General features: G+C 39.3%; 5 protein-coding genes across 15 annotated transcripts in view; 3 read left to right on the top strand and 2 right to left on the bottom strand.

Moving 5' to 3' along the window:
• Positions 1-9,821: 9,821 nt before the first annotated feature.
• LOC122094267 lies at positions 9,822-11,581 on the top strand. Of its 3 annotated transcripts, XR_006144704.1 has the most exons (3): positions 9,822-9,887; positions 10,027-10,570; positions 10,902-11,581. XR_006144704.1 is itself a non-coding variant. In XM_042665020.1 (2 exons), the coding sequence occupies exons 1-2, from the start codon at positions 10,357-10,359 to the stop codon at positions 11,190-11,192; spliced, it is 447 nt and encodes a 148-aa protein (XP_042520954.1). In that variant the 5' UTR covers positions 9,902-10,356; the 3' UTR covers positions 11,193-11,581. The 3 variants fall into 3 exon arrangements, 2 of the variants coding, with proteins under 2 accessions (XP_042520954.1, XP_042520955.1); XM_042665020.1 differs by lacking the exon at positions 9,822-9,887 and having other exon boundaries at positions 9,902-10,570; positions 10,960-11,581; XM_042665021.1 differs by lacking the exon at positions 9,822-9,887 and having other exon boundaries at positions 9,907-10,570.
• Positions 11,582-20,254: 8,673 nt separating this feature from the next.
• On the bottom strand, positions 20,255-28,513 carry LOC122094385 (frataxin, mitochondrial). Of its 5 annotated transcripts, none has more exons than XM_042665172.1 (7): positions 28,331-28,513; positions 26,720-26,922; positions 22,033-22,323; positions 21,633-21,705; positions 21,508-21,555; positions 21,317-21,411; positions 20,255-20,690 (listed from the first exon to the last, which is right to left on the bottom strand). In XM_042665172.1, exons 3-7 carry the CDS (start codon positions 22,272-22,274, stop codon positions 20,561-20,563), a joined length of 588 nt encoding a protein of 195 aa, XP_042521106.1. In that variant the 5' UTR covers positions 22,275-22,323; positions 26,720-26,922; positions 28,331-28,513; the 3' UTR covers positions 20,255-20,560. The 5 variants fall into 5 exon arrangements, with proteins under 5 accessions (XP_042521106.1, XP_042521103.1, XP_042521105.1 ...); XM_042665169.1 differs by having other exon boundaries at positions 28,309-28,513; XM_042665171.1 differs by lacking the exon at positions 28,331-28,513 and adding an exon at positions 27,037-27,322.
• A 4,447-nt stretch (positions 28,514-32,960) lies between these two features.
• On the top strand, positions 32,961-42,208 carry LOC122093832. 2 transcript variants are annotated; one of them, XM_042664350.1, is made up of 5 exons: positions 32,961-33,182; positions 34,172-34,608; positions 34,718-36,005; positions 36,157-36,303; positions 41,418-42,208. In XM_042664350.1, the coding sequence occupies exons 2-5, from the start codon at positions 34,558-34,560 to the stop codon at positions 42,041-42,043; spliced, it is 2,112 nt and encodes a 703-aa protein (XP_042520284.1). In that variant the 5' UTR covers positions 32,961-33,182; positions 34,172-34,557; the 3' UTR covers positions 42,044-42,208. The 2 variants fall into 2 exon arrangements, with proteins under 2 accessions (XP_042520284.1, XP_042520285.1); XM_042664351.1 differs by having other exon boundaries at positions 32,963-33,182; positions 34,172-34,431.
• Positions 42,209-44,662: 2,454 nt separating this feature from the next.
• Positions 44,663-58,685, bottom strand: LOC122093614 (universal stress protein PHOS32-like). Of its 4 annotated transcripts, XR_006144501.1 has the most exons (4): positions 57,681-58,684; positions 46,145-46,240; positions 45,234-45,278; positions 44,663-44,898 (listed from the first exon to the last, which is right to left on the bottom strand). XR_006144501.1 is itself a non-coding variant. In XM_042663979.1 (3 exons), exons 1-2 carry the CDS (start codon positions 58,390-58,392, stop codon positions 45,271-45,273), a joined length of 720 nt encoding a protein of 239 aa, XP_042519913.1. In that variant the 5' UTR covers positions 58,393-58,684; the 3' UTR covers positions 44,663-44,898; positions 45,234-45,270. The 4 variants fall into 4 exon arrangements, 3 of the variants coding, with proteins under 3 accessions (XP_042519913.1, XP_042519911.1, XP_042519914.1); XM_042663979.1 differs by lacking the exon at positions 46,145-46,240; XM_042663977.1 differs by lacking the exons at positions 44,663-44,898; positions 45,234-45,278; positions 46,145-46,240 and adding an exon at positions 48,823-49,055 and having other exon boundaries at positions 57,681-58,685.
• A 9,861-nt stretch (positions 58,686-68,546) lies between these two features.
• LOC122093540 (5' exonuclease Apollo-like) overlaps positions 68,547-70,687 on the top strand; it is a 2,929-nt gene continuing 788 nt past the window's right edge. Inside the window, exons 1-2 of the mRNA XM_042663891.1 lie at positions 68,547-68,878; positions 69,010-70,687. The exon at positions 69,010-70,687 is cut by the window's right edge and continues 788 nt beyond it. Coding sequence (XP_042519825.1) covers positions 68,587-68,878; positions 69,010-69,260 — 543 coding nt within the window. The 5' untranslated portion in view covers positions 68,547-68,586 and the 3' untranslated portion in view covers positions 69,261-70,687. The remainder of the gene's footprint in view (positions 68,879-69,009) is intronic.

Genomic DNA, 70,687 nt, shown 5'->3' on the forward strand with positions numbered 1-70,687 from the left:
TTATTCTGATTTAAGTGTATATGTGCTGCGCTGCTGCACGTTGGTCCCATGATTTGTCCCTTGTCGTACACTATGGCCTACCATGGAAGGCTGTTGTGTGTGTGCGAATGCCCGTTAGCACATCTCTCTCTTTCTCTCTCTCTCTCTCTCAAATGAAAGGCAGAGAGCTGTACCAAAAATAAATAAATAAAAGGCAGAGAGAAGGCGCTAAGGTGTGTTCTTTCTCCCATTAATAAAAACGTGATAAGGACAATTGCCAAGTGTAGTTAGTGAAGTTGTGATGTGCCAAGTCCACATTCATGAGAACTTCCGTCAATGGATCCTCTTTAGCACTAGGCGTGTCCAACTACTAGACGTCCGATGTTCATTGGACAATGTTAGACAATCCAAACTCTCGTGAATGGATCAGGTTCAGAATGTTCTCATACATCCCTTGTCCATGGATTTATAATTTATTCAATGAAGAGAGAGAAAATTGGTTCTAAAACCACAAACCAAGGTTGTTCTCATACATTTCCGTACGTGAACCTGATCTGCTGTCCCAGAGTCTCTCCTCCCTCACCATTATAAGGGAAAATTTTTATTTGGAACCCTTGCTATGAACCAAAGAAAATGAATAATTCACTTTTCCCTAGGGTTCACAAAAACCTAGGAAATACCCTCCTAGGTTTTTATGTTTTCTAAAATGCCCTTTAAGATTCTATTTTTTTGCCTACCACAAGGGTTGTAGCTAGGGGTGCAAGTATGGCCCTAACGGCCCGAACCCGCCCTTGGCCAGCCTTGATCCCAAACAAGTACTGACTTAAAAATTTTGACCCTAATGGCTGGCCCGACCCTGAGTCAGGGTCAGGGCTGGTTAGGGTTGATGTCTTTGGCCCACCCAACCCGCCCTAAACCCGGCCCTAATTTATTTTACCCTGAATTTAGGCCTTGATTTTGATCCTCCCGGGTCCTTTTTTTGCCCCTAATGTTTGACTTTGGATTTTTTGTTTTCTTAGGATGTTCTCCTTTTTGTTTAACATGAAAAGAGTTTTGAGATATTCATATTGTTTGCCTTATTAAGATGATCTCTTTGTTTATCAAGACAAATAATTAAAAAATTTTGAATTATTTGCTTTCTTAGGATGATCTCTTCTTTGTTTACCAGAATAGTTGGAGTTATTTATATTATTTGAATATTTGCTTTAGGATGTCCTCTTCATGACAATGACAAGTAATTTGTGACTTTGTGTTTTTTTATCTCCTCTTTATTATAAATATTTTTTTTATTTTTTAGTTATTTCATATTTTGCAGGGTCAAGGTTAGGGTCGGGGTCGAGTTTAATCAGGGTCAGGGTTAGGGTCAATCAGGGTCATCGCGTCTCGACCCTGAAAAATCAAGGCCAATCAGCATGGGTAAGGGCTAGGGTCAGGGTAAGGGTCAGGGTCAGTATCAATCAGGGTCAAGGTTAGGGTTAGGGTTAGGGTCAATCAGGGTCATCCCAGCCTGACCCTAAAAAATTAGGGCCAATCAGTGCAGGTAAGAGTTGGGCCTGGGTTGAAGTTTTGCGGCCCTGAGTCAAGGTCAGGGTCAGGGTGGGTTTAGGCCCAGTTAAGAGAACCCTAGCCCAACCCAGCCCTATTGCACCCCTAGTTGTGGCTAGGCAACAACTAAATTCTATTCTTCCTTAAGTGTAGGCAAGGGTGTCAAAACCTAGCCCGAATCAAAAAAATTGACTGAAACCGATCCAAAAAAATCAAATCGAATCAAACCGATCCTTACTGGATTGGTTTTGGACGAGGTATGATGGGATTTGATGAAAAACGGATCAGGCCAAACCTATCAATATCCATATCGAACTTGAACGGAATGAAACCAATAAAAAAATTTGCTTATGAGGTTATGAATAGGTCAATTAATCATCCCTTTTTCACAATATTAGTAAAAAAAAAAATTTGCCGTAAGGGGAATTGTTATAAATAAATGAATGAGAGGTTATGAATAGGAAAATTTATTTTAAAATTGTAACAATAGTTCTATTGATCTCCTTATTCATTATATAAAATTAGTTGGATAGTTAAATGAATGGTTTGATAGTAAGATTTATTTTTTAATTTCAAAATTAGTTATCTTCTTAGTAAATAGTTATCCATTGGTTTCAATATTAGTTATCTTTCCTTATAATGATTTTATTGCAAGTTTAAAGTATTTTTGTCAAATCTTTCCTCTCTATAGGTTATGATTGATGAAAAATTTCATTGTGGTTCTAGCTCAAAATAAAATCAATCTAAGCCAGTACTAATTCAAAATTGAAAACCCAAAATAAATTGAAATTACATTAAACCAAAATTGAAACTGATCGAAAATCAAAGTTCCTTAATGGATTGATTTAGATCTTTCCTTTTCTTAGCCCGAAATCGATTCAACATGATGCGGTAAAAATTGACCGGATGATCTTCTCTGCAGTTCCTAGTGCTTTAGCCGACCTGCACAGAAGAGAAAACAGGGGAGAGCCGGGCTGACCTGACAGGGGACTCTCCGATGCCTAAGTCAGATATTTTCACAGCAGATGCTCAAGAGAGCTTTTCCAGTAAAAGAAGTGAGTGATCCATCCTTTATGATGGAGGCTTACCTTGGTATTTATAGACTGCTGATGGAGAGAGAAGGAGGGACGTCTGTGGAGAGTCCAGTTTAGGCGTAGAGTTATTGAAGGAAGTGGCTATATGATTCTAGGAATATTTCAGGTTCCAGGGCATGTTCTGGGAATATTCCCCTTTGATCTCGGAGGTGCAAGTCGTGAGAGGGGTGGATGCCTCTGATAACGTGTAGTGGGTAGAGTCTTGCCCCCATGATCAGGGATCACGTCCCTTGAATGTAGGAGTGGATGTGTGCACGTTTTTGAGTGCCTTACTTGACTGGGCCGAGCCGAGGTGATAGGCCGGTCAAGCCGTGGGGACAAGTCGGTCGAGCCGAGGTGACTAATTGGCATGAGGAGAGGCTGAGGTGGCTACTCGGTACGAGGAGAGGCTGAGGTGGTAGCATGGCCTAATGAGATGCTGAGGTGGCAGCATGGCCTAATGGAGGGCTGAGGTGGCTGGTTTGCATGAGGAGAGGCTGAGGTGGCTGCTCGACACAAGGAGAAGCTGAGGTTGCAGGTCAGTCTTCTGTTCAGGTTTGCATACACCCTTCAGCCGTGCTGAGGAAGGGGACATATTTTGCCTTATCACCAGCCCCCCGCTCTAGCAGTTCAGATCGATCTGTTAGAGCATTTAATTCGATCTCGACTTTCGTACAACGTGCGTTGTCTACTTGGTGCGAAATGCGCTGCTTCACTTTCTCAGTCGAGGCTGCTTAACGGTTCAAGGACGTGACTATCACTTGTTCAAAGGCGAAGGAGGAGGCAAAGCGCCTTTATGGGGAGCCGCACAAGATCACAGGCCAACTAGAGGTTGAGAAGAAAATGGCCAGATCTTAGGAGGTCTGTGCCAATGATGTCGAGTTGATAACTGGAGAGCTAGAACAGGAGGTTGCTAAGTAGTTCAACGCCAACAGCAACTTGATGAAGGAGAATGATGTTCTCTAAGATGAGTTGTCCGAGACTCAAGGCACTAGCAAAAAGGAGGAGGATCTCGCAGCTGCCAGCTAGAAAGGCAACGCTGGGCCAAGATGGGGGCCAACGAGGTGGTTGAACCCCTAGGCCCATCAGAAGTGGTTGGTTGACGTTAACATTGCTTCGTTTCAGGTCGGCTCGGACAATGCAATCCGATTCATCCTGAGCAAGATGCCAAGCTACAATCTGATGGACAATAAGTAGTGCGTTCCCGCCCCTGCAACTTTGGTACAGCTCGACGGATTGATCAACATCAGTGAAGAGGTGACCCGACTCGAAGGATAGCCAAGTGAAGAGCTAGGCCCATGGATTAGCCCCCCAAGATTAGCCTTGTATATATATATATATTTTTTTTTATTTAGATGTCTCCTTCGGGAGTGATGTACTTTGAAGGTTTTTTCTCCTTTTTTGATGAATGAAAAATTTGTTTTGATGTCTTCAACTCTCAGCATTCTTGTGCTTCTTTCTTTATTTTCTTGTACTTTGAACCGGATCGAAATGAGTAACAATTGGAAGAATAAGGATCAGTACAACTATCTAAGTGTGGCTCTGTTTCCTAGTTGAGCTCAGAATTGATCTTCCATGTCTAGCTTATGAGCTCTTGAGGTGCCAAGCCTGGGCCTAGCCAGAGGGGTGCCGAGCTTGGGCTCGGTCTTAGAGGGTGCCTTGTGTTAAGGTGTTTTGTAGTGCCGAGTTGGGGCTCGGACTTGCATGCTTTAGTGTGTAAGGTCTTGAGGTGCCAAGCTGGGGCTTGGGTTGCATGCCTTAGTGCGTAAGGGCTTGAGGTGCCAAGCCGGGGCTTGGGCTTGCATGTCTTAGTGCGTAAGGGCTTGAGGTGCCGAGCTGGGGCTCGGGCTTGCACGCCTTAATACGTAAGGTCTTGAGGTACTGAGCCGTGCTCGGGCTTACAGGCTTGAGGTGCTGAGCTAGGGCTCAAGCTTGCACGCCTTAATGCGTAAGGTCTTGAGGTGCGAGCCGTGCTCAAGCTTACATGCCTTAATGCATAAGGGCTTGAGGTTTCGATCCGTGCTCGGGCTTGCATGCCTTAGTGCATAAGGGCTTGAGGTGCCGAGCTGGGGCTCGGGCTTGAGCACGCCTTAATGCGTAAGGTCTCGAGGTGTCGAGCCGTGCTCGGGCTTACATGCCTTAGTGCATAAGGGCTTGAGGTGTCGAGCCGGGGCTCGGGCTTGCACGCCTTAATGTGTAAGGTCTTAAGGTGCCGAGCCGTGCTCGAGCTTGCATGCCTTAGTGCATAAGGGCTGGAGGTGTCGATCTGTGCTCGGTCTTATATGCCTTAGTGCGTAAGGGCTTGAGGTGCCAAACTGGGGCTCGAGCTTGCACGCCTTAATGCGTAAGGTCTTAAGGTGCCAAGCCGTGCTCGGGCTTGCATGTCTTTGTGCGTAAGGGTTTGAGGTGTTGAGCTGGGGCTTGGGCTTGCATGTCTTAATGAGTAAGGTCTTAAGGTGCCAAGCCGGGGCTCAGGCTTGCATGCCTTAATGAGTAAGGTCTTGAGGTGCTGAGCCGGGGCTCGGGTTTGGATGCCTTTATGCATTAGGGCTTGAGGTGCCGAGCCGGGGCTCGGGCTTGCATGCCTTAATGAGTAAGGGCTTGAGGTGCCGAGCCGAGGCTCGAGCTTGAATGCCTTAATGCATAAGGGCTTGAGTTGCCAAACTAGGGTCTGGTCTTGATAGTGCCGAGCTTGAGCTCGATCTTAGATGCTGCCGAGCTTGTACCTCGGTCTTAAATGATGCCGAGCTATAGCTCGGTCTTAGATGCTGCCGAGCTATAGCCTGGTCTTTATGCCTTAGTTGTTAAGGTCTTTGTTTCCTTAGAAGAGCCAGATATTTGGGAGAAGCTTCATAGTATATTGATGTTTCTGGCAAGTCAAGGTCAGAGACTGGACCAGATTAGGGTGCATTACCCCGTTGCACAACGTGCTATATGCCACTCCTTCCGGTAAGTTTTTTACCTCCAGTGTCGCCTTGGTGAATCGGGCAAAGAACTCTCTTATAGTCTCTCTTGCTCCCTGTCTCATGTTCATCACGTTTTACGTAGTTTGCTTCTGCTTCATACTTGCTTGAAAACGTGTGAGGAACGCTCTTGTCAGCTCTTCATAGCTGCGGATGGACCGGGGCTGCATGTTCGACATCCATACCAGCACTGCTCCTTTTAATGAGGCTGCGAAGGCTCGACAGAGAACGGCGTCTGACCTACCATGAATCGCCATGACCGAGCTGTAATACAGCAAATGATCATAGGGATCTGTGGTGCCATCATATCCATTGAAGACGGGTATCATAAAATTTAGGGGCAGCTCGATGTCTATCAATTCGTCGGATAGTGCATTATGGGCCAGAGTTACAGTTATGTCGGCTGGGTGCCTTTGCCTCTACATTCCTTCTGCTTGCTCAGTGAGGTGTGGGATGCGGCTCTCCAGGTCATCCCTTCTCTCCTCGACTCGGTGATTCAGGGATCGGTGTGCCCTTTCACCTCTTCTGGGGTTTCTTCCTCTACCTTGGTGACCACCAGGCCGATCCTGGCCTTGCCATGGTGTGCCACTGGTCGGCTTGATGGCGAGGTTTGACACCTATGGGGTTAATCTTGCCAAGCAGTCCTCTGGGAGTTTTCACGTTCTTCTCTGTATGGATGCACGCTTCTAGTGAGTCTTTGAGGAGACAGCTGGCATCTTCCTACCTGGGGTGGGGATCTATGGGCATCATGTGTCTCTGGACTCCGGTGATGCACGGAACGATGAGCTCTTCTGTTCTGGGCAGGAACGGGACCTTGCCTACACTCCTCGGTAGGAGAGAGGGGTGGTACCGAATAAATAGTGCATGACGTTCTGGCCAACCCCCTCCTTACAGTTGATTAAGGGGTGACACTATTGTCAGGAGATTCGTCGTTGAGTTGTCTGCCCGGAACAGGCCTAGGCGACTGATCTGAACTAGTCTGTGGCACTAGAAGTGCCAAGTTGAACTGACGTATGAAGTCCCGCATCAGTGTGTTTGTTGCTAACACTTGTAGCTGCAAGCTCTGTATCTGCTCTTCCATGTTTGGGTGAGTTACCCGAGATGATGGGACATGACGAGATAGTTGAGGGTTTTGCTCGCGCTGATCCCCCTCTCCCTGGGCAACTTGCGCATCAGGCCTGGTTTGTTGGGGTCCTCGTGGAGGGGTCTCTACTGGGACATTCTCCTGCTCTGCCATTGGTGGTGAATAGAGACATCCAAGTGGTAACTCGTGGGTGGATCTTACTCATGTTGTCGTAGAAGAAACGACCTTCTCACTCCTTAATTGCATTGGTCCAATGTGACTTTTTGTAACTGTTTCCCACGGACGGCGCCAATCTGATGCGGTAAAAATTGATCGGATGATCTTCCCTGTAGTTCCTGGTGCTTTAGCTGACCTACACAGAAGAGAAGATAAGGGAGAGCCAGACTGACCCGATAGGGGACTCTCCGATGCCTAAGTCAGATCTTTCCACAGCAGATGATTAAGAGAGCTTTTCCAATAAAAGAAGTGAGTGATCCATCTCTCATTATAGAGGCTTACCTTGGTATTTATAGGTTGCTGATGGAAAGAGAAGGAGGGGCGTTTGTGGAGAGTCTAGTTTAGGCGTAGCCCTTGAGGGAAGTGGCTCTGTGATTCTGGGAATATTTTGGGTTCCAGGGCATGTTCTGGGAATATTCCCCTTTGATCTCGGAGTGCAAGTCGTGAGTGGGGTGGATGCCTCTGATGACGTGTAGTGGATAGAGTCCTGCCCCCATAATTAGGGATCACATCCCTTAAATGTAGGAGTGGATGTGTGCACATTTATGGGTGCCTTACTTGACTGGGCTGAGCCGAGGTGACTGGTTGGCATAAGGAGAGGTCGAGGTTGTTGCTCGGCACGAGGAGAGGCCAATGTGGTAGCACAGCCTGATGAGATGCCGAGGTGGCAGCACGGTCTGATGGAGGGCCGAGGTGGTAGTACGGCCTGATGGAGGCCCGAGGTGGTAGCACGGCTGATGAGATGCCAAGATAGCAGCACGGCCTGATGGAGGGCCAAGGTGGCTGGTCTGCACGAGGAAAGCCCGAGGTGGCTGCTCGACACGAGGAGAGGCCGAGGTGGCCGATTAGTCTTCTGTTCAGGTTTGCATACATGCTTCAGTCATGCTAAGGAAGGGGACATATTTTGGCTCATCACAACCCAATCAATAAACTTAGCGAAACCGACCATTTGACACTCCAACTGTAGGTAACGATCAACAAGAAAGAAAAAAAAAACACTTATAACATCAATAAAGTTTCCATGGCTCCAGTGTACCTTGTGGCAGGTATAGCCGCTAGGATTGAATTTGGTTACTTTCTCTGAGGAGAAAGAAATCTCACCCCCTAGATCAGGTTCACGTACGAGAATGTTCTCGTATCCGTGGATTTGAAATCTATTAACTGAAGAGAGAGTGAAAATAAATTCTAAATCCACGAACTAAGAGCATACAAAAACATTCTCGTACGTGAACCTAATCCGTTCTCCAGAAAAAATACATGAGATTGAGATTCCATGTCATCAATACAGAGATTGTGAAGGTAACATTCAATGCATGCCACCTCGGAAACATCATGTTGGCATGCCACGTCAGCAATCTTGAGAAAGCCAATAGAGATTACGGATTACATAAAATAAAATAAAAAAATTCAGTTCTGGCATCGTTGGCGCTACGATACTTCCACCTGTTTGATCCTAGAAGGAGAAGACTATGAAAATACTACGAGGAAAAGACTACTGAAATACGGGAGAATTACTATCACTCTGCTACACTTAGCCTATATTTACTTCAATCACTTAGCCTATATTTACTTCAATTCTTCTACTTGAAACATATTTTTTTATACTTCCCTATAAATAAAGTTTTACTCTCTCCTTCTCTCTTACTAATTTAAAATACCTAAAATACCATTTTTCACTATCAATTGGTTCATCAATCTTTTCCTTTTTCTTCATCACCTCCACTTCTTCTTGTTCGAACAGACATAAAGCAACCCAACACTGCCCTCTTTCTTCCTTCTCCAAGGAAAAAATTTCACGACTGCCTGAGTGGCATCAAAGTAACTGTAACCCTATGGTAATAGCCAAGGGAATAAAATCACAGGGGTAGGTTTGAAAATACCACCCAAGGTGAATTTTTCACATGTACCTCTAAGATTAGGGATGTAAATAGATAGTCGAATTCGAATTCAAATTTGAATTTGAATTCACATGCATATTCGTTTAGAGGTATCCTTATCCAATCAAAGGGTATCCGGATTAAAATCCAAATTATCTGGAACATTAATTATCTAATTCGATTAAATAATTAATTAATAATTTTGAGGGTTTTTGAAGTTTAAACAGGTTCTAGAGAATGAGGAAGAGTTAAAACTTACATAATTCAGAGAATAAATCGATAGTTAAAAATCCGAATTCGATTTGCATCTGCATTCATTTAGCAGTATCTATATCTAGATCCGAACACATTTGATCCAAATTCGATCTACGTCCAATCCGTTTAAACCCCTATCTGAGATTTCATTCCCTTGATGTGAGGAATTTCATGTAGGGAACATTTTTTATTTTGGGACAGAAACAAAATTTATTAAAAGAAAAACGACCTTACAAGGCGTTGGCAAGAGACCAAATGGTGATTTACAAAGAAAGATGATGGGTGAGACCACCAAACATGAGAAAGCCTGTGCTTGAGAACTCCACAGGCAAGGAAATCCGCAAAGGAGTTGTTACCTCGGCTGAGTGAAGGGAAGTAAAATACGCAGTGCCATTTACCAAAATATGAAACGTTGCGCCATATATACTAAAATAATAAAATATGGAGCAACTCGCATAATAGTGAGGCAGGGCCCACCAGTACCTCAGGTATTCACATGGCCAGAGGATGGTGTAGGATCCACTTGAAAGAATCCTTGCTTACTTAGGTGATTCTATCCACTAAAGAATGGAAAAAAATCCTCTGTTTTTCCCATCCCTGTTTTTCCTTGTTTTGCTACCTGCAGAACACGACACGTGGACAACTGAGGATCCAACGGTCAAGGTTGGGTGACCATCAGGAAAAATATTCGCGCCGAAAACAAGTGCAGAAAGCTAGTCACCTGCCTAACTGACACGTGGCAGTGTAACTGAGCCGGCTAGAAGACGTTTCGTGGACGCAAAAGCCGAGGCCATATAAGGTTAAGACTTTTAGAGTCCTGCTTGGGGAGGGCAGAGGGTGTAAAGTGAGTAAATTGACAAGAATATCCTCTATCCTTCTCTCAGTCAAGAAACAGGTATTTCCATGATTTAAATCAAAAGAACGGTGATTTGTATACATTGGCTCAAGTAGCACCGTTTAATTTCTTTTTCCATGTCTCTGGATTCTCTAGGTATCATTTTTCGGTTATTTCATTAATCCTGACGGAGTTGCAGGAAAACTAAGGAAAGAAGACCTTTGAGATTCTTGAAAAAATTAGAGTTTAGAGATGAAAAAATGTGAGCTCTGTAAATATCCGGCACGAATGTATTGCGAATCCGATGAAGCGAACTTGTGTTGGGACTGTGATGTGAAGGTTCACTGTGCCAACTTCCTTGTCGCTAGGCATCCTAGGAGTCTGCTTTGCCATGTCTGTCAATCGACGACGCCATGGAAAGCTTCGGGAGCAAAGCTTGAACCGACGGTCTCGATTTGCAAGAGATGTGCATATAACAGTAATAGCAGGGTTGAGAGAGACGAAGTAGACGAAGAAGGTCAAGGAGCAAATGGCGGTAACGATGAGATTGAAAAAGAACCAGAAGAATATGATGATGATGATGATGATGGCGATGATATTGATGATGTTGAAGATGGCGGCGACGGCGACGGCGACGAAGAAGATGGGGAGAATCAAGTCGTCCCCTGGTCTTCCACTCCGACTCCACCTGTCACGAATTCTTCAATTAGTGAATGAGTCTTCAAATAACGGCCGCGATAGAGGTATTGCAGAATCAATGAATCAATGACGTTGTTTTCATTAAAAATGATGTGTGAGAATGCAGATCTTGGTTGTCAAGTGTGTACATATTTGCTTCCATTTCCTTATTGGCGCTCTATATTTTAGAATCTTAGTTGAATTCGAACAGAAAATAAACATAAAATGTATTTTTTGAAACTCTGATTGATTCAAGTTTTTACTGCTATTATCTCGATTTTACAAGTTCACGGCAAAATCATATTTGAACTGTTTCCGCTAAATTTTTTTCAAAGGATTATCCGACATAAATTTCTGTTTCTTCGTTTCAACTGCGGATATTCTTCTCCATTGCAGTATGATTACGGCTACGTGGCTTCCCACTCAAACAATGATAGGGCGTTGGTGGAAACAGGAACTGGGTGCTCAAACGACGACGAAGCAACCTCTCGTGGCTCTTTCAGGCGTTTGAAGGACTTAAAAAGAGAACTCCGACGACAACGGCGGCACTTGTCTACTCGCTCGAGAGATTCCAGCAAGTCGACGGGACTCTCCGGCGAAGAAGCAACCGCCATGATAGTCCAAATCTGCAAATTAACCAAAAAAGATTATGGTGCCGTTCATATCGTTTCTACCGATCATCTTTAACCGTAAGATCTGAATCGATTTTGTATTTTCTTCCCTAATTGAAATATCCCATTAACCAGAAAATTATTTAATTAATCTTTTTTGTTCGTTCTGGATTTTGAAAGCCAAGCGTGAATGTTTATCCACAGCACACATCTAACATGCGCCGGATCGATGCGTCCCATTCCTTATCTCAGCCCATAACTTACAAAAAGCTGGTTACTTGTATGGAGTCATGAATTCTCTGTTATTGCTTTACCGCCACATGCCCCTTCCACAGTTGAAAGTTCCATTCCGTTCTCCCCAAGACCCCAACCGGTTTGTGTGATATTGATTGCATGCCCTAATTTGTAATGGTGGACACTGGTCTTCAGTTTAGAAACATTGAATTGTGAACAAATTTTGAAACATAGGAGACTAACATGTGCCGAGGTGAAATGTCATTTTCTTTTAATCATTCTTCAATCAAACACAGGCATATGCGGGACACGCAAACTCGAATTAGGACACGAATATCAAGTGCCAAAAGACACCACCTATTTCTTAATTATATGAGTACACGAGCTGCGTGACCCCATGTCTTTGGATGCTTTTAAGTCTTAGTTATTGATGGGTTCTGTCTGTTTGCTTTTCAATTCACATCTTCTACTTGGAACATGGTTTGATTTTAGGTGTCGGTATTAGATTGTCCATATCTTGTATCTGTTGAATGATAAGGATCATTGGTAAAAATGTCAAAAAATCTATCATTTTAAGAAAATCATGGGTATTTCAGTCAGATGATACGATACTGATTGTTGCTGATGATATCATATCGGTTTTTGGGATAGTTGATACTTAATTCGATACCATAGACTAGATATCTTTTTTTAATGCAAACCACTTGGATTTATCAACTTAAACAATGTTAGAAGTTAGAACAAGATTAGTATCAACAATGTGCATCAACCTATATATAATCATTATCAATATTAGAGTTCAAGGAAGAATAACCCTATTGGAACATGAGATTGTGATATGGATTCAACACATCACTTGCTTCCACCCATACTAATTTTTTTTAATAATTGCAATTTGTTTCCATAAGCTCTCTTAGTAAGCAAGGTTAGTTTAAGAGATTATATGTGGTGAAGGTTGAATGGAATGGTTTTTGTGGCTATGGTGTAGGCTTCTAAGATCGTCCTCGGTGGAAATTTGTGGTCGTTGTGATTTATATTGGTTTCTTTGCTTTCAAACTTGTGGTGAAAGCCACTTTTATATTCCTCTGTATGGGAAGGGAAGGAGAAGTGACAGGCGTAGACTTTTAAGGTTCAAGGTTTTGTCTTTTGTAAAAGATTAATGTGGGCTGGCAGGTCTGGATAGAAATGGAATCTCATACATATCAACGCTGGGGTTTTTTTGGCCTTTGAGTGGCTTTGTTTTATTTTTTTTGGTAAAACTTTGTGTGGCTTTCTGGTTGAAAGAAAAATGAATGGGAGGCAAATTCTGTGGTACCAACATTTCTCATTGTTAAAGGTGTCATTTCGGTATCAATATCATATATCCATATCAAAATTGTACCCCTTTTTAATACGTGGAATCTGAATTATATAAATCAGACAATCAAGGAATGGAAATAAACCATGGTGCCCTGCATAGGTAATGTTGTTCGGGTTAGGGAGTCGGCCACGTTTATTCCCTAAGAATAGAAATAAGTCATACCAAATATTACCGTGCCAAAATCATGTTAGAAGAGATTTGGTATCAATATCAAAATCATACTGAAGGAGATTTAGTATGATTTTGGAATGAGAAATGGTTTATTCCTCAGTTTGGTATGGTATTGATTTTATTGTTCAATAATTATCAAACCATATCAAAATACCAAAAAAAAAAAAAAAAACTCTGTCAAATGCCAAATCATACTTAACTATAGATACATGAAATGTGGGCATTTTTTTCGATACAAGCATGGTTTTAAGTATTGGTATTATATCGGCCTTCGCCCATATTGTATTGATATTAGTTGAGACCAATATCGATGCCTGACCCATTCGGATCGATTACCCATACTGTTTCAGGGGTAAAAGAGTAAAAAATGTACTTAAAAAAAAATTAAAAAAAAAAAAAGAAGGGCAAAAGGGACTGATACTATCGGTAAGTATTGATATTGGGTCCGATACCAATACCTAATTCCTTGGATACAAGTGTTAATAATTCACTAAGTTTTTGTAACTGCTTCTCCCTTTTCCCTCGTTTCATCCACCAAGAAATCTAAATGAATGGTAAGCTTTGCAGTGTGTGCTCTGTTCTTTGAGGGGACAAGAAACTCAACTAACATGAGAGTAGTTTAAGGGTTTAAAAGCAGAATCTGGATAGGTTAGTGTCAATGCCGGAATCAGTCCTATCAAATTAATATGGTTGGAATCAGGATCGGCCCTGGAACCGGTCCAATGCAACTGAGACTCAAATTTTATGAAGAAGATGAATTGGAATTGGCTCCGGCGACCAGCGATTCAAGGTGTCCAGAATTAGGGTTGGTATCAATTGATGCCGATCTGCATTAGCTGATTGCCTATTCCCGGTTCATAGAACCATAGGTCTAGTCCGGATCTAGCCCTTTCAAGGTTTGATGAGTACTCAATACTTCCTCCACTAATCAAATCGGATGAAATGTACTCATCAGCAAAGGAGCGACTATTGCCAACAAAAGAAAAAGAAAAAAAGAAAGCCAGAGGATAAAGCTACCAAATCCGAGCAAGCTTGAAAAAGCTGTAAACAGCTAAACCCAATTGGATTCAGGTGGAACCCACCAACTCTGGTTTGCATGCTAATATATTTGCATGATTTACTTGGTCTCATTCACAGAGATAATGTTATCTCATTTAATGTTGACCATATGATGACAGATGCAAACACTTAAGTGGCTACTCACATGTGTAAAATTTGTCATCAATGAGGATGGAGTTTCAAAACAATTTAGAGTGATTTTGCTGAACTTGAATACTTTCTTTCTATTATAGAACCAAAACTTGGCTTCCAAGTGAAATAATGATTTTTTCTGGAAGTACATAATTTTTTGATTAACCTTGTTTTCTGTTTTAAAACCACTAATGACCTGTTCTAAGTATGAGACATATAGCTTTTTGGTTCTATAACCTTAATTCCTATATTGATGTACAATCCTTCCTTTCTTATTAATGAATTATTTTTTTCATTTTCTCCAAAAAATTAATAATAAAAATAAAAAATGGATTCAATTGAACTCGATCTAATTTGGATATGTGAAGGTCAAGAGATTTGTATGAAATGTGATGTTTTTCACCATAGATTATGTTTGGTTGTAAAGGGAATTAAAGGGAAGGTAAGTAAAATTTTCATACTTAAAAAAGAAATATATGTAATCATTACTCATGTGACTTTAATATTAACTTCAAATCATTCCATATTTATTTATAAAATTTCACTTTACTCTGCATCCAAAACCCTTTGCTATAATATGTAAAATATATCATTACTAAATATGATTAAAAAATTAAGTAGTTTATACAATCATATAAGTTAATAATTATAAACATTTATTTTTAAAGTATGAAAATTTCACTTCTCTTCTCTTTAAATTTCCATTGCAATCATACAAGCTATAAGGAAATTAGTGTGATCGGAAATCTAAGGAAGATTCGCAATTTTTTATTTTCCGGCAAAGAGTTGACCTAGAGAGAGATATTCATCTTCGAAATAATTTTCCAATATAACGCCAAATTGATCCACCAAACAAACACATCTCAATGCGAGATTTGGGCTGGGATAGGCTGCCAAACTTAAGAAGTGTATCCAGGTCAAGATTTATCCATCTGATGGTTAAATTGCACCAGAATAAGATTACACTTGAAGATCAGGAACAGCTTTAGACCAGATTCAGATCAACATAGTATTCCTGCTCCCAAGTAGTAGATTACCAAACTTAAAATCTCTCATGATGGAATGCAAAACTCATCCACCTCTCAATTACCATCGTAGTGAACTAACTAAAGCTTTGCACATAAGAGGGTGACTACATAAAACAGAGACCAAGTCGGATTTCTACTCACTTATTGGCTAAGAGTGACTAGATGGGGCAGAGACCAAGTCAGATTTCTACTCACTTTCTTGGCTAACTTGTTAGAAATTACAAGCCCTACTTGAGATTTTAAAGAACTTGGATCTGTATGTTTCACAATTGAAATATCTGACCTGAACTAACAAAGGCAGCACTGTGATATCTCAAATCATGAGCTCCACTGAAGCTTTCATCAATGCAAATGAAACTACCAAAGCTTTCATCAATTCACCTGAATTAAAGATGAATAGTATTCACAATCTATGCAAAATAGATTAGAAAACATGAAGGAAATGAGGCAAATCACTTTTGGATTTTTCGGATGGCTAAAGGTTCTCTAGACACACATCTAGAGAGTTCAACCACGTGTAGGAATGATGAAGCCAAACACTAAAGAGAGAACCCTTGGGACAAGAGCATTCTAATGGCCAATCTCAACAGTATGGTCCAGAATCCAGTACAATTTCACCCCTTGTATTTCTCTGTAAATCGGTGGAAAGCTCATGAGCAAATTATAAAGTTTAGATAGATACAGGACCATGTTCCTTGGCCACACCTATCAAATCACAAAGCCAAACTCCATTTGGCCAATCAAGTGCTAAAAGTTTCCCTCTGTATCATCAGCCATCCCAATCTTGACCAAAATCGATAGGTCAATTGTGTCAAATGATGTGCTTTTAGGTGAAACCAACTGCACAGATCAAGCCACAGCACCAACTAAGCTCGATATGGCAAATAAAAGTTCCCAAGGGCAACTGTTAGGAGGAAACCTCTCTAGGTGTGCTCATTGAGAGAAACCATGGATTCATATTATAAACTAAAGAAAATTATCGAATCAATTCAGAGCAAGGTGAAACTTCAGCCAAGCAGTCAACTAGATAAAATGAGGTGGGCAGTTGGAGAAGAATGAAATCTCCAGGGTTTAGAAGGGTGTGGTTTTGAGTGGAGTGTGATTCTAGTCCGCAGAAAATAGAACCTGGAATTGTTCACTTCAAGTGATGTATAAACAGACAATGGCATTCGATAGGACAATATCTGTGATGTATAATGTGCACGAAACTAGAAAAAATTGCATGTGCAGGAGAGAACAAAGGTGACAAAAACAGAGAATAAGCATACCAAAGTACAATAGAAATATGCATTTGAATGCAAATCAGAAGTTTAAGGGTAGAACAAGTAGCATAAACTGACCCGAGTGTGTAGAATAGAATAAGGCTGGAAACAACTCAAAAATCTAAAAGAATGAGAACAGAAGAAAAGCAGAAGCGAATATCAATATTAGGAATCTATGTTGTAACTGAGGAAATCCATCCTCAAAACCACCGTGAATCCAACATGGTCAAGAGAAATCATACTCCAATTGCTGGGAAAATCAATTTCATTGCTAAAAAGGGCCACATTACATCTCATTTACAAGGGTATAGAATTATCAAATCCTTCTCACCCTTAAGACTAAACAAATCCTACAAGAACCCAACCACAAGATACAAATTAAAAACTAAGAAGAAATAGAAACTGTAAGAAAATAGATCAACTTCTGAGTCCTAACAGAAATAGGAGCAATCATATCAAAAGTTAACAGACTACAAAGGAAGCCAAGTCGAAATAGGATGCACGCAAAACCAAATAAGGGAAACTGACAAAAAAGGACATAAGAGAAGCAACGTGAAACTGAGATGAGGATGCTAAGATGGATGTGCGGCAAAACTAGGAAAGATAAAATAAGGAATGAGCATATTAGAGCGGATTTGGGAGTTGCCCCAATCAACGACAAGCTCTGTGAAATCGTTTAAGGCGGTATGGCCATGTTCAAAGTAGGCCTGAGGATGCCCCAGTAAGGAGGAGTGATTAGATTCAGATTGAAGGAGCTAAAAGAACTAGGGACACGCTAAAATGACCATAGGCGAAGTGGTGAGGAATGACATCCTATATGGCTATGACTATCTTGACTTGTTGGGCTGTGCCTCTTTCCCCTTACTCTCTTCTCATCTTTTTAACCTCATCTTTCTTTTCTCATTTCTCTACCCTTTTTTCTCTTCATTCACCTTCTTTGTTTGGACTTTTTTCCTATTTTGTTTTGTATGGATCCATGTAGCTGGCCCCATTAAGTTGGGATAAGGCTGAGTTTGTCATTGTTGTTGTTGACAAATGAGAACATAAGAGGGGCTACAAATTAGACCATTTAGCCCTTCTCATAGGTTCCCAAAGTGATGCAGAACAACCAGGCCAAGTCCAAAAACAGGCCTGTGGTTCCTCCTTGAACCAGTTCTTGGTCTAACCAAACCTTGACATTTGGGAGTTAACAGGTTCTTTCAAAACCAGATTGTGGGGGTCTCTTAAGAGTCCTAGTCTTTGTTATTTCTTAATTTAATGTTAGGCATTAGGCTGGGTTAGGGCATATAAGTCCAGACCTGTTTTCTTTACTTTCAGATTTTTATTTGGAGTAGGACACTCCAGATGGCCTGTGGCTAGGAGGAGATAGTATCAGTTCCAGTTTGTCTTCTACATCCTTTTAGAGTCCGATACTTCAATTCTCAGGTCTAAATAATGAAGTAAGGATCCAGCAGGCCCTTCGTGGAGTTGTGAAGGGGTAAGGAAGGTGGGATTCCAGTCAAGTTCCAAGCGGGAAGCTTGGATCATATCTCTTTCTTATTCCTTTTTTTTTTATTTTTCGTCGAATTCAGGTCAGTACAGAAACTTTCTACTTTTCTGCACGTACTTTCTAATTCTGTTCCGAGGTCATATTATTCTGGTGGCTGTTGTTTTTAGTTCTTAAACATCAGATCCGAATTTTGAATCTGATTTCAATTCTGTTTTCAGAACCACCAATAGGATCTGACTCCCATCCATTCATGGTTTTAAAATCTCATATTGCTTTTGGTGTAACATTGTCCTATTCCATATCTGATTTCTCAGTTTCTTCCTATAGTTGAATTGAATTCTGGTTTATAATTTCAGACTGATGTTCTGTTGCTACTGATGAGTTCTGTTACTATTCTGGTCATCTTTTGATTGCATTAATTGGATGCTTTAAATTCTGATCTGGGATTACTGTTATGGAACTCTAATTATAGAATCCTGCCTTCAGTACGATATCTACATAATTCCAGATCAGACCATCAGATCTGAGTCAGGTTTTGAGGAATTGTTCTCCTCCTTCAGACTGACCTTCAACCAGACTTTTTAGCCAGATCAGAATCTCTTGAAATCATTTTTTTTTTCTTTTTTCTTTTTTTTTTCTTAGCTGCAATTCTGGTTTTCTTCTGGATTTCTGAACTTAAGGCTAGAAACCCATCACAAAGCCCATGGCCTGCACAGCTCAAAGGACCTATTATTTTCTTCTTCTTTCTAGATTACATAAGCATTATAATGGAGTCTGAACCCTGATCAATCAGATGTAGGATCACAGGTTAACACAAACAACCAGAATTTAAAGATTAAAGATAGTTCACAATCTAGCCAACAGATGTGGATGAAATTCAGGTCGAGTAGGGCATTCTAGCAATATCGAATAATACCAAAATTTGAGGATGATCCAACAGTCAGATTATTAACCATGGGATGATTTCAGAATTAGCAAGAGCGAGCCCCAAAAATCTGGGAACTATGATACCAGCAGATCAACAGCTCTGGTGGAGGTCAAACTCTGGTCGAACCACCTATCTAAGAAGAGGGAGAATATCTCCTCCAAATAGCAGCCAACTCTAAGGGCTAGATTCCCTTAGGTGGTAGGGTCAATCGGCAGAAAAAAACACCAAAAAAAACAGGGGTGCTGCCATCAACAAAACACAGCCAAACATTGTTTAAAAAATAATTCCAGAATGTAACCACTGGTCAGGATTATATTCAGCAGATAAACAAACGTTGAATCCCACAGAAAACTCAAGAAATTGAAGATAAATGTCTGTACTTACTTGGTGTTAAAGGGAAGAAGAAAAAGAAGAGAAGGGAAGGGAAGGAGATCAGATTTCTCACCTAAACAACCTCAGAATCCCACTGAGGCTTCCTGCATCTCCCACAGTAGATCATGTTTGTCACAGAACCATTGAAGCAAAGCTCAAATTTTTATTTATCAAAACTCTTTTTTTTTTTTTTTTTTTTTGGTGGGGGGGGTTGTTTCATTATAGAATAAATTAGTACCATCAGAAAAACACGAAGCATTAAAAAAAAAAAACCCTCCATGATGAGAGTGTCTTATGTGGTCTAATTACCAATTACAGATAGAGATAAGGTAGAGTTCCATTCTAAAAGGACTCTAACACAACTAATTAACTAAAAAGAGACAAAAACAAAATAAAACAATTAATGGTCCCCAAGATTCTGGTTTGAGTGACCAGAAAACACACAAGACAAATGGTCAATTGAACCATAAGGCTCTAAAAGGGAATATCGTAGGCTACTTAGGTGGCCTGGTTCCCTTCTTCTTTTGATGATAGGTTTACTGAAACCTATCCAAAGGGTGTACCCAATACACAAGTCTCCCGTCATTGCGGGATCTAGGGAGGGTCATAATATGCAGACTTACCCCCGGCTCGCAGAGAGGTTGTTTCCTTACTCAAACCTGTGACCACTAAGTCACAATGGAGCAATCTTACCCTCGATTTGCTGAAACCTATCTGCATCACATTATTTCTTATGATTCAATCTTCCTTACCCCCACCCCCCCTCCCAAAAAAAAAAAGTTCCATCTACTAGACACATTTTTCTTGTTCAAAATATTAATTCCTACTTTATCGAGGTAAAGTTCCGTCTTCAAAAAATTATATGTAGTTCATGAGGGTGCAGATGGAACTTTACCTCGATAAAGTAGGAATTAATATTTTGAACAAGAAAAATGTGTCTAGTAGAAACAAGCTTCTCTATGGATGGATAGACTGAGTACAATATAGAAAGCTCAGCACCCTCATGAACTACATATAATTTTTTTCCCTCTATTCTGTGAATAGCATTTAAAAATAGAGTCATGGAATAATAGTCTCAGTTCCGCATCTACAAAGTTTTCATATGTCATATTTCTCTTTCTGAAAAGGGAAAGACTGCTTTCATTTATGTGAAAATTAACTGTTCAAGCTCCAGCCAAAAAACTGAACAGGACATTGATACACAATATTCATGAAGTTGACCGAAGGAAATCAAGTAACCAAGCATAAATCCAACATCCAAAGTCAGTGCCACTAAAGTAGCGGCGTTTACAAGAATTTTTTTCAAAAAAAGAGCAACCAAGTGCACGAGGCTCCACCGCTACTGCAAGGTCTGGGAGGGCATGTACACAGCCGTACCCCTGCTTCACAGGAGTTGCATTTACAAGAAGTTACGATAGAGAAATAGGTTTACCACAAAGTTGTTCCAATTCAATTTCCAAAAGTTGTATTAAATTTGCTTTCGTTCGCCTATAAATCCAAGATTGACCACTCCTGTCCCAATCAAACCTAGATGGACCACTGCAAGAAAATCAAAAAATGACAAACTTCAAACACTGTGTGGGAAGAAATAAAAATAAAATCTAACTAGACAAATTGAATCCGTAGAAAGCAATGGTAGTTTGCATCAATCTACAAATCGTACAGTGGTTCCAATGCTGCTCCTCGCAGAGCATGAATGTATGGTGATGGTAACAGATAGCCTTGAGTTTGAACAAAACCCACAGGTATAGTTACTACTAACTAACTCAAATGGACCCTCCAATTGAATAAAAGCCCCCATACTAATTTCCAAAATAATGAATATAAAAAGGACCAGGCCATTGAAAGGTCTGTGAATTATAACAATTATACAATTCAATGTTAAAAACAAGGTTATTTCAAAACAAAATATAATGCATCAAAATAATGTGATCTTAAACAATTGACCATTAAATCCCAAGGATAAGTTGTACAATCATGCTCTGAGAGTCTACAACTTGGAACCAAGATATTCAAAGAGGAAAGACCATACAAAGTAAAATGAAACCATTTTAGGCGGGAAAAATTATGCAATAGCAGCCAAATACTAGAATGAAAATCAGAAAGTTGTTATAACACACAAAGCTTAGTCTTATCCATCTAAATGTGATGTAAAGAGCAAGTACCTCACTGGAGAAGACAACCAAATCTGCCTATTTGGTGTTTGCTTGTTTAACACATAGGTACCCGAATTCCCAAGCTTCAGTGTCAAAACCTGATTCTGTAAGATAAAATACCCAGAGTTATTAGTGAAAATAAATGTGGTATCCTTTTGGAAAATCTAGTGAAGTTCCCCACACTAGTCCATTATGCTTACCGCATAATCAATGTCAAAACCATCAATTTGGATGGAATCACCATATTCCTGTTGGAAACAAAAACGTATAAGTAAACATTTTAACAACTTACTATTTCTGTTATGAATTCAATAACAAGAATCACCTCCAATTTCTCTTGCAAATCATTTATTGTAGCATCAGCCACGCAGTGAAACTCATCCTCCTCAAGTATAGAACTGTACTTGACATTATACAATTGTCAAATCAGTGTTCCCATAAGTTTTCCAGGATACAGGCCATATAAGAAATTGAATGCAAGTAAACTTAATCTGAAGAAAAGCATCTGCATTTCAACAAAGTTATATAGAATGTACATGGACATAGGAAGATACAATCTTCACACACATCCAGATCTATTTTTATACAAAGAGAAATGAAAATTGCTGCTATGAAGTCAATAGTTTCAGTAATTTGGGGGAGGGGTTTGTTGTGGGGCAAGGTAATTAATAAGCCAGATTATCATATTGGCAAACTTATTAAATTGAAAAGGAGACATAACACACCGATAATCAATGGCAGCAGGTCCTTGAGCATCATCGATAATCGAAGACCGAGAGCAGAAAACCCTATGAGCAGATGCTACTGTTGCCGACAAGTCAGGAGCTCTTGAAGCTTCATGGATAAACGGAGAAGGGAGAATATATAGAGGAGAGAAACATTGATGTCTATGGAGAGAGGAAGATGAATAGGATTCCAACACTAAAAATCTTCGAAATGACAAACATTTCCTCATTGACGATAACATAGTTCACCTTATAATATGAAGTCGGATCGATTTTTTATTCCTTCTTCTTCTGTTGGGGTAGGGTGTTAAAATCAGATCATCAAACCCATAGTAAGTTTGGGAACATCGACAGGAATGGATACATACGGAAATTAAACGGGTTACATGATAATAATACGTTTCAAAAATCTGGCGCAATTAAACGTGTACTAAAATGATACAGCACATGTTGAATACATGTTTAATATGGTTGCTCTGTAATATGGTATTCAGAATGAACTAAAACTGATTATGTGTAAGTAAATTCTAATCTCCCATGCTTTCAGGAACACTTAACCCAATCTAGCCTTCCAATTCGAAATCGTTTCTCATTCTTCTAGATTTACATTCAAAAGTATGCTATCATGCCCTTTCAATGCTATATCCTTATTCTTGACAAATAATGTTGTTCATACACTGAGCATCAAAATCATAAAAATTCCCCCTCTAATGTCCTTTCACTAGGGTACCCAACAGTGTTGGTCCTCTCAGTGGTTGCCACATCTTAATTAACTAATAATGTTATGAAATGTGGTTAGTTGGACAAGGTTGTGATTGTTGTTTTTGTTTGGTATGAAATTTGGTTACCAAATTGGAATTCTAAATACTAGTTGAGATCTACCAAGGTAAATTGGAGCCAGTTCAAGAACTCATCCAAAATAATCATACGAATTTTTTTTTTCTTTGAATTAGACCCTCTTATACTTCTGGACACGGTTACAGCAAAAAATAGGCAGCTGCCGAAACCTGAAAATTTCTTCAATTCTTATTGCAACTACAATGGAAGTAAGGAAATTAAAACTAAATCTGTTATTAATATATACAAAGAGCTATAATGGAAGTAAGCAAATTAAAGTAAATTTGTTAGCAATATATTTCTATAAAGAGGATCAAAGTAGACTAATTATTGCCACAGTATCCTGTAATTGTTCTATCAGACTATCACTCAAACACGAGTTAGTTTTACACTATAATATAATGCAGAAGGCAAGAATTTGGGTGAGGACTCATTCGAATGACGGGAGAAAACATTGCAAGTCCACCTTTTCTCTATGATACCCTTTTTATTTGTCTCATATTTTCTTTTCCTTGGATTTTCTCCCCTTTGGGGCCCCTTTTCTCTTTGGTAATGAATTTTTTATTCACCCAAAAAAATTAGCGAATCCTCCATTGCATGTTTAAAGGAAAGGATGTATACATTTAGTAAGAAACATTCAAAAGTATAAAGTCAGTATCAAGGGGGAAATCAAATAGGCAAGGAACACTATTCTCAAGAAGGAATCCGTTGCTTATCAAGTTACTGCGCAGCCTCAAGAAGGAACGCTCTCTCTCTCTCCATTTAAACCCCCCACCTCCCACAAAATAAAAATATCTCTTTCTTGGGAGAGGAGAGGAAAAATGAAGATATTTTATATAAATGAAATTGAAAGTAGCAGAGAGTGAGTGCTATCAGGTTGAAGAAAATGCCTGAGATAACTTCCTAAACAAAGGCCCAGGCTCTGACGGGTGCTTTAATTGGTGGATATCACAGTGTGCGTTTCTCCAATCCAGAATGTCGGATGCTGTCAGAGCATGTCCAATTGTGCAATTCTATTTCCAGTTACTATTCCAATTAAAAAATTAAGTTGGCCAGTCAACCAGGTTAGTGCTGGAATTTTATTTCAATTTTGAGTTCTCAAGTTAGTCTCTGAAATTGGTTAGAAGTTGTAATATAACGAAATTGATTGGATCAGTTTGTAGCTATTTTAATTGCTAATCAGTTTAAGTTTTATCCGCATACTCGCTTTATAATTTCAACTACACTGAGGTACAGAGCAACAAATAACTGCAGGATTCTCACTTTTGCAGTAAAATTTAAATTCTGTTCCAAGCAATGTGCCAGCTATTTATTGTTTCATGGATCATAATTAGGTACCTAAGATTATATTTCAATGAACTTGAAAAACAAAAAATTTCTGTATGAATAATATTGATGAGGAACTTCAACTGATTTGACCAATGTAGTTTCTACTTTCTTCTATCTGATGGTAGGATAAAGTTAGGGCTACTTTTGATACTTTATTCCAGTGATCATAACTTCTGATTTTTTACATTGTAAATTTGCTTAACAACCATTTTCAACAGTTGGTGTTGATTGTAGAGAAGTTTTTCCAACCAGGAGTACCTATATATATGTGTGGAGGGTCTTGTTCATTTAGCACATCAAAGAATCTAACCTTTTTAGGATGTGCTCTTACTGTACATGTATTTGCTATGGGGCATTGATTTTTGTGGCAGATGTAATAGTAGATCACAGAAGTTCGCATTTTTCTTTTGTCAAGTATCATTGATCTTATGGTTTTGAGGTCAAGGTTGAGTGTTTTAGACTGGCTAAACCCATCAATAATTTAATTTTTATCGCATTATAAGTTTTCCCTGAGCTCTGCATCCTTTGGTGCAGACATCGATCACTGATTTTGAAGTAGAAGGAGCTTGATGAAAATTCAGACACTAGCTATCACCCTCTATGGCATGTTGTCTCCCACTTTTATCTTTCTCTTTCTAAAAAAAGTTATTATCAACAGGGGGAAAAGAGGGGGGGGTGTGAGAGTAGCAACATACACCAACCAAGAATATCTACCCATGCACAATGGTTCATGAAACAATTGAACCATTTAAGGAATGGGTCAATCATATACTTGTATGTAACAGAAAGATTGATCTTGGCACTTGTATCAACTTTGGGTGTGGGCCTTTTAGACAGGGTTCATGAATTTTAGACTTAGGCACAGAGAAATTAGAAATAAAAGAAAGTCAAGAAAAAACAAGAGTTTTAACTAAATTTCTTAACAAAGGATTGAATCGTAATTCGACTCGCCTCCTTCCCTCTCCCCACCGGTATCTCGTTCCCGCTGCAACCAACCATCGCCGTCTTCTCTTTTCTTCCTCTCTTCTTATCTCTTGCTTGTTGTACAACCATAGACGAGAGCATCGTGTTCCCAAAGTATCATGTGTTGTCTTGGTGAGCAGGTAAAACCCCCTTCTCTCAAGTACCTTGCTGTATTTTTTTCTCTAATCTGAAACCTAAACTCCCTCTGTAATGCCTTAATCGCAGAGTAGAGCTCTTCATGCTGAATCTTTCTCTTTCCCAGTTAAGTCACTTCTCTCAATTTCTTTGGCGGTGAGTTCTGCAATGGATTAACCCTTTTTTTTATTTTTTTTTTTTTTTTTCAAAACAAAGAAAAGCATTTCCATGGTTGATTGTGTTTTGGCAAGTTCATCATCTAAGATACTGCAAGTATCTTAGAAAATCAGTGGAATGCAATACTCAAAGTGTACATTTGCTTTCTGACATGATCATGGGTTTTGATTTTCCATCGCATTTGTGTTTGAACTTGAGGGGTTAGGAATGGGGGATAGGGTCGTGACTCAAGAGTCTCAATGACTCATATAGCATTCAAGTCTCTCTCTCTCTCTGCGTTGAATCCGAGGATTAACTCTCAGTATTTCAATGTTTCTCTCTACAATCTCTATCTATATTTAGACCTTACTAGAGTAGAAACAGTGCTCTACCCCAAGAGCTATGGCGCTACGGCAGGTTTTGGGGGGAGCAAGACTATCAACAAAATCATAATTATCATCATAAATACACATTTTAAACTTTCTCATTTCCAAAATCAGGAAACTGATATGTAAATTGTAACACCATACCATTGCCAAAAATATAATAGGTGGAAACAAATAGAATGTTTTATCCTCAAGTATATCAATGCATGTATATATCCATATTTGAATTGCAGAAATATGTGAATTTATGAATGGATACAAGTCTACATGCATGTAATTGATTCTTTGTGGGATCTGATATAGGCTAGTATAAGAAGTCCAACAACCTGGTGATCTCCAATGCTCCATTCGCCATCTTGATTGTCACTCACTGATTCTATCTCACCAATCTTCATACCATAAATATGCAACTGTAGGACAATAGCTAATTCCTATTATTGCCCTACATGCCCAATTATGTTAATGGCAAAAGGATTATCTCTAACATAATATTGTATTTGGATTTAATTATGAAACCCTACCTAAGTCCAACTTACGGGAATAGAGTCAATGAGTAATTTCTATATAAAGGACTCTAGGTCCTCCCCTACCCTGTATTGATTCTAAAGGAGAGCTAGTGGGAGAAATCTATAGTAGGTTCTTCTCATACTGTGGTGAACAGTATGTAACCCATCGTTATTTTAGCATCAAGATCAACACGAAAGTGATGAATTCAATAGCAATGTCTATAAAAATCAGTAGCCGATCTTGAAAAATGACGTAAAAAGTTCACATAAAAACTTATGAAAATGTCATTACATCCATGCAATTTGGAAAAATATAGGCAGTTTTATTATATCACTATTAAACCAACTACACAGGCCAAGTAGCAAGTTTTAAACCTTTATTAACAAGAAAATTGAGATTGATGCTTCAGAAGCTGATACTAATCTCCACCTTTGTTCAAGTCAAACTTGCTAACAAGCATATTAACACATCTCACTGACAAAAAATAAATACATCACTTGAGCACATGGAAGCACCAGAGATGAAGAGGTTTGTTGAAGGAACTGGAGCTGGATTTCTAGAAGCAACACTACTGGCACTGGCAGCAACAGGAACTCAACTTGGTCATTCAACACAAGCAGGGAGGACATATTCAACAAATTTAAGTTAAAGTAAATGAAAAAGATGCATTGATTCTACTAAGAGCACATACCCTGGTTACTTGTTTCATGATTTTCATCCAACAAGCACTTTGTGTGAATTAAGGGTGGTGGCGGGGGGAGAGAAAAAACTTCTTTTTGTGGCCTTTTCCCCAGCCCAAAAAGAAGGTAATACATAGAACACATGACATGTTTTTTCCCTAATATGAAGGGGGGCTTAATAACTTCCAAACATAATGGATGTATAACAGAAAAAATGGATCCAGATCACCAACCAAATCCATGCTACTGGAAGAAGTATGATGGAAGGAGATCCAAAAACAGTCCTTGAGAAGTTCCCTTCAATGCAGCACAGAAAAGGAGTATAACCACACAAGGACAGTAATATGTTTAAGGGGAAAAGAAAATAAATCTTCTAAAGGTTGTTGGAGGCATTATTAACTGAAATTCTTCAACAGGTGGGGGTTGAGAGGGGGGACGATTGTGAATTTGTGGTAGTATCCCATCAGCCATGCTTGGTCATTTCCATAATCAGATAAGGATGTAAACATTATGATGGTTTTTAGATAATAAAGATTCATTAAGAAAGTAATATGACATTAGAATACTGCAATGTGATGAATTAAAACATAGAATTGAAAGTTTTCTAGAATGATCACCAAGACCAAGGCATAGGGAGGAATATTAATGTACAATCTTCATACAGGAAACTGAGATTCACAAAGCTTGCCTCTGAAATTCTCCATATCAGGCGCAATTCATCCTACATGAGTGCCCTCCTACTTGCACAATTTAGTGCTACGTATCCGGCATTCCTTGGAATAAAGAACCTTTATGGCTGCAAGTATAATCCTAATACTATGGGCATCCAAGCAGTCCCCCAAATTCAATGGTGCCCCTATAGCAAAACATTCGGATGCCACAGAAGCGAGATTCACAGGGTTTTATCAGTACCTAAGCATTCATTTCTATACAGTAATTTGGTTCGGGACATGATATAACTATGAAGTCCAAGTTGTACTATGTCTACCCCATTTCACCTTTTTTTGCATCCCTTATCACTACTGCTATTTCCTGTTAACTTATTCTGCTGAACAACACTCAAAAACCCTGTCTCCTTACTCTGTTTCATACCAACCCAGAACCCATTTCAGCCCATCGGAATGATAAGAGAAAACATTGAAAGCAAGCCATTTTTCAGATTATGGGAATGATTCTCAACCTGTCCCTAATCCCCAACTTGATTGCTTTGTTTAACAGTGATGGAAGAAAAGTTTACGGAGGAGAGAGAGAGTTATGCATCCATTCGCTCAGAAAATACTTACGGAGAAGAGTAGAGTCACTGACCGACCGGAGGAGGAGAAGAGGGGATGTCGTCTCTCGCCGCTATAATTGCCCCCCGCCGCTGCAATCTCCACGGCTGGCTTTTCAAAAAGCGATAGGAGGAGAAACGGTATCGACGCACGCCCTTGGTCGCCTGCTGCGAGAAACGGAAATGGAGAAGAATGGGGCAAAGTCGGTTGGTTAGGCATGCTTTGTATCATTTTTCGCTTTTTATTTTTGTTCACAGAATAGTTTTAGTTGCATTCAACATTAGAGATTGTTTTTATTTTTAAAAAATTAATACAAAAATTAAAAAGATCAAGAGTCATTTATGTGTTTTAGTTAAAATTGGTTTTCAATTATTTTTATACTAAATTTTAATAATACACTGTTTAAAATCCCAATATGAAAGGATAAAGTAATCAATTGTTTTGTAATTAGAAATCCAAGCCCCTTGGAGGTTGCCCCCTCTTCTTCAATCCAAAGTGAAGAAAGATAGTTATAAGAAATATGGGTAAAGAAACATCTCTTCACCCATTTCTTTAAAATACTATTTTGTACATAGGGATACTGAACTATTTCTCACAAAAAACTATTTCTTTCAAGTAGTCACCAAACCATTTTTATGTTTTGATAAAAAAATTGGTTTTCATTAATGATTTTTGTTAAATAGGTAAAAATCAAAAAGAAAAATTATACATATAATAATTTGACCTTAAAAAAAAATTGTGTATAAATATGTATCTATGACATTATATCAAAAAAAACTTCTTTTTGTGTGTGTTATAAACATTTGTTTCAAGTTTCGACCAAAGTTTAGATAAGTGTTTATTATGCATATAATATGCGACTTTACGAACTATAGCCAATGACTTTTAGAATCTTGCAAAAATTTCTACACCTATAGTAGTTTAAGCATGGAGGTCAACAAAGAATTACAAACGATAGAAAGGAAAACCACATTCAAGGATAAATCCAATCATGTCCTTGAGTAAGGGCTAATTAGGGTTATAGTTGAGATCTCAGGTTGAGTTTGATCGATCTTATTTAAGTTATATTATAAAAGGGAAGTGTTTCCTATGGGGAGTGTGGTTCCTACACATGAGCAATGACCAATGGAAGTACACAAGGAAGCATCAATAGAGGCGACATTTTCCATTTCATAGGGGGCAAGTTGGTCATTCGCCTCATGTGTCTAGGTTTAGGGGCCACACTCCCGCATATGTGTGGTGCAAGCTACATTAGGAGATAGTGTTCTTTTTCCCTTATTATGATATTATTTTATCTAAAATTAAAGGTTTCCTCGTCGACATAACCCAATCCATGCATCTCCTTTCCCCTCCCCTTGGTCGGGGCCGATCAAGGCTAGCCTTGCCCAACCCTAACTCAAGGCCATTGTTGGATTTATCATGCTCTGAGGCAGGGCCCAATGAGGCCGTGCCAACTAAGGTTACTTAGGGTTGGGCGGGGGGTGTAAAAAACCCAGCCTATCCTGACAATAATTTGAGGAATTGGATCGAATTGGTTGGAATTGGTAAGATCGATATAGACAAGGGGAAAATGGTTAAAAAAGTGGCTTTCAACGTGTGTATTTCTATCCGATCTAGGGTAATCTTGATCAATATCATATCAGTATTAACCTTCACTGAACCCATTCCCTATACCATGTTAGATACTAGAGTGAATTACACTCCCCTCCCCTGAATGTTTCATCTATTACACTCAGACACTCTGCGAAGTTTATAATTACAAATGTACCTTGTGGTATTAACACTATTAGTATCAAGTGTTAAATGTCCTTTTTACCCCCATCCCCTTTGTCTAAAACTCAAGTTTTTCAACTTCTCCGTCTTCGTTCCCAACTACGGTTGGCAAGTCTTCCCTTTTTCTCAAGTGATTGCATGTTGCATCACCTCCACGTACACAATAAATAAGTAAAAATTTGATTAAAACATTAGTTTCATCTTTGTGCTTCATCTTCCCTTTCCCTAATAAGCTATGAGATTGAGAAAGAAACAGGAGAAAAACGAAAAAGCGGCAAACGGGTATTTTCTCTTCTTAATCGGGGCTCAGGTTCACCTCTTCTCAAGCAACTTAAGGGTCTCCACCAGTGGCTGCAAACAACCATTGCCTGTGAGAGAAGAGATAAGACCCTCTCACCACCCTCCGAGTTTGCCCCACCAATGCAGGTGGAGAGATCTATCCCCGCCTATAAATTGGCAAATGCCAACACTTTTTCATCATCAGCACCCTTAACAATCAGTTGTAAAAGAGAGAGAGAGAGAGATTTGCAGAACTTGAGTTGGATTGATAACGGAGAGAGAGTATTAGAGAGGCACACCAATTTGCATAACCCTAAGATCCCTAAATCCCGATCAGAACCATATAACGCAAGTTTTGAAGTATCGTTTAATATGTTCAGAACCCTAAAATCCCAATCATAACCATATAGTGCAGATCATGTTAAACCCTTTGTCCGATTTCAAATTTCAAAACCATATAGCACAAGTTCAAAAACCCTAACTCTCTCATGGTTTCTCAAGGAAGAAGACAATAATAAGGGTTGAGGGCAAATAGGTCATCTCCATTGGACCAAGGGTATTTTGAGTTTTAATGCAATTTTGCAACACATGATTCCTCACTTAACTGTTTCTCTCACTCACGGTCAAAGTACAGTTGATAGAATCTACAATTTAAGAGGGAAAAATTTATAATTACAAACTTCGTAGGGGAGGGTTGTGTAATAGATGAAACATTAAGGGGAGGGGAGTGTAATGCACTCTAGATACTAAGAGCAACTGCTCCACCTATCAAGACAAAAACCAATAACCCCAATAAAATAAAGAATAAGAAGAAAAGAATGACCTGAAGACCTCCTAATGGACATGAACTTAGCTCATCACAACTTCACCAATTGCCTAGCACAGTTGTCCTTTGACCACTTGAAAATTGAAACCTTTGGTTAAGCCTTGAGCCATGAGCCTTGGAGCCCGTGCTCTGAGGCATATGGCTTGGGCTTAGACATGCTAATGCCTGCAAAACCCAGCCGATGCATAATCATCCAGAAATAAGCCCATTGGATCTGCCGCTTCTAGTTTCGAGAATCCCAAACACCGCCCAAACATGCCCATGTCCCGAGATACCCTGCAAACTCCTCCCGATTTCTTATTTTTTGCTTTTTTTTTTCCAAGAGTAAATTACATCCTCCTCCCATGTATTTTACTCTTATTATATCCCCCTCCCCTGTGTTTATAGAAATTACATAATCCTCCTATGTGAGATGATGTTGTTAATGTGGTGTTAGTTTTAAATTATAAAAGACGATTTTAACCTTTCGTAATTCAACCACAAATCAAATACCTATTTTACCCCTAGAGTTTCTTAAAACCATTTTCTCCCACCATACACTTGATCCCACACCTTGAACCGCATGCAGTAACCCCATTGGAAATTTTTGAACGTAAGTTGCCGGCATCGAAACTATTGCAATGGGGACTTTTCCCGACAGAACTGGATAGGGCACGTAATAGACAGGTACCGGTTGGATTTCCATACGAAGAAAGTGACTTGCCAAGAGAACATGTTGGTTGCGGTTCATAAAAGCTGGTTAAAAGGGACATAAAAAAAGTTGCCTCTCTTAGAATACACTTCTCCACTGCAAAGAATAAAGAATCAAACTAGAAGCCATGTAAACAAAACCCAACTGAAATGTAAGAGAGTTTAGCCCCTCCAGCTTACAACTACAAAGAAAAAAGTGTAATCTGCCCCCAAAAAAATTCCTTCTTCTGGTTACCAAAACTTGTAAATAAAGAGAAATTTGTACCAGACGACTATATTTGGTAGCACCAGTGGGTCTTGTAGCGTAGGCCCCATCAAGCAGGCATTGCCAATGGAAAATGCAGTCCAGTAAAATTGAGGGGTTTCATGTTGCAAACGGACTCGTTCCCGTGATTATTGTTGCGTTTGTTGTGTTGTTCCTTATAGACAGCCCTGCGTTGGCGTTGCGTTTGTTGTGCTGTTCCTTATAGACAGCCTTGAGCTGGAGCTTGCTCATGAGGAAACCCTTGATATGATTGTCCAAATAGAGGGCAAAGGGCGGACTGGTTCACTGTTTGCCGATCGTGTTTCGCAGGAGAAGATAGAGATGCAAGGGGGTAGATTGAAGTGAGAAGGATGTGTAAAAGATTAATGTATATCAGGGTTTTGTTTTGAAAGGGTGAAATAATCTTTTAACAAAATTGAAGGATAAACTAGGTATTATAGAAATATTAGTTGCACTTAATGGTATGACTTAACGGCGTGAATGTTTTGGTAAAAACTAACATACGATAGAGGAGGATTATGTAATTTCCAAAAACACAGGGGAGGGAATGTAATAATAGAAAAATACAGGGGAGGGAATGTAAATTACTCTTTTTCCAATTTTTTTTTCGGAAAAATGGTGTACGCAATTACTAGTCTTACCTTTTAAGCGAAAGAAAATAAAACAATAAAAAGGCGTGGAGAGAAGATCTGGACCGTCGATTTCTTGAAAATCCGAGAGTCATAGACGATTAAGAAGACTAAATATTCCGTAGGGTTCGGCTAGGACTGGTTAGCGTTGAATTTACCTCGTCCGCTGTTTTTATTGAAATGCTTTTGACTAATCACCGCAAATTCACCATTCTCGTCTGTGACCTTCCAATATAAAAGGCCACAATCACAATTAGTGATTTCTTCTTCCCTCCTCCTTCCCCAATCTAACAGAGTTGGTTTCATGAGATCCAAGGTTTCTTAGGTTTTCATCGCTTTTCTTTCCTTTCTTCGTGGGAGAAAGATCGCTGTTTCTCTTAACGAGTCTTTAGTCTTTTACCATATACATTCTGGATTTGGAGAGGTTAGTACCAGATCCATCCGTTTCATCTTCTCTTTTTTCTTAGATTTCTTCCGCACCTGTTTCTGCAATCTTTTATCAATATTTTTTTTTTTGAGAAAATTATGATCCGTAATGAGGTTATGCTACTGCTACGTTCGTAGTTATTGAGTTGCATGAGGATATTTCTCTTATATGTGGCTTCTATCATAAGTCTTATCTGAAATTCTGTGCGATTTCCATGAAATTGATCTGTTGAAAACTTGGAATACGTTGAAATTCTGTATGAGCATTGCTAGTTACCTTCGTAACATTCAATCTCTTCTTGGCCTTCTGAAGAACCTTCTAATTACCATCTCTTTTGCAATTAAAATAATCTACATTTACTCCATGGCAATATCATTGTTTTGGATTTCATTGTTGATCCTAATAACTGGCTTTTGTAAACAAAAGATTAGCCCATGTACTCCACTTTTGTGTTGACCTTCTCCTACTGGAATCTATTTAATCGACAGCAATCTCATTTCCATGGATAATGTGAGCTCATCGCAATGTTTCAGATAGGATTGACGCATGGACTTAATAAAGATAAAGGCACAGAGCAATGCAACCACTGGGTTCCCGAAATTTCTGGATGCTCCATAACCAGCATCATCAGTGTTGGGGGGTTTCTTTGATCCAAGGACCCCTTTTTTTTTATTTTAAATGCTGCTGAAGTGCTATTTCCATTTTCGATCTTCTCTTTTTGCATTTTTGAGTTTGAAAATTGTTTGATGCTGCTCCCATTAGCCTTGAAAGAGGACAATAAAAATTTCATTGAGCAATGATCAATGTACACATTCTCATAGAATAACCGTGTTCTTTTTGTTATCCCAAACCATAAAATCTCAATATATCATAACCATTCATTCATCTTATGTATGTGGAAATGTCCAGCTAGCATCAGTTTTTTGTTCCCTTTTGATGATATTGAATTTACTGGTGTTCACTCTCATAGGTTTCTTTTGTGACAGGCGTGCATCTCTTCTACATGTTTGGGAGTGGATTTTCCTAGTTGACAGTGCGTTCTTTACACTCTGGCCGCTGCAGCAAAATCGTATTCTTCTCGCACCTCTAAGTGGGTGTGGGGTAGTTATGAAAGGGTGATTATATTATGTGTGCTAAGGAGATCAAAATCATCACACATTTGGAGAATGTGCCGTGTTTCAGAGGGTCTGTCGCTCGACTATGGCTAAGATTCAGAAAGTTTGACGGAGCTCCTAAATTCTGATAGGTAGTAATTGTACCCAGAAAATCTGTGTAATTTTGGACTTGGTTAAGATGTGCCCAGTAGTTATTCATAAATAAGTACACAATAGTGAAAATAGTGTGTGTATGAAGTTATGGTCTATGTTTCACAATGGTTAGGTTCTCATGCTTCCATGCTTACATCATTCGCCATAAATCAAAGGTTTGTACGTGAATCAACTAGGACTTTTTGATGTTAAAAGTTTAATTTTTGGGAGAGAATTAAGATATTGTTTCTAACTATAAGCATCCTCTATTTTTCTCTCATTTAGAAAACTGCTCAACTGTCTGCTGGAGCGATAGATAGACCATCTCAGGATCAAGCTCTGAAGGTTCCCAGTATACCTTCTAATTTGAATCCCGTTCTCTTGAAACCTTACGAGGATACCCCTTCCAACACCAGTGCCAAGCAGCTTAAGAATTCCTCTTTTGTCGAGTGTTGCTCAAAATCCAAGGAAATGAATAGTAGTTTCAGTACTGAGGGTGATATTAAAGTTCATCAGATGGTGCACCTTAAAAAGAGTCTGTCTCTGGAAAGTGGATTGGACAGAGAACGAAAAGACTTTTCCAGGGTTGGTGCTGAGGATGAGATATATCTGGTATCTACAGGCGATGATTCCCATGAAATGAACTCTAGTTCAATATTTGATATTCTTGACCATGGTGTGCAAATGAAAGAATCATTTGACGAGAAGAGCCCAGGAATCAACTTGCTTAATCAATGTCATGAAGATCTTATCACTGAATCTTTTCGAGTGAATTGTGTTTCAGTACATAGTGACAGCATTTTCTCAATTGGAGATCCAAAGCAGCTTGAAAGAGGAAATGAAGATTTTGTTATCCAGTTATCTGGTGAGCATGGCACGGACTCTGGACTCAGTACATCACCTACTCCACCCATTATTGCAAAAGCACATTCATTGCCTGACCTGGGAGTTTGTACACCTCACTCGGGAGAAGGTTCCTCTTCCCCAGTATATATGGGACCCAACTGCAGATATTCTGGTACTTTTTATGCTCAAAATGCCAAGAGGGAAGAGTTTGTAAATCATGAAGTTAGATCTTCTGCACTGGCACAGAAAAGGGATAACAGCTTATCTGAGAATGAAAAAGATAAATGTGAGAATATTTTTGGTTATGGATACAATTCTTTTGGCTTCATAGGTCCAGAAAAAAACTGGATAGCTGAGGGAAGGGATGGAGTAGCCATGGCGAAAAAGCTTCAGGGAGAACCCTCTGTCCAAAAGTGGAGTGAGTTGCCTAGTAAGGATTTCAAGATCAAGCGTATTGAGGAGTGGGTTAGCATGATTAATCTTCTGGATAACAGTCCTTTAGAGGAAACAAGTGAACCTGCCCATTCTACGAATGAGATAAAGAAATCCTCTGCAGCTTTGGATCCTAAAAACGCTACTCCAGGTTTAGAGGCGGCAAAGAGCTACATCTCATCTTTGACTGCCACGTCCACATCAGCTCAGCTGACAAATCTTGGGTTGGTTGTGGTCCCATTTCTTAGTGCTTTTGTTAGCCTAAGGGTGCTTAATTTATCAGGAAATGCTATAGGTATGCATAACTTTGCCATAAAGCTATCCTGTTTTTTCTCATTGAGTGAGTAAATATTAGGTATAAAGCTTTATTTAGTGGGTGATGTCTCATAATCTAAAACAAATGACAATTCCTTCCTGTTACATAATCTTTATACTACATTTTCCAGCGAGGATAACTGCCGGTGCTCTTCCACGTGGCCTCCATGTGTTAAATCTGTCAAAAAACAATATTTCCATCATTGAAGGCCTTCGTGAACTTACACGCTTGCGTATACTGGACCTGAGCTACAATCGAATATTCAGACTCGGTCATGGTAAGGCATGTGTTGAATTTGGTTTTTAACATTGCAAGTTTTTGATATACAAATTTTTCTATATCCTTTTTTATTGCCATATTTGTGTCTTTTGTTCACTTTCGACTCTAGTATCTATCACTTAGAGACTAACAATTTTGCTTTTACAGTATCTATTACTTAGAGACTCCCAATTCAGTTTCTGTTACTATGACCAAAAACCCAAGATGAAATGAATAAACTACTGACCTTTATCTAGTTGATTACAAAAACTAACCCTGCATGTGAGAATCTCAAGAAATTAACTCCCTCTGTCCCGCAAAGACTCCGTTTTGGAGTTTTTTTACGTTCCTCTTTGTTTGTCCATTAAATATTAAATGTTTAATAGATTTCTTAGTTTCCCATACTACTCTTAGCATTAATGCATTAAAAGAGGGAGAAAGGAAGCAGGAGTGATGCAGTAGCATTATTGTGGCTGGATAGGCATATGACCTGATATGGAAACCCTGATTGGAATTTGGTCTAATAAAGATTGTTAGGGGTAGCCTTGTAATTTTTTAGTTTATTGGGAGATACATACATATGTGTTAGTTTTCCCAGTTCCTAGTTTGAGTCAGTTTCTATTTTGAGTTGAGAACTTGAGATTTCTTTGTTTCTATTTTATACGCATGTAGAATTTGGTTGAATATTTAATAATTCGAGTTGGTGTTGGAGCCAAGGATTGGACGTGGGTTTTCTCCTTCTTCTTCATCATCGATTCTGTTTGGCATCTCATTAGGTGTGGCCTTCTTCTCCTCATCTCTATCGATTCAGTTCAGACCTTTCCTACCAGGTTTGGTCTACTGCTCTTCTCAGTCTATTTCCTCCTTTATTCTTCTTTCCCTTCTTTTAATCTTCTTCCTTTGTACAGTTACCCCGTTTATGTTCCATATTTAACGGTATCGATAGCCATTCACGTGGTTTGTTCGAACTCCTTCAGGCTGTGTTTGGTAGCCGAGAGAAGAAAAGAAAAAAGTACAAAAATGGTTTAAGAATTTCTCTTTGTGCTTGGCATGTCCTGATCCAAGATAAGATTCAGTTTTTGAATTTCAAAAAGTTTTCTTTTGCTCCCAAAAAAAAAATCTTGCCAAAAACACAAGAAAACATGAGAAAATACAAAAACTTTTTTTTTCTTCTCTTCTAATGGTAACCAAACATACATAATTTTTTTTATTTTCTCACCATTTCATTTCTTTTCTTCTCTTTTCTTTTCCTTTTTTTTCTAGATTTTTTTTTTTTCTTTTCTTCTCTTGGCTACCAAACATAGCCTTAAACCTTCTCTGTTCCTTCTCAGATTTTGGGAGAAAAATCCTCACCCCTGGGTGACCCTCTCCGCAGATCACCAGTCCAAAAGCTTACCGGTATAGAAAGTTCCAGTAAAACTTCATGATGCAGCCGGGACTCTCGGTTGGGCCAAGGCAGGGCTGTATCTGCCCCAAATTTTTGGTTTATTCAAACCCATACCAAGTAGCCTATGCCAGCCAATTCTGCCACATCAATCAGATAATTGGAGGAAGATATTCTCCAGAATAATTTCCAGATATGGATTGAGATATTTCCCACGTTTCTTTGCTAGCTAAATGTTGAGATAATTACCAGATTTAGTAGGCCCTGTGGCCAGCTGGTGAAGATCAAGCTAAAGACAATATTGCTGCATGGAGGCTTTCTTTTCAAGTAAAAAAAAAAAACAGCTGTCAAGCTGATTTGGATTAGGAGAAAAGTTATGAGTTATTGTTACTTGCCTAGGGTTTTGTTAGCTTCGGATAGTTTCTATTTTTAAGTAGATTTGCTTATGTGATTAGCGCTCTTTATTTTATTAACCAATTAGAGACAGGATTTTAATTGGGAATGTTCATAGAAGATCTTAATGCAATTAGTCCTATTATAAATGAAAGCAAGAGGCTGCATACAACAGCGAATGAGATTGAGAAAAAAGAAACACAGCTTTGTGCTTTTTTGCTCTGTGAGAGTATGATGAGACGCCATTGGTGAGAGACCCGAGTCAGAGAGACTACCTATCTTCTTGTTCCCCTCCTCATTGGTTGGATCTCTCCTTTGAGTTATTTCCTAGTTTAGTAGTTTTCTTTAATTGGTTGGATCTCTATTTTTTTTATATACTATTCATAGTTGGAAAACCAAGTTTTGACTAGGGCAAGTCGACTACGTCGAATAAAAAAATTCCAAAACCTGGTCAAGAGTCGCATAGATGACCAAACTCGGTGTTTTGACCAGTCTCGCTAGAAACTCCCCGAGTTCAGTCATTGTTTTTTTTACATGGTCTATGACTTTAAACTTAGCCTGAATGCTTCACTTCGCCTTTGGACCAACTCTTCGAGTCGCGACAATGAGGTGGGACGACATGTTTGATTGTACTGTTAGTCTTGGGCCTCTCTCTCTCTCTCTCTCTCTCTCTCTCACACACACACACACATTGATAGCGTTGGCGTGAAGGTACACAAGTGGTTGGTAGAGGGGATGCACTTGGCAGTGTGGTCTAATGATGAGAGAGTCACGATGAAGGGGAGGAGCATATGTCACAGATGAATCCGGTCATGTATGAGACGCTGCAGATCGAACTGGTTTTGTTGTGCAGTAAAGGATTCTTTGTTGACTACTATTAAGGGGTTGGTGAGTTGGAGTTCCTCGTCTAAAATTCCAGGCCAATCCGAGGTCATGTGGGTGAAATCTTACACTTGAGCATGATCTGGTTTACTGCTTCCTTCCCTCATAGTTGAGAGGTTGAAAGAGAAGTAGTGTAACGCTCCTGCCCCATTAACCTTGGCACAATATTGTCCTCTTTGGCCCATGGGCCTCAACATTTTAAAACGCTTTGTACCATGTAAGAAGGCTAGAGGTTATCAATTAGCCCAGTAATCTCCCCCTAGGTGATGTAGGACTAAAGTTTGCACACCCTCACCGATCTCCCAAACACTCTGGTACATGCCGTATTCTTGGTGGGGACATCTCACTGATCTCCCAGGCCGGTTTGGCACTTATCGTATTCTTGGGTGTCACAAGTAGTGACTCTTTTTTTATTGTTACCGTAAGCTTTGTTTCTCATTATACCACAACTTTCATCAGTTGATTCTATTTAATTCTTTTCTTAGTCTTAACTTCCAATACTCTCTACTTAATTAAATAATTCCAGTTGAGACCCATATATGTTATCTTGTCCAAGAGGGGTCCAATTGAGTGTCACAAGTAGTGATCTTTTTTAATTGTTACCATAACCTTTGCTTCTCATTATACCACAACTTTCTTCAGTTGATTCTATTTAATTATTTTCTTATTCTTAACTTCCATAAATACCCTCTACTTAATTAAATAATTCCAGTTGAGTCCCATATATGCTATCTTGTCCAAGAGGGGTCCAGCAGTTCCCTTTATTTACAGTTTTATCACCTGATTTTTAAGTCATCCTTGTGGGCCCATAGCAATCCAATTAAGGATTTTGAACCTGGGACCACACCAAGGAGGAACTAAGGAGACGGAGGAACCATGGAAGAAGAAGAAGAAGATGTGTTTTACCTTTTTATTAATTTTCCAACCGATTCTAAGTGGGATCGTTTTGCTAGAATCGGCCTCTTCCAACCGATTCTTACCAATCCCGATCGGAATCTGCCCCAGCCGATTCCAGCACTGATTCCGCTTCCTTAAATCGCGGTCTGGAGAGAGTTACTACTAGAAGACCAACTCTCTTGGCACTATTTCAGCTGCTTCAAACTATTATCATGGACTAGAACTCCAAAACAAAGCGGTCATCAAGGAGTTCAAAGCTGCTAATTCGGTTGGAAGCAATGAGTAGTGCTGGAACCCCAGGGAGGTCTGGAAGTCCTGCCTGTGAGAGGATAAAAGACCCTTGGCCTCTATCCAAGAGAAAAGGGCCTAACTGAGAAGGTTTAGTTAGAAGAGGGAGTTCTGGTTGTAGGTTTCTCCATTATTTATAAAATTTCATGATTTTTGGGGCTTAGTTATAATTTTAAGAAATAAGTGGTAAAGGTCTGGTCGTTGATAGGAGGTTTGTATTCTTGGTTTAGTGTGTTTTAATAGTTTTAAGTAGGAGGGTTAGCTAAACCCTTAGCTTAATCCGGTTAGTTTCTATTTTCTGGTCACTGAATTCTTATTGCATTGGTGTCTATTTCTTACTTTAGGAGCAAGCATAGAGTCCATGGATACAGTCCATGTGGGGACAAAGGGTGGTAGTTAAGTTGTGGAATTGAAGAACTGCTCTTATTCTTAGTTGTATTAATTTTTCTCCACTGCTAATAGTATTTCTTTGTTGTTGTTGTTTTCGAAGATTATATCTACTGTTTTGGTATTTTCCTTGCACTGTATTGTTCGCCATGAAAATGTGATTAATGGATGAAGAAGTATAGGACCTGGCAACCTTACTGGTGCTGTCGGGTTGAAATTGAATTTGTATTTTATCTCAAGGAATAATCTGTCCTGGAGTCTTTGAGAATTAGTTAATCTCTGACGTCCGTGTTTTGGCATCCTTTTAGCAGTTTTCAAGTAAGGTGATTTTCTGGAAACAATTTCACAAAGATCCAATGTGAATATATTCTAGACCCGCATAAGACTTGTTAATTTTGGTGAGAAGTTAGCGTTGGCCTTTGTAACAGTATTACTAGATGTATTAAGCCTAGGGTTTTTTAACCTAATGCTACCTTGCAAAAGTAGGATCAATAGACCCACATATGGGACCCACTTATCTTCCAGTGTACAATACATATCAATTTTTCCCCTTTATCTAGCCAAACTTGCTTTCTATACACCTTTCACTTTTGCTAGTTTTCTTGTTCGATAGACTTCCACTCGATCAACATAAAAAATAAAATATAAGTATCTGTGGAGGAAAATATTTCCAGCTACCTTGATTCTGTCATTATATGGGATTCTTAGATTTCTTCGAAGATTGCAAACAGACCTCCATGTTATGCATAAGAAAGTTTTGGTGAATTCGGATGTTTACTTCAGGTCACTATTCCTGCATTAAATTCTGGACATGTAACTTTGGTGATTATGGTTTTTGTCCACATTTCTTGGCTGTTGTACATCCTAGGCATTAATTGTCTTCTCTGTTCTTCCATTTGAAGGACTGGCTTATTGTTCATCTGTTAAGGAGTTATATCTAGCTGGCAACAAAATCAGCGAAGTGGAAGGTCTACATCGTCTCCTCAAACTGAACATCCTGGATTTGCGCTTCAACAAAATATCAACAGCCAAAAGCCTTGGCCAACTCGCAGCCAACTACAGTTCCTTACAAGCCATTAGCTTGGAAGGCAATCCGGCACAGAGAAATGTTGGGGATGAACAACTAAAGAAATATCTACAAGGTCTTCTGCCCAATCTGGTTTACTTGAATAGGCACCCTATCAAAGCTAACTCTTCAAAGGAGGTTGCTGACCGTCCAGCTCGATCAGCGCTCAATGTGCATAAATTTGATGGTGGCCTAAGATCAGAACTTAAGCTGACCCGGAAGGGAAGCCTTAATGTAGCATACCACAAACCATCATCTTCATCCAGCCACACCCGTACAAGCAGAGGCACAGGCTCGGTAAATCGGTCTAAGAGTCGGCAAGGGCACGTCCCACCAATCGGAACTAAAGGGACTACCGAACCTCATCACCATTATCTTGACCTTAGTATGAAGTTGAAAAACCTGCGCTCAGGGCTCTCTATGCACAGGAGTCAAAGTGCGGGAGATCTGGGAGCTCCATGATCAGATCTCCAGTTTTTATCCATTAGTTTGTTTTTGTAAGATTTAATTTACTTTTGAGATATTGGATTACTGGAAACTTTAGGGGAAAAAAGGATTACTAGAAACTTGAATACCTGATTGTTTGCAACACAATATTAAATTGGTTTGCAGCTTATTTTTATCGTATTTGTTATTTAGTTATTTGTTTTATGTGTTCAATTCATCTACTTTTCGGATCTGGCTTCCCTACAGCAGCATGGTATGCAGCGCACATCTGATGGCTACTAGCATCTGGGCATGCACTTCAGCGCACAGGCATACACCCAAAGGTGTTCCCAGCTATGCACCACAAACCATGCTGCATCATAGAGGAGCCCCACGCGAAGTTGACAAGCATTTGGATCTTATTGGTATAAGATGTTGAAGTGTTGGACTTCTACCCCCACACATTCTAGAAATTGGATTGGGGAAGAAGAATCAAAAGTTTTCATAGATTTGTGATTTATTTATTTATTTATTTGGAGTTATTTGTAAATCTTGCTACAAGAGGTGAGTTTCATTAATGTTTTGTTATACGCGAAGATACCCTCAGCTTGCGTTTGACTGGGTTATTTTTTCTATTGCCAGTTCGTCTTTCTGTGAAAAAAAAGTGAAAAGAGATGTTTTTTTATGCCAAAAAAAAAAGGACAGATTTGATAGTAATGGGAGTACCAGTAGGTGTGTGCAAGGACATACACAAGACTAATGTCAATATATGTGTTAAATGGTTGTCGCTTGTGGTCTATTTAGGCCATCTTATATCCAATGCTTGGATTTACCATTTTATCCTTCTGCCATTTAAGGTCCATACCCTTTTATTAGAGGCACTTTTACCTTGTCTGCTGACAAGGAAATTTGTGCCTATAAAAAATAAAAGGTAGGAAGTTCAATAAAAAGAAACGTTAAGATCACCCTTCTTTTGTTTTTCGGTTAAGGAAGATCACCATATTAAGAACCCGTATTGACGAATAGCCAAAACTGTCGTGGCTTTTCAAAATTAAGAGAATATGATCACCAACACTGGCATTGTAAGTGCCTTCGCACAAACTCCTGTTTGACACACTGTATCCTTATATTCTAATTATGCAGCAATTTCCTCCCATGCTCCCATTGGCTTGGCGTGAGAAATTTCACCTCACATGAGCTACGTGTTAATCACTACACGAAAATTAATCTTTTGTACATAAAATTGGGTAGCTATGAATTTGATTCTGCTGAACATACATGCATGCTTCATGAGCATACAATGGATGGGACATGTCTCTTTACTCCCATATCGGCCTTGTTGTGCATGTATGTGAAGTATTCATATGCATACAATGGATCCATTGTTCCAAGAGTTGGGCCATTCTCCCACTGACGGGCATAGGGGCCATTCTCCCACAGAAAACATTTCCCTACATTCATATACCAAATCTACACCTTGCCAAATGGTAAAAGAGCTGACTGCACATTTTTCTAGGCCCTGCTACCAGAATTAGGTTTCCTCTTCCCTACAGGTAACCAACCCCACCGCATCTCACACCCAACCACTTCCCACGGATGGTGTGAGATGATGTGGGATGCTCCTGAAAAAGAAAAGAATAATAACTTGATCCTGGACATCTACCAATACTAAGAATGATCAGCCACACAATTACTAATTTGTAATTCATAATGGAAAGGAACATTTGTCTATTTATTTATATAACAGCACGTATTTGCCAATTTATATAACAGAACATATAATAAATGAAGAAAAGCACGATAAGGCGCAGAAAATAGAAAACGAAATCCTTTCATAAGGTGAGAAGTGATTTTCAAACTGCGAAATTCAAAGAAAGTCAATGGCAGTGTTAAAAACAAGTTCTATGATTGCCATTGAAACCCCGAACCAATGAAGAAAGTGAACCAAGAATATTTCTATCATGATTGCCGAATTGGAACCGGCTCCAGAAATAACTCTCTCGATCACAATCGATTGAGTTCAGCTTCCATGGAGGCAACGCATCTCACGCTGCGAAAATGTAACACACCGGGAGAGCCAAGGTGCAACCAGAAAGCCTATCCAAGCTGCAGCTCCGCCAGCTAAAATAACAATCTCAATGAAAGAACCTGCGCCACTATTTCTTAGATGAAAATTTTCAACTGGGTTCATTTGGAAGGGCCTATATTGGCAGGTCTAGACTAAATTGAGACTTTGAAACAAACCTTTATATTTCTTCAACCTGTGCAGAAGCACGCATGAGGGACTTTATGTTGGAGTTTTTGAAGCTAAGATCAGAGACATCTCAAAATTACTACCACGAGCTTATAATAAACCTCCACTGCTCACATGCCTCTCTCGCTTGATTTGGGTCGAATAACAATTCAGGTTGATCAAATAGATTATAGAGATTGAACTACATCTACCAACAAGATCAGAAGAGTTAAAATGATAGCACCATAGCATGGATCTAATCACAAACTGGCTACTCGAGACCATGCAGCTAAAAAGCACCTGGAAATAAACGTAATAATAGTGAATTAACTATGTGCTCTGTTTCTATAATTAGATAAATAATGAGATGATAATAAACCAGAAAGGCGTCTAGCAAAACAGTAAAAACACAGAGGAAGATGTATTTCACAAAGCATTAGAACCTTTTTCTCATAACCTACATGAAACCGAAAAAATTCTTCAACCATACAAATACCATCATCAATCATCTCATAGTACATACATATGAGAAGACGGAGAGACAGCAACAACACTACTATCCACCATTTAATATACATGGCATGAATCCAACCCACAAAAAACACATCTCAAATCTCAGCTTTCTCCAGCCTCCAGTAGACTCAAGTGCCTTCACTTTCTGTATCAGAATAACAATCACATATCACAAACAACCTTTAGCTCATAACATTCAACAACGAAAAATACACAATTTATACAGATTAAATTGTCTAGCTAAAACCATGAGAAATCAAATGGGCTGAAATCAGTATGCCAGAGCCTCAACCAGTTCCTACATGAGACTCATGCAAGGTTACCCCGGAAAAACATATTTCAGGTTAACGGCTAACACATGTAGCCATTAATGCTGTCAGTGAGAGGGGGGAGTCAAGCCCTACTTGAATGTGCATGCGCCTCTAACGAAATTAAATTAGACAGCAGTTAAACTTTCCAGAAAATCCATGAAGTCATCACCTGAGTCAGTAAGTCCACGCCATGAACCAAGCACATCTCAAGCTTCTGCAAACACAAGAAACATCACCGGAATGTCAAACCCATCACCTCAAATACTAAACAAAATACTGAGTATCATCATTTTGTGCTAATACTTCCTCCAGTCTACCACTTTAACCAAGGAAGTAAACCATTCATAAATAATGAAGAGAATACCCAGAACCACTGTTGCATTATGAGAGCAAAGTTGTAGACCCTTTTAAAGGGGACTGGCTTTCAATGGGAAACTGGTGGGGGGAAATGGGTTGCAAGATATCATGTACGAATAGTGCATAATAAGCAAAGAGGACATTATTTTGCAGATACCCCAGAAGGTTACTCCAAAACTTAACAGAACCAACCCAGCAAAAACAGAACTGGATGAAACTAATGAATTAAATCCTCCACAACATACTCATTTAGGAAAAATCAATGACCAACCAAAAACAAATAGGAGAAATATGAATAGGGTTGCAAGAAATTCATGGAAACAGTGCACACTAGGAAAGAGGAATTTTTTTTATTTTCAAGGTAAGCTGAAGGTTTATCCAAAACCAAACAGAACCAACCCATTAAAAAAGAGGCCAGCGAATAACAAAATCATGGATGCATATCCTTGGTTATGTTCTGATCTGAAAAGAGAGCCCATATAAGCCACAAAAGAGTGAAATTGTTGATAGCATATAATCTGTGTTCCGGAACAGCTAGAAAACAATCATAATTTTAAAACTCAATTGACTATAGCCAACCAACCCATGAAAAATAATCAAAATCTGTTCTTGTGAAGTAAAAACAAACCAAAGCAAAACAAAACTAGCAGGGACTGGATGGATTTGGGTGAGAAAGAATTAAAAAATAATAAGAATAAAAATAAAAATAAGAATTAACCCTACCTACTTAAGCACTCATAAAGATCATTGTCATGCGCAGAAGTTAAAATCAAGGAGGAGAGGAAGAAGCCAATCCCAAAGAGACAAGCGAACCCATAACTGTAAAAAAATCAACAGAGAGTAAACAAGAAGATGGCTTGGAGACAAACCAAAGGAAAAAATTCTCCTGGTTGTACTTAGAATCCACTTTGATTGCTTTAACGACATGCAATGCTCAAGGAATTCTACAAGAAGCAAGAGACTCAAAACTGAACCAGAAATTCTGCAATACAAACTTGCTTAACGGGTAAAGGATTGGATACCTAAGAAAGAGCAGGCTACAGATATGACAACGGTTGCTCATGCCAACAACAAATTGCCAAATTGCCACAATCAGTTCAATTGTGATAAAGCTACATAATTAGTTTGAGCTTCAGTTTTTTCTTTTTCCTTTTTCTCTTCACTGGGAAAGAACAGCTAACGTACAAGGCAATACAAAGCATTGGGTAAAACATCAACAAGAGGCCTAAGCCTAAAAACCTCAAGTGGACTTAACGATAGGGTAGGACCCAAAATATAAGGGCTTCATAAATCCTAACCACCCCACCATTGGCCAGCTAATCCGCTAAATAATTAGCACATCACAACCTCCAAGAGAACCAAAATTCCCCATGAGAGCAAAGCAACCTCAACCTCATAATGAGATGCATACCACCAAGGGTTCAACAGGATAAGCTTGGAGTTAATTCATTACACAGTTGGTATCACCTTCAATGTGTGCATCCCTCCACAACCATTAGACAAAGCAACATTCAAACCTTTACTTGCTTTCAGCTCTGCAGTGACAAGTCAGAGCGACCAACGGTTCCAATTCCCATTGGGTCCTCACTACACCATAAATTTTTTAATTACACCACATTCACAAGATAGTGAACTTAATAAGGATAACCTTACAAATGGCCCGCTAAAGGCAAAAATACAAACTCTCACATTTAGAAAACCACAGACTTTCCAAATATGCTTTCTTGGCACATGGCTCCAAATTTCAGAACAAAAAAGATAGGCTCAATCACTGTGAGGGAAGTGATCTCACAAAGTTACATGGCATGGCTCAATCACCGTCAGGGGAGGGATATCACAAACTCACACGGCATGGTGAAATCAGCCTGCGGTAGCAGCCAATTTCCTTATGTTGATGAATTTTTAAGAGAGAAACATTCTTCCCTTGTGTTGATGATTTGATCTCAAATCTCTCCAATCAAGGTAGTGAAGCTCCAAGAACAAATTCCAACTAGAGAGACACCACTTGGCCTTGTTTGTAAGGAGATTGAGACGATTGATTTTCTACTTATTCTGGATGTTTGGAAGGGCACGCAGGCACACACTCAAACCAATTCTTAATTCATTCTTCAATCCTGATCTTGTCTATCGGTTACAACAAAGTTTATAGGTAAATTAAGACATAAAAATAGAAACTCAACTGAAATAAGAAACTACCCTAAGCAAGGAAACAAATTGCAAACCGACTCTCTAAATCCTAAGTGAACCTAACTTGCTGAAATAAAGTGAATAAAATAAAATCAAAGACTTCCTAAATAAAGTAAATTCCTAAAATCCAACTAGACCCAAAAATAATATTGATCTGGTTCATCTCAGTCCGAAAACCCAGATGGGTATGAATCAATCCATGGGTGCGTATCTACATCAAGCTCTCATAACACTTAATTTGGTTCTGATTTATGCAAATCAGTACCAACAGAACAGGACCATAAAACAGAGAAAATGTCCGGAATTGAGGAGAAAAGTCACCAAGCAAAATCCAGAATTTAGATAAATGGATAATCCTGATCAAGTACTTCTCTTAATGCTGAGCACAGTTGTTGAGAATATCATCCAGATCCAAGAGCTGGATCTGATCATATAGAAAAGTCCTTAGGTAACTTGGAAAACTCAAAATCAGCAAACAAGTCGCTTGAATTATCAGATTTCAGATTTAATACAGGAACAGGATTACAGGTTTCATTCAGTAAGTCAGAACCTGATATTAGGATGGTGTTTAAAGTACTAACTGTAAGAATTTTTTGAAATCAGAATGCAAATCAGACCCTTGTTTCCTTGATTTCCGGCAAAACTGATGAAACTAGGATTGCACTGGCTGTCGCAGGAACAGAAAAAACCAAATCTCAACTACAGGCTAGAACAGAAACAGTTTTGATATTCTTCAAGAAGAGATCAAAGAGATTAGAGGGCAGAACCTACGTTCTCACAGCAAGGAATTGATTGGATTCACCACCAATTGAGGCATCGATTCACAAAAAGAAAGAGCACTGAATCACCACAGAACCGGCAACATGACATTCTTTGAAACAGAAAACGTGAGGAACAGAAGAGCCCACCTTTTTTTATGCTATTTTTATTCAACAAATTGATTTCTTCCTGACAAGAAGATCTGACAAAAGGTTGTGTAAAGATTGTAAGTGTCACACCCCGTTCACGTAGAACCAGACCGGTGACTGGGTTCCCTCCGGGTAACCTAAAACCACCAGGATCACCTGATACAATAACCACAACACAACAAGCCACAAGTAACAAGGAATATATTATTGTAATACAACGGAAGTCTTGTCGTATATAATTACCTGTAAATCCCCTATATACTCTTGATACTCAAATTGTTATACATATCATAATTACATGTGGGCCCGTAAGCATGATATTTACACAAGAAATAATAATTTAATTATAGAGAGCACGAAAAGGAGTGTAACCAAAAGAATAAAAAAGAGTATTGTAATTAGAGTTCTGCTATTGTTGCCCCGCAACACAATTCTCACACTGGCAACCGTCACCGTGGTCGAGAGTCCTTCGGGGGCCCACCAATCCCCCACTAGGGTTTCGTCAGTGGGACCCGGCACGAGTTCCTCTACCGAGTAACCTACAAAATCATCTAAAAATGAGTGTACACGAGGGGTGAGCTCACTAGCTCAGTAAATAGAAAGACTCACACAAGCAATTGTAATTCAAATGATACTATATGCATGAGATACATTTTAAACATATTTCTCCTAAGCAATCATTACCAGGTCATAGGTTACCATGCTACTCACAACCACAGTGCGCGTATGCCCCTGGTACGAAACGCATTCTCCATCCCGCAATACGCCCATAGGGTTGTCAGAGAAGGCAAATTGTGAGCACTCAAAAAAGTAAATCAAGGTCGAACCATAGCAGAAATGTAAATCGTGGCTGAACCACAACAAAAAAGTAAATCATGGCCGAACCACAGCAGAAATTAAAAGCACTACGATTGGCCCTCTGAATATATCACCAAGGTTTCTAATTGTCCTAATGATCAAATAGGCGTACTTCTAACCACCACGGCGGTCCGCGACCGACGCTTCCCTCCAGTGATAACCCAATATGTAAACCCCTGTTGGGAAGGGTTGTAGCACGAGGGAATATGAAATCCTAACCACATGCTCCTATATGAGATAGTACAACTGCATAGTACTTTCGTGTCCCATTCCATTGTGTACCAATGCATTTGTTTCCAAGCTGACTACGGCATCTATTCTAGAAATCCCACACATGTTCGGCAAATTATCACCATATTCCATCATATGATAAACCCATTCTTAAGATTCCAAGCAAGTAACAAGCATTTAGAAATTTAAGATACAACATGTTCAGTTCTAAATGCATCATTCATACACCAAGCATATGCATAGGAATGGCAATCAGAATGTCAATATAGTATATAAATGCATAGATGCCAAAAACACTTCGAAAGTAAGATCAAAGTCCTCTCTCCATTTACTTATTCTTGTAGTAGAATACGCACTCGCGGTACGGGTAAGATCCGGAGTGAAGATGAATGTCTCAAAACTTAACACGGATAGGAATTTAGAATACGTCCATTTCGGAATTGTAAAAAGACTAAGACATGATCACGACGCGTATAATAGCGTGAAGAAGGTTGTTGGTGAGTTTGAGTTTCATCGGAGCTCATTTGGGCTACAAGTGGGTCATACAGGTGGGTAAGTGAACCCACCTGTGCAGACTGCCTAGACAGACAACACAAACACAAACCGGCGGGTCATACTGGTGGATCTAGCACCCGTCGGTAGGTCCAGAGAGAACCGGTGGGTCATACCAGTGGGTGTGGCACCTGCCGGTTGGGCCAAAAGCCTAGGACTAATGGGTCACACTGGTAGGTCTGACGACCAACCGGTGCTATCCGCCGGTATTTCGCGGGTTTTGCTGGTTTCCTTCCTTTCTTCATTCCACCTCTTGAAAACCTAATAGAGTGGTACCCACTTCATTTTCCACACATTCTAAGCTTCATCCACTTGATTATTCCATGGATCTAAATCATCATGAAGATTTTGAAAAAGAAATCATACCTTAGCTTGAAAACTCCCAAAACTTGGGATCCTTTTTCCAACTCAAAATGTCACCCCAATAACTTCCAAATCTTTATTTCCCGTCTTAAATCCTTCAAGGAAATTACACAAGGGTTCTCTTATTAGTTATTACTTTGATTTGACCATACACAAGAGGGTTTCATCACATTCCAACGGTTTAGGGTGTTACTTCAAAACGCAGATCTCAAGACACCAATCACTATTCCGGTGACGAAAAGGTAAGGTGCGCCTTCGGAAATCAAGGGGAAAGCCCTCTTCCTACTCTTCTTCTTCTTCCTCTTTTCTCCCTCCTCTTGACTCCTCTCACCAACCTTTGTTGAAAATCATAAATGGGAGAGAGAGAGAAAGGCATGAATGCTATTTATATCATGGCCAATAAATATCTTCTAAAACCTGTTTGGTTTTGCCCCTTTTTGGACCAAAATGCATTAACTTGTGATACCGGCTAAAATGGCCGACATTTTCGGGCGTACGTGGTCTCATTATGACGAGGAGGTCGAAATACACGTGCTTACCTAAGTTGAGCATGCTGAGGTCCACGTTACCCTTACAGGTGGGTCACACCGGTGGGTCTCGCACCTACCAGTGACACCCACCAATTAGCCAAAACAAGCTAACCTTATTGTATTTTGGAGGGAAAAGCGAAATCTTACGCGTACCTCGCTCTCACCATGTGTTGTGGACTAAGTTTTCATCATTCCTTATGACAACATACCTTTCCTATTCGTACATGGCTTTGTGATACGTGCAAGGGCACGGCTTAGGCATGCAAACCACCTCGAGTATAGGCTCACTCTTGTCCGACCACCCCGCATTCGACGTCACCCTTGCTGTCATGTGTCATAGGGCACCAGCATCGACCCTTTCCGGTTTGGACACTACAAGACCAAACCGAACCAATCGGTCAATAAATCAAGTTTAAAGAGTAAGGCTCTACCATAAGGTTATACCTGGAGAGAGCCTAATTGCTCAACATCGACTGTTGATCTTAGATATGTACCTTGGTACAAGGAAATGCAAGAAGACGCAACAAATCCTTCCTAAGATAAAATGGGGGCGATTACAAGGAGCGCTCCTAAATTCTTTTACCGATATGGTGATGTCACAGGGAAAGTAGAATTTTGACGAAGATGTTAATGAGATGTGGACTGGGATGACGACCTATATTAAGATTGTGGTTAAATAAGTTCTAGGGGTATTAAAGGGTGTGTGTCGAACTCCTAGAGAGACTTGGTGGCGGGATGAGGAGGTATAGACTACCATTAAATCTAAGAAAGATTGTTTTAAGACTTGGCAAAGGACCAACGAGGTAGAGGATAAAATAAGATATTACTTAGTCAGGAATGAAGCTAAGAAGACTGTGGGGAAAGCAAGGGCAAAGAAATACGATAACCTCGATGAAAACCTTAACACAAGAGGAGGAGAAAAAGAGATACAGAATAGCCAAAATAAGGGAAAGGATGAATAGAGATATTGACCATGTTAGATGCATTAAAAGTGATGATGGCAGAGTACTTGTACAAAATGAAGACATTATAAAGAGATGGGGTGTTTATTTTTGCAATCTGCTAAATGAAGAGACCTTGACTAATAGGATGGACTCAGAAGTAAAATGGAATAGACATCAAGCTAACATTCCTCATGGAGAACTACAACATGTTGGTTTCACTAAAGTTAAAGAAGCCCTACGAAAAATGAAAGCACGTAAAATACTAGGCCCAAATGAGATCCCAATTGAAGCATGGAAGAGCCTAGGAGCACTGGAAGTATCATGGCTAACCAAGTTGTTTAACAAGATTTTGAGTTCTAAGAGAATGCCAGATGATTGGAGGAGAAGCATTGTGGTTCCTATTTATAAAAACAAAAGGAAATTACACTTCCCTCCCCTGGACTATGGCCTAATAGGATTTTCCCTCCATGTACTTTCATAAATGCCAATACCCTCCCCACTAGTTTGAAGATTCTTTCAATCATCTCATTAGTGACTGACGGTGTTAAAATGGCTCGTAAAAAGACTGATTTACCCTTACCTCACTATGATCTCTCCACCAACACTGGAAAAATGCCTGCACAAACAAACAAAACCAACAAGTAGTTACATGCCATTCCAAATGAACTAAAAATTCTAACTGAACCTGGTAGCATGTAAGAGCGAGAAACTCTTACAATTTCAATGTAAATGAATTTCCGGTTCTTATCAGCCAACAACTTAGTGATCAAACTCTTTGATTTCCCACCACTACTTACGTTCTTGAACTCTTCTTTGTACCCATTTAGAATTTGCACTAGAGAACTCACATCTACTGCCATTATCATGAGTAGAATTCTCTTGGTTCCTCGCAGTTAAAGAACTTAAAAAATGAGAACCAGATGAAGAAGAAAATAAAGGGAAAAAGAAGGGATTGGAACTGATGGTGGTCGCCGGACGCTCTGAAAACCAATACAGCCATTATGGGTCCCTTAGTTTTTAACATAGTCGGCGACGCTCTGAAAACCAACCAGTATGGGTCCCTTAGTTTGTACCATAGCTGAGCTTCGCTGATGATCTCGGCACCGGAGTGCGATTTCTAGTCATCTTCCCCATGGCCGGTAACCCCCTATGTTTGTCATATTCTCCCTTGCGCTACCGCTGCTCCCTTGAGCTACGTCACCTCACATCGACTTCAATTTTGGGATTTTAGGGTTGAAGGCAGAGCTAAAGGAGAAGCTCGGAAGGATGTACAAGGTGATAGATACAAACTCAATATTCGTTTTCAAGTTCATAACCCATTTGGGTGGTCGCAAGTCCACTAGTTTCGGTTTGATCTATGATTTTGTAGATAGTGCTAATAAGTACGAGCCCAAGTATAGGCTCATCAGAAATGGACTTGATACCAAGGTTGAGAAGTTGAGAAAGCAAATGAAGGAAAGGAAGAACAGGGAAAATGCAGGGCGGATGAAGAGAGCTTCTGTTTCAGCCTTTTAGGGCTCCAAATCTTATTTCGTGTGGGAAGGGTAATTTTGGTATGAAATGTAATGTCTAAAGCATGAGGTCATCACTTAACAGGGCTATCTAACGGAAGGGGTACGATTGGAAGAATCTTCAAACTATAGGGGAGGGTATTGGCATTTATGAAAGTATGTAGGGGGAAAGTGCTATTAGGTCATAGTCCAGAGGAGGGGAATGTAACTTCCTCTAAAAACAAAGGTGATGTCTAGAACTGCAATAACTACAGAGGTATAAAACAATCACACCATGAAACTATGGGTAAAGGTTATTGAAGCCCACCTCAAAGAAGAAACTACAATAACGGAGAACCAATTTGGTTTTATGCCAAGGAGATCCACAACAGAAGCTATTTACCTTCGAAGAAGACTTATGGAAATATTTAGAGCTCACAAAAATGACCTCCATATGGTCTTTATTGACCTAGAGAAAGCGTATGATAAAGTACCAAGAGATCTCATTTGGCATGTCTTAGGGAAGATAACTAGTTAATTAAATTATGTGGATGTAATTAAGGACATGTATGAGGGAGTGATGACGAGTGTCAAAACAACAAAAGGCCAAAGTAACGAGATCCCTATTACAATTAAATTACACCAAGGATCAGCTTTGAGCCCTTATCTCATCATGGCTGATCTAACCAAGCACATCCAACACTAGGTCCCGTGGTGTATGTTATTTGCTGATGATATTGCTTTGATTGAGGAGACGGTGGAAGGGATTAATACTAAACTAGAGCTATAGAGATCAAACTTATAATCAAGAAGTTTTAGTATAAGCAGAACAAAGACAGAGTGTATGATTTGTTCGTTTAATTAGACTGTGAGAGGTGATGCAAGGGCAAAACTTGAGGAGCAAGAACTACCACAAAGTGATTTTCAAATATCTGGGGTCAATCATTAGCAAAGAGGGTGATATAGAGAACAATGTCTCCCACAGAATTAAAGTGGGATGGATGAAGTGGAGAAGTGCTTTGACAGTGCTATGTGACAAACGCATGTTTCTTAAACTTAAGGGAAAATTCATCTAGACAGTAATACGACCAGTTATGATATATGGGGCGGAGTGTTGGGCAGTCAAGAAGAGTAATCTGAATAAATTGGGTATAGCAGAGATGAGGATGTTGAGAGGGATGTGTGCAAGACTAAGAGAGACAAAGCAAGGAATGATTGTATTATGAAGTGGAGAAGTGCTTTGACAGTGCTATGTGACAAACGCATGTTTCTTAAACTTAAGGGAAAATTCATCTAGACAGTAATACGACCAGTTATGATGTATGGGGCGGAGTGTTGGGCAGTCAAGAAGAGTAATCTGAATAAATTGGGTATAGCAGAGATGAGGATGTTGAGAGGGATGTGTGCAAGACTAAGAGAGACAAAGCAAGGAATGATTGTATTAGGATGTTGACAGGGAGTTGCACCAATCCAAGACAAACTCCGCGAAAATTGATTGAAGTGGTATGGTCATGTTCAACAGAGACCCATGGATGCCCCAGTAAGGAAAAGTGACCAGTTTCATTTGCATGGAGCTAGAAAGAGAGGCAGACCTAAAATGACTATTAACGAAGTGGTAAGAAAAGATATGCAACTAGTAGGGCTCGATTCCAGTATGACCGCGAATAGAGGTAAGTGGAGGACAAGGACCCGTGTAGCTGACCCCTTGTAGATGTTCTAAGGATGTTGCTTTGACTACTGCTTTGACTTATTCTTTTAGCTCCTTTTACTTCTTTTTAGTACTTCTATTCTTATGCTTGCTATTATCTTAGCCCTCCCGAATCCATGCAGCCGTCTCCATCAAGTTGGGATAAGGTTATGGTTGTTGTTGTTGTTGTCAGTGCACGAGGCTCCCGCTACTACAGGATCTGGGAGGGGCAAATATACATATCCTTACCCCTTGCTTCGTATGAGAAGCTGCTTCCAAGTTTTGAACCTGTGACCAACATAGTGCAATAGTGCAATTAACCGTTGCGCCACAGGCACACCAAACCCCTTTCTTTATTTATAACAGCAAATAAAAAAGAGTTTGAAAATGAACTAGGAAACACCCTAGCCGTTACCCCTCACAAGCTGCATCATTCCTTTTAAAAGTCTAAAATAATATGGAACCAACTTGAAAGTCTCAAGAAAATAAAAGAAAATAATTTGACTAGCCACCAGTTCAACTAGAACTCAACTTAAACACTTCAAATAAAATAAAACAAAGCAACTTGAATTAAAAAGAAGTAAGCCCTGGCCAAGTTAAGCCTGCTTAAAATAGAACTGGACGACGTTAGGCCTGGTTCCACTTGGACTTCCTACTTTGTTAACCTTTAATTTTGCATCACACCACTTCTTTAGTTAGGATGGGTTTTGCATTTTTTTTTTTTTTTCATTCCTATTCTTTTGCAGCAAATTGAAACAATTTTTGCTACTAAGAACACATAAAAATTGACAATCAAAAAAGATCCCACAATTATGAACTTTTGCAATCAAAGGATCAACTACAACAACTTAGCCTTATCCCAACTACATGGGTTCGGCTCCATGGATCATTGCCTTCCAATCAGCTCTATTCAAACGATACAAGGCCTAAGCTATGCATGTCTTTCTCTATCACCTCTCCTAAGGTCAGTTTAGGTCTGCCTCTGGCTCTTTTAGTTCCTTCAATCAAAATCAGATCACTCCTCTATACTGAAGCATCCAAAGGCCTCCGTTGAACATGGCTACCTCAAACAACTTTCTCGTGGCTTATCATGCTGCAAAAATGTCAACATTGCAAAAAAACTTACATACCTTTAAACAAATGCAAAGCCATTATTAACAACCCCCTACTCTAGTAAGTTTTCAATTATTACTTGCTGAGTCATGTAAAGAAGAACACTTGTCATTTATCATGCAACCAAGTCATCAAATAGTGAGAAGAAAGGTAACAAAGCATAAATTTTCAACACTGACATGGTTTACAATTGGGAAGGAAGAAGGTCAATAATGGTGTTACTTTTACTCAATAGAACATAACTTTCAAAGAAGAAGAGGTCGTTTATGAACATATTCATCAGTTTTGTCATGTATAAATTTTCCTCACATTAGCATTACCTTAATACCGTATACAAAATGTAATGTCGAATGCTACTTATATAAGCTTCAAACCTATAAATAAATATAACCACAATATAATGAAAGGTAAAATATCTTATACATTCTACTCATCAGGATAGTAAAAGTCCCATTATTGCCAACGTTTGATGATGTAGAGTGATAAAATTATGCATTTATATGTCAATAACACAATAGCGCATGTCACCCATAAGCAATGAAATAACACAATATTGCATATAGGTGAAACATTAAAAAAAAGTCTTCACTTCAACCAACAGTAAAATAGTATATATAAAATTTGAATAACAAAACCATGCCCATTTTAGAATCAGAATTGTAAAGTATAATGAGGTGATATATAGGAGAAAACAACAGGCACAAGAGTACAAGACTAAGTTAAAAACTTGAAAAATAACAATCTGCAAACAAAGGTTGTCAAACAGCAGTATCTCAAATCATAATAAGCTAGTATCACTGAATAGAATGCATCCAAAAAGGTAACAGATATATAGTGTACCACTTTGAATAAATAAAGGAGCCAATAGTTGAGCAGAAAGGACAGAGAGAAGAAACATATCCACACATATGCAACCCAATCCCTAGCCTTTCCCCTAAATACTTAAGGTTGGCTACCAGGACCCATGCTGGACAACAACTTAAGTAGATTCATGCCAACTGAATGTTAATAAACAAGCACTTCACTAGAAGAAACTATTATATCATCATCCAATTATTATTAATTAAGAAAAACATAAAACCACCTTGCCATTCCCCCGCCGCCCTATGAAACACCCCCCCAAAAGAAACCAAAAAAAAACTAAAAGAATAAGAGAAAGAAAGGAATGATAACCAGGGAAAAAATCATTTGTTCCAATCCAACCAATCCATATTCCATACCAAGATCATAAATCACAAGAGAAATCCCATGCCTGACTAAACCAAATCCCACCATTGCTAACAAGCAAGAGACAAACAGATATAATAGAAAAGAAAAATTAAAATACCTAACTAGTAGCAACATTAAGAAATACGAATGGGAACTAAATCAATATCAATGAAGAAAAAGACCAAACCTTTCTGTTCCTCGGAGGCATCGTGATACTCCTGCTCTTCCTCCGGCACTGGGTGCAGCTCTACCTCCTTCTTGGCCGCCACCTTAGCGTCAACAGCTTCGGCTTGAGCAGCATCCACAACCCCATCTTTTTCATCAGGATATCTCACGACCACCACCGGACAAACACAGTGATGAACGCAGTAATCACTGACGCTACCAAGTCGTCCCTTGCTGTTGCGCTTCGACGCACCAAATCCTCGACTACCCATAATCACAGCACTCAACCCTAACCTCTCGACCTCTAAGCAAAGGCGCTCCTTCATGTCGTGGTCCTTGACAATATGGATCTTAAAAGGGAACTGGGCGTCAACCAAAGGCTGAGACAGATCAGTAGCTTTGGTGGTGGTGAAGGCATCGAAGTCATCCTCGAGCTTCTGCTGGGACTCTTCATCGGTATCAACAGATAAGTCAATGGAGCCCCAATCAGCGCCATAAAGGACGCTGGTGGGACGAACGTGAAGCAGGATCACGGCGTCACCGGGACGAAGATAGTTCTGCACAGCCCATTTGACGGCGAATGCGCTTTCATCGCTGAGATCAACGGCGATGGCGATCCTACGCTGGGCGCCGGCGGTGGGTGTGGCAGCGGAGAAGGATAGGAAACGTGGTGATGAGGGTTGGATGGTGGTTGCCGGACGGTCGGATTCCGTCGGACTTTGTTTCGAAAGCATGCCGGATGAAGGAAAAAAAATCTGGGCTTTTGGACCTTACCCGGATTGATGGTCGGCTTTTCCGACAAAGCGGCTTGGAGGGTTCTTTTGTTTTGTCTTCTCTTTCTCTTCTAATATCGTCTTTGAATTTTTCTTTTCTTCCTTGATTGTCGTTCTGGTTGAGTCGGTCTGCGAGGGGAACTGTGCTTGAGCGCGGAGGGAGCGACAGAGAGGTTTCCTTTTTGCCGGTGGGAAAGATAGCCGAAGCTGCCAACTAAAGGAGTGGGTTATTACCTTTTTTTGTTTTAATCCGTTTTCTACACGGGAGCCTGGTTTACGCCTGACGGAAGGAGGAAAAAAAAAACATAATTAAATGCAGACGTGGAATAAACTAACGGTTGCGTGTGAAAACCCATAACACGTTTCTTTATTTATTTATTATTTTTTTTTAAATGTAACTTATATAATAAGTTTATAGGGAAAATGATATCTTTTGAGTGTGGCTCGTATGTTCAGATAAGGCAAAATGATCTTTTTTTACCAAAAAAAAAGATTGTGCTTTTTCATATATTACCATTGGCCCTCGCGTACATGAAGTGCCACACTTCTCCATCTACATATTTTTTGGGGAACGGTAAAGAATGGTCATTTACATGTGCACGGGCATATAAGTCAGGATGGATGTTGGGGTTTTACAAAGGGTAAGGGTGGGGGTGGGGGTGGGGGGGGGGTGGGGTGGGGGGTATTTCACCACTTTTTATGTTTCGACTTAGGGGTCATATGGCTAGAGACTTTTCTTTTGCTCATTTTTTTTTGGAGAAAGTTTCCCTTAAAGGCAACGTGTCCCTTGTGCCAATTCGAGGGCAAATGGTAGCACATGCACAAGCAATAACATGGGACGGAATTCCACCATTCATGAGGGAAGGTGGTCATTCCCTCCCGAGCTCCCTCCATGTGTTTAGGCATAGGGGCCATGTTGCCTTACAGACTTCTTTTCCCCTTTATTTTGTAGAAAAAATCTTTATTTTTTTTGGGGGGGGGGGGGGGTGGGGGTAGAGGGGGGGAGAGGCTACACCAATGCCTTTGTATCTATAACTCCTTAACAAAACAAAGGCAAAGATGTCTTCTCAATGGGGAGAACAAAGCTAGCCACATGGGAGCATTGCATAGGCCATGATCTCGCACAAGGGTTTTTTTTTGTTTGATTATTTAAAAAGAATTTTTTTTTTTTTTTTTTTAGGGGGTGAAGGAAAAGCCCGAAAGGTAGTGTGGCCTTTGCGCATGACCCAAATGAGGTAGAAATGATCGCCCCTCATAAAAGGTGGAAATCCCACCCCTTGTCGATGATTTCACATGTGCTCTGATTGGCGCTATGCCACTGTAGGGGCCATGTTGCCTTTCAAGAGTTGTGCAGGAGCCACCATAGGGGCTATGCTGTCTTTCGACAAACTCTCTCTTAAAACTTTAACTTTACTTTGCATTCAAATCTCTTGGATTTGAGAAAATAAAATAAAAAATTGAAAAACAAAAAAAACCTTTGTCTGGAGTGTCGCCTAAATCAGTGCTCCAATGTGAAAAAGACTTATGCCATTATTTGGTGGAGAAAGATAAGACATAATGAACGATAGAATAGGACATTCTTAGGACAAAAAATCATTTCCCATAAAAATTACACGCAAAAAGTATCATTACTAATATAGTAAGAAATTTAAGTAATTTATACAATAATGCTTGCTTGATTATTTGACGCAAAAAAAAAAATATCTAATGATTACAAATATTTCTATCTTAGATTTAAAATTCTTCACTTTTATTCTTTTTATTCGTCCTTACAATTGATGTCAAGAAAACAAAATATATGTAAACAAAAGTCATAGTGAGGCAATCATTAATATATATCTGTTTATTACTCTTCAAACTCAAAATTTTTTTAATTTTTCTTTTCTTTTATTGACATCCAAACATAGCGGGATAAAGATATATACACATGCCTTCTCAGGACATACTCTCTCCTCCCGTTTAAATGAGTTACACGTGTATGATTGTGAGATTTTCCTTCCCACTGGGTTGATGTGGGAGATATCATTTGCCAAACATGTTGACACAGATTTACATCACGTACAGCTACATGATGTAATCATAAGTCTGATTCGAAGACATGTGACCCACTCATGTTAAAATCACAAGTCATAGTCTCTTACCAAAAGAAGTACGTCAATGTATATCAAAAAAGGATGCATCACCATATCATTCGATCACTTATTGTGAAAGTGTCGTGTGAAGCATATTAGATGCAGCTTTATGTCCTAATTAAGCCAAGTACATGCATCATGTAAAGATTTAGAACCATTAAGCGTAAAAGTTTGACACAGCACAACTAGCAGTTGTGTTTAAAAACCGGTTTGAAGGAATTCAATATTCTTATAAAATCCGGTCCTAATTAATATCAATACCAATACTAATACCAATATCAATATTGATATCAACCTAGAACAATTGATACAAAACTTATAAAACGATTTTCCCCTCATCTTTTGGAAGGACAAAAAATAAAAATACAGTTTAGATAATTTCACCCTTTAATATAAATAGATACACAACTACTATGACGACCAAGTATTTTTTGTCACACCCTGTTCCATGTAGAATCAGACCGGTGAATAAGTTAACACTTGTTAACCCAAAACATGTCAGGATCATCTGGTACAATAACCATAGCACAACATACACACACACTAAGTCAGGTAAATTATGTATTTTAACGGAAATCTTACATGTACATACTTGTAAATACCTCAATACTCTTAATACCTAAATTTTATTACATAGTACATATACATGTGGGCCCGTAAGCGTAATATATAAACAAGAATTACAATTTAAACATCCAGAGCACGAAATGGGTAACATTTTAAATAATAAAAAAGAAATCCAGGTTGGTATCAGTGTTGCAGTCCCGCAACACAACTCTCTCACAGGCACTCGACCTCGTGCCCAAGATCTTCAAGGACCCACCAGTTCTCGATTAGAAACTCCACGGTGGGTCTCGGCTCTAGCTCTTCAGCTGGATAACCTATAAGATCATCTAAAAAGTGGTGCACACATGGGATGAGCTCACTAGTCCAGTAAGTTTTATTATCTTAGTCTACCTAGACAACAATTCTAAGTCATAGGTCATGTGCTATTTGTAACCACATTGCGCGTATGCTCCGGGTATGGGCCGCAAACCCCATCCTATAATATGCCCATAGGGTTGTCAGAGAAGGCCAGTCATGGGTACTGGAAAGTAAAATGGGCATTGCCCTGCATAAAAGTAAAATGAGTCTTGCCCAACATTAAAGCAAAATGGGTCTTGTCCTGCATTAATTTAAAAGCAGTACGATTGACCCTCTTGTTATATCACTAAAGTTGTCAACAGTCCTAATGATCAGTCGAGCATACTTCTAACCACCACTGTTAATACACAACCTCGGATTTCCCCCTAGTGATATACCCAACACCTAAACCTCTGCTGGGAAGGGTCATAGCACAGGGATATGTCATTCCTAATCGTATGCTCCTATGTGAGATAGTACGACTGCATTGTGCCACTACGTCCGATTTCACGGACCACCAATGCATTCGTGTCCAAGTCGACTACGGCATCTAGTCTAGCAAAACATCATATTCAATAGTTTAAAGTCATACATCTCATATCATAAGCATGAATAGGCATTTAACAATTAAAGATGTCAGCATGTCAAATCATAATGAATTTCATAATACACACGTCAATGCATGCAATGGCACTCGTGGATGACTAGTCTACACAATAAAAATATGATGACATGGCTAATCTACAACCATAATGAAATTATGCAATATCCTCTTCGCATTTACCTAATTGTGTACAATGATCACCCTTGGTACGAGAAAGATTCAACGCACGATGATGCGAGTTCCTAGAACAACCTATCATAAAAGAGTTGGATTTAGCATGTCTCACTTTAGGGTCACAACCAATAAGGCATGATGATCTCAACATGTTTAGAATCATTAAAGTAGGTTACCCGACAAATTTGGGCTCAAACGGGACCCGAGAAGTCAGATTGGTGGGTCAAAAGAAGGGCAAGGCACCCACCAGTCATTACTCACCACTTGACCCAGGGACTCTGCCTGGAGTGATGGGCCAAGTCACCCATCGGTCTTGCTTACCGATTGAGTCAGCAGCCTACCTAGGACAGGCGAGTGCTAGATTGGTGGGTCCGATCGTTCCCAGGCACCCACCAGTCAGAACCGGAATTTTACTGTTCTCTCCCATTCTTCACCTCACTTTGGGAAAATCACCACGGGTCGATTCAACCACATTTTTCACAAATCTAAGCTCCAAATCATGATTCCAATATAGAATCTAAGGTCGACCCAAAGTCTAAAGCGTGGATCTTACCTCTTTGCTCAAGAACACCTCAAAACCCCAAATCTTTCTCTTTAGTTCAAAAGATCAACAAATGCTTCACAATTCTTACAAGTCTTTCTCTAAATCCTTCATAAACAATATATAGAACATTTATTAAACCTTATATTCACATTCTCAATATATCATAACAAGATCCAAAGGATTGCTACCCAAATCGAAGAGTTTCATAAGGATTTAAGGAATATGGACTTTACTCACCTCAAATCGTAGATCTTGAGATGAGGATCGTTAATCCATGTTGGATTTAAGAGATCTGACCCCGGCGTCGCACAACAATCATCTTCTTTCCCATTTTCTTCTTCCTTCTTCTCTCCTCTTTATTCTTTTTCTCTTTCTTTATTTTTCTCACCCACCATGTAAAACAATAAATGAGGAGACAGGTAATAAATGCTATTTATAATGGAGTAAAAATATCTAAAGACCAGAGTGGTAGGTCACACTGGTGGATCTGACCCACCTATGACCACCCACCAGTTGGCCAATACTTAGTCCAAACATTGGGATTTTCGTCGGGCTCGGCCCCGACACGTATTTCAATCTCATAAATTGATTAACATGCGTAATTGACATGAAATACGGCTATGTACCTTTATTATGAGTATATGGCCTCGTGACATGTACAAGTGCACGACTCAGGTATGCGAACTTCACTAGGAACTGACTCCAACTCATTTGGCTAACCTGAGTTCAGAGTCACCCTTGCCACCATGCTCCATAAGGTACTCGACTAAGCTTGCTCAGGTTCAGGTCCTGCAAGACCAAACCAAATCAACCGAGCAATTAGATCGGGTTTAGAAAGTAGGGTATCACATTTTTTTACCTTACAAACAAAGATCAAGTATTAATATGGTCGATACTAGGGGTGTCAATTCTTAAACCGAATCGGTAAAATCGGCCAGACCGAACCGATAACAACACGGACCGAACCGAACCGAAGCCTTATTGGGTCGGTTCGGTTTGGAGTATTGCAACCCCAAAACCAAACCGAACCACATCGAAAATCGGATGAACCCGAAACCAAACCGAAACCAGCTCAAAACCCGGATCGAAACTGAAACCAAACCGGTAAGAAACCGAAACACTCCAAAATTCATTAAAAAAATTCAAAATTTGCATAGTTTTGTAAACATTTGTATGGAAATTTGAATCCAAATTGGACAAAAAACCAAAACCAACGCGGTTACAAATCGATTTAAGAAACCGAAGACAAACCGAAACCAAACCGCATCGAAACCGAAACCAAATCGAAACCGGAATTTCCTAATTGGTTCGGTTTCGGTTTCAACTTTTCCACACCGAAACCGACTCAACCCGGACCGAAATCGAGCCGGACCGACCGATTGACACCCCTAGTCAATACATATTAGTATTGGGGACAATACCAATATATATCAACATATACAAACAATACAATATCAATATCTTAAACCGTGCAGGCAGATGGCGCGTAGATCCCACCCCTTATTTATTTATTTTTGTCATACTCAATTAAAACAATAACAAAAACCTTGATACAGCAAAAAACGGTTGGAATAATAATACTAGCTAATATATATATATATATATATATATTTGGAAAATTTATTGTGCCACCCCTGGAGAATGCCACAATGAGAAGACCATCCTCTCTGTTTCACCAAATTATTCTTAGACCCCATACCGTTGGTCACAATTAAGTCAAGAGATAAAATGATCGTTATACCTTTTTCACTAAAATAGTCATGATTAAGTCAAGATGTAAAATGACCATTGTACCCTTTTCACTGAAACTCACATTAATCCAATTCCTCCACCCCTACCTGGAGATAACAAGTCTGAATGTCCCGCCTATGGTTTTTCCATCCGGTAGAAACCCCAGCACCGATCAACAATAGCATCGAGCTCCTACTGGAACGAGATGCCCTTTGCATCTCAACTCAGGAAACTGGATCTCCTATATGTCATGCTTGATACAGAGGACCATTGTTAGTTGATTTAGCAAGGTGCCAATTTAGAAATTCTTGAGGTATGACATGGAAACTGTTTTTGTCCTTTCTGCATTTCTATCATTGTCTTTGCTTGTAAAGTTATGTAACTTTTGTCTACTCCTTATGGGTAGGCAAGAAATGTCATTGGAGATAGAGGCTTAGAAGTTCTTGCTCAAAGGTGCAAGAGATTAAAAAGGCTTAGACTTGAGCGAGGTGCAGATGAACCATGAATGGAGGATGAACAAGGTGTAGTTTTACAGAGAGGATTATCTACGTTAGCACAGTGTTGCATTGAACTTGAATACCTGGCTATTTATGTGTCTGATATAACCAATGTTTCCTTGGAATCCGATGGTACATACCTCAAAAACCTCTCTGACTTTCGTTTGGTGTTGCTCGACAATGAAGAAAGGATTGCAGATTTGCCACTTGACAATGGAATCCAAGCTTTGTTGAGAGGTTGTGAGAAGCTTAGGAGGTTTGACTGATGTTGGTCTTGGTTATATAGGGCAGTACAGCCATAATGTGAGGTGGATGCTGTTGGATTTATGAGCTAAATTAATTATTCGGGTTAATTAAATGGGTGAGAGTCAAATTGCATGAACCGGTTCGGTCCACTCTCAAGTTTAGGGATATGCTGGCTCAACCCATTGTGGTTTAGGGTTTTAAGTGCAGGACAATATTATAAATACTAGGTTTTGGGTCCCTATAGCCATTATTCACTCTTCCCCACTTTACCACTAAAGTGAGAGAATTAAGGAGGTTTAAGGGGTTGTAGAAGATCCATAGCCAAGTCAAGAGAGCGAAAGTGAGAATGACCAACATCAATCATCTTCAGCATACTAGGTGAAAGGTACAAATCGATCATTCATAATTTTATTAGATTCGTGTTCTTGTTTTTCCTGTATGATTTCCTCAATAGGGTTTCAAACTCATACCCATAGGGAGTTCTAATAGATGCTTATGGGTTAAGTTGGAGAATCTGACAGAGGTCTTTTGGAGTTCTAGAGATGTTGTCCTAATCTGCAGAAGCTTGAAGCTATTTTCATGGATTCCAAAAGGCGATGCCACCGTCGTTTGTCGCCGATGCCATTATCGATGCCGTGCCATTGCTTTAAGCGATCGCCGCTGGTCCAAATCTTTGGGAGAAAGGTAAATTAGGTATTGGAATGGGTGAAAGAAATAGTAAATTATTACAAGGGTATTTTAGGTATATTCATTAATTGTGATTGACGGTAGGAGGTCTGAAAATAATTTGGTGAAACAGAGGGGGTGATCTTATCATTGTGGCATTCTCTAGGGGGTGGCACGGTAAATTTTCCTATATTTTTTGTGGGTGAGAACGATTAGCCAATATCACGTGGTTTGTACATGAAATGGAAAATAACATTGAATAATGACCCTTATATTTGAAACACAATTCACTTGATTGCCAATGTAGTAGCTAACCTCATCGTCACAATAGTACACATGTTTGCATGTAGTGAGTTCCACTTGTCCCCCTCGTCATGGTCACTTCTTCTCCTTCAACATTGAATTATATCTTATTGAAATAAATTATTTTTTCCCTCCTATCTTTGGTCTTTGTTTTTTGGTTAATATCTAGTGGTAGTAGGACGTACGTATTATAATTTTATTTTCACATTTTTTTAATGTTAATCATCCATTTAATATTAGATTAATTTAAATCATCTATTAGTTTTCTATACTGTAATCGATTCCCAGTTTTTAGGGTGGAGAAATGATGGTCACTTATATTTAACTGTTGTGATAGTGACAACATGGGTGAGTGACAGCATACATAACTGTTCCAACTTCTTCCCTTCCAAAGGGCAACTAGGGAGAGTAGGATAATGATAGACGATTTCTCTCTCTGTGTAGAATTTTCTCTTTTTTTCCATTAGTTCTCTCTTTCTAGACAATTTCGTCTCCCTCTTGCTACAAATTTGTTTTAACTCCTCAGGTTCAGAATACACAATGCCAATGCTGCAGGAAATGCAATCCGTAATATCTCCATGCCCAACTCATCATTTTTTAAGACACGATTGAACATGAAATTGCAGAATCCCACATTAGCACTATTGAAAACCATTTGTTATTGGCCCTATGTTCTTTGTATTATTCTTTTAGAGTTAAATAAGAAAATATCTACAAGATTCTAATCCTCTACAAAAGAAGTGAAAACAAAATTTTATTGGCGAGAGGTTTTCTAGAGGATGAATTTTTGTGTGACAAAGATTCATTGAAGAGGATAGCAATGACCTATTGTCATCATAACAACCGGTTTCAGGTAAACTGAGAGGGAAAAGGTTAACACTTAAATGTTACTTAGCAATATCGCCGATTATTAATAAAGAATGTTCTGTATTACTATTTCCCCGCACGTACCACGACCATTTTGCCATATATAAATGCGACAAAATAACTTATACAAAAAAAAAAGAGAGACAAAATAGCTAGTTTCCCGCACATATTTCTAATGAATTAATCGGAAAATCAGAATTGATTAGGTTGAAAACTGCTAAAATGAAGATGCGAAAAGGGATGTATTTCCTGTATAGGTTTCGTTTGGTTGCAAAGGAAATTTAAAAGGGAGGGAAGTGAAATTTTCATATTTTAAAAAGAATTATTTATAATCATTATCCTATATGATTGTATAAACTACTTAATTTTTTTAACCATATTTAGTAATGATATATTTTACATATTATAGTAAAAGATTTTAAATGCAAAGTAAAGTAAAATGTTATAACCAAATATGAAATGATTTGAAGTTAATATTAAAATCACATGATTAATGATTACATATATTTATTTTTTAGGTATGCAAATTTTACTTCTCTTCTCTTTAATTTTCCTTACAATCAAAGATAACCTGAGGGTAAAATATTTTGGCCTGAATCTAAAACGACTTTTTATCAAGAAATAAAAATCTAAAATGATCAATCCGTATAAATAACGGGGATGACAACTACAAGTACCGATACCATAAACAAATCCAATGAAGTTGGTGAGAACAGCTGGAAAGTACACTATTATAGCATGAGAAGACAATTTCAATTCTTGTCATCGATACACTTGTCGAGTGTTGAAACAACAACTCTACATCTTTGTCACTATCAATTTATTACCGATAGGCTGAGTTGGCATATGATCATGAGGCAAAATCCTCTCATAGACTATGACCTCTTGCAACAATTTGATACTGAACATTTGATGCAAGGATTTGAGAGACCATATTGGTATTGATATGGGTCTCTGCGAATACTAATCTAATACCAATTTGGATTGGATTGGATTAAATTGAATCGGATCAATGGGTATCAGTCGATTTTGCCTTTTATTTTTTACAAAAAATATTAAATTTTTACTATTTTACCCTTGAACCGATCCGAATAACCAGGTATTAAGATCAATTTGAACCGATATCAATTCGATATGATCGATACCAAAGCGATACTTGAAACCATAATTTGATGTGGATCCCCACAACCAGAACCGGCTGCCACACTCTTTAAATGTTTTAATTTTATTGCAGGAGGTCATGATGAGGATCCGGGCTCATCAGGAGGCCAAAAGCCGCAGCCATGGTTTATGATTTATGGAGCCCATGGGGTATGAGTCATGTAGAACATGGGCTATCACTCATTAGGCCCATGGACCAAAGATTCAGGTACTACCTGCCCATTTCCCAAATCTCTCATAAGTCATAACAAGACTTCCGCGCCGATTTAAAAAGGAAAACCCTTAAATACCTGTGGGATAGGTAGCGGGCAAAACCTAAACGAAACAATGGAGAAGGGGATGATAAGCGTGGATCGATGGAGTGAGCAGAGCCAGGCTTATTTCCTCACTCATCTCCATGCAGATCACACCAATGGCTTATCTTCCAAATGGAGCAAAGGTCCAATCTTTTGCTCCCCCGTTACCGCTAAGCTCTTTCCCTTCAAATTCCCTGGTTTCCACCTTTCCCTGCTCACGGTTTTGGAGATCGGAATTTCACATTTGATTTCTTTGGTATCTCCTTCCACCGGATTGGAAACTTCGGTTCATGTTACAGCCATTGATGCTCACCATTGTCCTGGTACGTCATGTTCGCTTTTGAATTACATGGTGTTCCATTTGCTGTGATTTAAGCTATTTTTCTGTTTCAGATGCAGAACCGATTTCATTTTCTTACGAAGTTCGTTTATTTATGGATTTTTTATTGTGCAGGTGCTGTCATGTTATTGTTTCGTGGTGAATTTGGATGTATCCTTTACACTGGTGATTTCCGTTGGGAATCAACCAGTGAAAGGGCAAATTTAGGGAAGAACACACTCGTCAACGCTCTCATGGGTGATAAAGTGGACTTCATTCACCTAGACAACACTTACTGTAATCCATTGTATTCCTTCCCTCCTCGAGAAGTTGTTGCCCACCAGGTTCACTTCCATATGTGTTTTTTTTTTTTTTTTTTTGGGTGAATAAATAATCCATTACCAAGCAAAAAGGGAAAAAGATCACAGCCCCTAATAAGGGGAGGGCGGAGAAAGCAAAACCAACTCAGAGAGTAGTTCTAGGAAGCTCCCAGGAGTTAACAATATGACAGTTTCTAGGGGAGGCATTACAAGTGGAAGTAATCCAAGAGATTTTGGTTTTGACATCAAAGAAGATGGAGCCCCCAATTATTATCAAGAGGACGAAAGTTGGAGGTCAATTTTCTATGATTTATATTCATCCAGATTTGGTTTATTGTAGCGCAAAAGGCAAGTTTTGCCACAATATCACAAATAGTCTTTCCCTGAAAAGTCATATCCATCCAAATCCATTCTCTGAGAAAAGAAAAAATTCTCCTATAAGGATCAGTTTCCAGATGGATGAAGAAATGATTCAAGCAAAGAAGAGGTGCTCTATAGCCTCCATCTCATTGCCACGTAGCATATACATTGGGTAAGTTGGAATGCCTCTTTGAATGGGGAAATATTGTGTGGGTAAGGAGTTAGTAAACACTCTCCAAGCTATAAAACTCTGCTGGGGGATGTGATGCTTGAACCATATGAGACGGTGCCATGGAGAGGCCGGCCATGAGTCCTGACAAACTCTCAAGCTGCCTTTGAAGAGAAGAGCTTAGAAGAGGAAGGCATCCAGAGAATATTGTCGTGTCTTTGTTGTTGGGATATTGGGATGACCGGCAAAGAGTTCCAAATATCCGCAAGATGGGTTAAAGAATGAGCCGGGGGAGACCAGTTGCCTGAAGAAAGAATATCAACCACAAGGGCAAACTTGGATAGGCTTAAGTTGTAAATTCTTCTGGCACTTATATTGTGATAAAGGATTCCCTTGGGGTGCCAAGGGTCAAGCCAAAGGAAAATATTAGCCCCATTGTCTATCTGGGAGGAGATGACTGAGAATACAGAGGGGCTTTTACGCCACACCCATGAGGCACCTGTCGGAATTTTCACAGTTCAAAAAGAATCCGATCTAAGAGGATTCGAGTTAACCCATTCGACCCATATACTTTTCTTTTTAGAGATGATCTTCCAAGCCAATTTGATGATACCAGCCAGATTAACATTCTTGATCCTTCTCAAACCAAGCCCCCCCTTCTGCTTTAGGAAGATAAACAACAACCCAGCTCATGGGGCAAAGAAATCTGGTACATTCGCTTCCTTTCCACAATAAAGAGGAAAAAATGGACTCTAGCTTTGAAATGACAGATTCCGGCAAACCATAGATGCCCGACCAGTAAATGTAAGAAGCTTAGAGAATGGATCTAATGAGCTCAAGACGACCCACAAAGGATAGAAGCTTTCATTTCCAAAGCTAGAGGTGCTTCCTAATAAGGTCAAGCATAGGAGAACAATGATGGGCAGAGAGCCTGACTAGAATAAGAGGGAGCCCAAGATACTTC

The sequence above is a fragment of the Macadamia integrifolia genome, chromosome 11, assembly GCF_013358625.1.
Source record: "Macadamia integrifolia cultivar HAES 741 chromosome 11, SCU_Mint_v3, whole genome shotgun sequence".
NCBI lineage: Eukaryota > Viridiplantae > Streptophyta > Magnoliopsida > Proteales > Proteaceae > Macadamia > Macadamia integrifolia.

What these genes read in the sequence shown, in the direction of transcription:
- LOC122094267 (XM_042665020.1), top strand. Translation starts at nt 10,357, where the DNA reads ATGGCGGTAACGATGAGATTGAAAAAGAACCAGAAGAATATGATGATG. An exon ending in AAATAACGGCCGCGATAGAG is followed by an intron (nt 10,571 to 10,959) that starts GTATTGCAGAAT and finishes TGGTGGAAACAG; the next exon opens with GAACTGGGTGCTCAAACGAC.
- LOC122094385 (XM_042665173.1), bottom strand. Translation starts at nt 22,274, where the DNA reads ATGTTATCGTCAATGAGGAAATGTTTGTCATTTCGAAGATTTTTAGTG. An exon ending in ATTTGCAAGAGAAATTGGAG is followed by an intron (nt 21,556 to 21,632) that starts GTGATTCTTGTT and finishes TGTTTCCAACAG; the next exon opens with GAATATGGTGATTCCATCCA. An exon ending in GTTTTGACATTGATTATGCG is followed by an intron (nt 21,412 to 21,507) that starts GTAAGCATAATG and finishes TTTATCTTACAG; the next exon opens with AATCAGGTTTTGACACTGAA.
- LOC122093832 (XM_042664350.1), top strand. Translation starts at nt 34,558, where the DNA reads ATGGTTAGGTTCTCATGCTTCCATGCTTACATCATTCGCCATAAATCA. An exon ending in TCATTCGCCATAAATCAAAG is followed by an intron (nt 34,609 to 34,717) that starts GTTTGTACGTGA and finishes TCTCTCATTTAG; the next exon opens with AAAACTGCTCAACTGTCTGC. An exon ending in AATATTCAGACTCGGTCATG is followed by an intron (nt 36,304 to 41,417) that starts GTAAGGCATGTG and finishes TTCCATTTGAAG; the next exon opens with GACTGGCTTATTGTTCATCT.
- LOC122093614 (XM_042663977.1), bottom strand. Translation starts at nt 58,392, where the DNA reads ATGCTTTCGAAACAAAGTCCGACGGAATCCGACCGTCCGGCAACCACC. An exon ending in TGCCTCCGAGGAACAGAAAG is followed by an intron (nt 49,056 to 57,680) that starts GTTTGGTCTTTT and finishes ATGATTTTGTAG; the next exon opens with GTTACTCGGTAGAGGAACTC.